A 72,089-nucleotide genomic window follows, 5' to 3' on the forward strand; every position below is an offset into this window, starting at 1 on the left:
TCAAATTGCTTGACGGATTGTTGTTTAATATAGAGTGAGATAAATCTCAAAAAAACTCATCACGGCTGAACCGTGCATTGACCTTGAATGGTATGGTATGAGACCATTAACTTTTATCCAATGCAATAAGTCAAAATCTCATTTTACATAAGGGGGTTTACCTATATTTATTAGGTTTCCTCTTGAATTGATATATAGGCATTATGCCTAGTAAGATGAATATGATCGGGTGATTCCGTTGATGGCACGATGATACTCCAGTGGTCCGTGGTCCGTTAGTGATCCAAATTTGCGGTTAAAAAAATATAGATAGACCAAGATAAAAAAATCTAGGATTGACTTGGGATTAGGGAAGATGACCACAAGTTTATTTGCTAGGTCTCTTTTCTGTAAGAGACAATGTCTCCTTCCCCAATAGTTGGTCACTTCAAACTTCAAACCATCCTATTTGACTCAGCTTGCAATTTGAAAAACTTCTCTCTAGATCCATAATTATTTCATCTCATTTTTTATTTGTATGTTAAAACTCTAGCTAGTTGTTTAAGAAAATTGAATAAGATATTATAAACGTTATCATTAGTGATTATTTGTATTCTTTTATAAGTTTCTAACATTCTTGATATTGGTTGATTTTGATCATCGAGTTGTTGAAATTGACTTAAACTCTTTGTTTTTGTTTTAGTACAGAAATGTGGCATCCACTACATGGTTGTTGAATCCCGTCTTTAGTAGTGATTTCTGGGGCGTAGCATCGACCAGATATATTTTCTGTGCACTAGTGATTATTTGTATTCTTTTATAAGCTCCTAACATTCTTGATATTGGTTGATTTTGATTATCTAGTTGTTGAAATTGACTTAAACTCTTTGTTTTTGTTTTTGTTTTTGTTTTTGTTTTTGTTTTTGTTTTAGTACAGAAATGTGACATCCACTACATGGTTGTTGAATCCCGTCTTTAGTAGTGATTTCTGGGGCGTAGCATCGACCAGATATATTTTATGTGCACCATACTCTTGATTTGATTCGGTGGCACTGGTGATCGATTCACAGTTGTTTCGGAACATCGAACATGAAGCGGGTATTTGATTTATGCAATTTGATATTGATCCCTATGGTTGACAAGGGCGTAGCTTTGTGGTGGCGGCCGACCCCCCGAACTTTGCGTTCGTTAGTGGAGAGTATGTAGTTTTCGTATAGAATTTTTTGGGTGTATATGTTTTTAACCCCCCGGTTTTATAGAAATTTTGGTATATACGTTTTCGACGCCTCAGTCGGAAATCTCAAATTTCGCCACTGATGGTTGACACAAGTATCTTGAGACCTAATTATGAGCATATAAGTAGCATAAATAGTATTTAACTCATATTTTTATTTTATCATCATCAAAATATGTGATTTATGATTAGACATGTATGAACCAAAAGTGTATTTTTTGAGCAAGAAATCAAATAAATTTGGATGGTTGTTCTTTTTCTTCTTTTTTTTTTTCGTTTTAGCCAAGAGCACATAACCGCATGCTAGAAGCACTGGCCAGGAGTTATAGAATGATTAAAGGAATTGTGTCTAATACATGTTCGGGTTTACTTGATTCATTTTCACGCTTACTTCAGAGTATTCACATTGGTTCCCTACTTTCCATTCGTATCTCTATAATTTATCTAAAAAGTCATATTTAACTCCAAATTTTGTTCAACTTTTAAAAGTCATATTCTATGCCTTGTATCTATCTCTATTTAATTAATTAATATTTCTTTGTTCCTGTTTTATTATTATTATTATTATTATTATTATTATTATTATTATTATTATTATTATTATTATTATTATTATTATTTTTTGCTCTTCTTTTATTTACATTACATTTACATTTACAACCACGTACAAACATAAGAAGAATGAATAGTGAATCCTTAAATATAGAAAAGAGGAAGTGAATCCCTAAAATCAATACAAAATTATGTGAAAATCATATATTTTCCTTAAACTATAGAGACAGGGACGTTATGAGGAGTGAGATGGGAATCTAGACTTACCTCCTTGCTAATTATCAAGTTAGACTAAGGTGTTCTTTGTTTTTTCTGAAAAGCTCTGCGCAGGCTCTTCTGTCTTCGCGGCGCAGACCACGCGCAGACATTGTTACATGCAGACTGTTTGTTTTTCAGAATATGTTTTATTAAAAAACGTTTGCGCGAGCTCTTCTTGGTGCAGACTTGGCCCAACCACTTTTAAGATCTTCTAAGGTCTGCAGATGGTTAAACACCACCACCCACTACCACCGTCCATCACCACCACCATCACCGTTCACCACCACACACCACCCACCACCGTCCACCGTCCACCACCCACTATCGTCCATCACCACCGTACACCACCCACCACCACTGTCTGCCACCATCACCGTCCAGCACCACCACCACCCATCACCACCGTCAGTACACCACCACCAGTTTACTTTAGAAGTCTGCATACGTTAAAAAACAAACAACCTTCTTCTTGCAGATTGTAGAGGTTTGGTCCACCTCTTATTCTACAGATGTTTACAGATGTGGTCCGCAGACTGCAGACATTTTACCTCTTATAAAACAAACTAACACCTAATTTTTTTCTAAAAACACCTACTTTTCAAAATTCTGGTCAAAACCTAAAGAGCATATAGCACCGGCTCAAAATTAGATAACTAAATAAAATTTTTGTCACTAGATTTACCTATGTGATCAGGCTTTTGTTAATTGTTATTTTTTTTTTTTTACCAAATATAACCTTTACACCCACCGTTAAAAGGTAGTTTTCAGTTGTTAATATATCTTACTTCATCTTATTTCACCCCAACTACATTTGTATCAGTCTTGCCAAAATATGTCAATACTATAATAGTGTATTTAAACAAACATATTGGAAGTGAAAACATAATTAGTGAAAACATAATCGTAGAAATTTCAATGATGCATGTTCCATCAACAACCCTTGGGGTCGGCAAAGAAACGACCCTAAGTTTTCATAAAAGACAGTACGAAAAGATTTTATTGATAACGAAAAATTTCAATGTTGGTCGGTAAAGAAACGACCCTTAGTTTTCATAAAAGACGGTACAAAAAGATTTTATTGATTACGATAAATTTCAATGCGTACTTTGAAACGTACAAATCGTTTTCATTTTCGAGAGTATGATGAAAGTTTCTTCTCATTTAAGACCAAGAAGCAATCAAGGCCCCCCGATACAAATACATTAGCCACATGTTACACATGCCCCACAAAATGTAAGCATCAACAAAATTGAAAATTCAAGTTTCAATTTTTTTAATAAAAAGCAAAACCAGCAGCTTTAATGCAAAGTCTAAATCAATGATGGGGAAAGAGAAGAACGAAAGACCCGGAAAAAAACACAGCCAATTTTGAAGGAGAAATAGTCAAAAGGTCACAAGTCATACAACATTAATACCTAACACCCAACAAAACCTACCTTTTCAATCAATTCCAACCCTCCACAATATTCTAACCTTACTTAACCATTACTTGTTCAGTTTAAAAAGTCTACAAACCATTGACTAGAATGTTCAAACCGAAACAAAACGGTTGCCTCGGCTGGATTAGAGGTCCAACGGCTAAAACCATCGTTTTAGGTTTAGAGCATTTCGAAAATTCTATTTAAGAAAGTCTTGTTTGGATGAAGGCGGTTAACTTTTAAGCGAAAACAGAAAACAAAAACGGAACTTTTAACTTTTGCTCTTCAACCACGCTTTTATACGAATACAGTTTTCAGCTTTTCTACCACCAGCTACCAATGAATTTACATACCATTAAAAATAAAAAACTACATGTTTTATAAACTTAAACGAAATAGTGAAAGTGTAAAATACAATATTGCTTAACGTACGAGCGTACGCTATGGAAATTACGCATGTTGAAACATAATTACGCATGTTGAAACATAATTACGCATGTTGAAAGGATTCCGAGTTTGTGAAGTAGATTCCGAGTTTATGATCTTTTACGCATGTTGAAAGATAATTACGCATGTTGAAAGATAATTACGCATGTTGAATGAAGGTTCCAAGTTTGCCAAAGAGATTCCGAGTTTATGAAGTAGGTTCCGAGTTTGCGAAGTAGTGTTCCGAGTTTATGTCAACATGCGTGATTATGTTTTTCACATACGTGATTAGGGTTTTGAGTTTCACAATGTGTGTAATTTCACAGCGTACGCTCGTACGTTAAGGAATAGTGTACGTTAACCGGCCTCAATGAAATAAATCCGACATAGTAGGGATAGGAATGACGTTCAAGGTCTGATTTAGGCGTTTTGCCATTTTGACGCTTTTTTTAGCCGAACCGCTATCTATGGTTTTTGAAAAAAAAAGACAAACTGAACATGTCAATTTTCACAATTTGCCAGTCCAATTTGGCAGTTTTAGACCATAAGATTTTTTTTTTCCAAAAACATAAAATTGTGAAGTTAGTTAAAACATGACAAAAGACTGTTCATGAATATCATATATACACATAACTTTATATTCCTAAAATGAAAAAAATAAAATAAATGTTAAATAACCAGTTATGTTTACATGGCTGGTTCCATGTTCCATAAACCGCCAAACCGTTAAAACCTAACCCTGAACCAGACCGAATGTATTCCAAAGCGGCCGATTTTATTCAGTGTGGACAGTTTATGAAACCCCCTACCACATACGACTCCTCGCTACATTATATCACAATTTCTACAAATTATGGATTTGAACTTTGCTAAAAGTTGGAAAAAACATTACATGTACAAAAGTCATCCAATCATCATGCATCAGGGTATATTTCCTGTCCCACATGAACCCAAGATGTTTCCTCCTCGGTCTCATTGTCGCGCTCATATCTCAGTAAAATTCCAAACAATATTTTCCCCTGTAACAGTAATTAAACTTAATATTCAAAATAAAACAGGAACTTGGATTTCTGAGAATCTAATAAATAACCTTTGTCCTCCTGTAAGCAGCTAAAGTAGCTAGAGGCTCGTTTGATCTCTCTACCTCACCAGCTCGATAATTCAAATTGATCATCTGGCAACGATTGCAGCCGCCTAACGACTATAAAAACAGGCATATCAAAATCACGTAAGCAATAATTAGTGTGGCACGTTACGTATGATCAAAATCTAACTTATTGAACGAAATGGTCTAGAAGGTTTTATTTTTCTAAGCGTTCTTTTTCTTCCATTTGAATAATTAATGTGCCAAAATACACTTTTGGGTGGAACTTTTGACCCGTTTCCATTTAAGGAGTTCGTTTTTCTTTCATCCATTTTTGTCCTGTTAGAGATGTAACAAAACCCGAAAATTGACCCCCTGTCAGAAATAAACCGGTATACCAACCCATTGATGGATATATGGGAAGATGGAACTTACGGTGAAGTGATGTTTTCCAATCTTAAGACCACTCCAACTGTCTTCAACATATGGCGCTCCACCAGATATTACAAGATTGGGCCGGAATCTCATTGCATCGACTTCCATAGGTGATTCAACAGACTCTTCTTCTTTAACAAATCGATTACAATTTCAACGATCAATACGTAAAAAATGTATTTTCTAATAAGAGTAAAATGCCGTTTTCGTCCTTGAGGTTTGTCCAGTTTTGCGACTTTCGACCAAAGGTTTGTTTTTCTGCATCTAGATCCCAAAAGTATGAAATCTTGCCATTTTAATCTAGCTCGTTAACTCCATCCATTTTTCTCCGTTAAGTCAAAGGGTATTTTCAGCTTTTTTGTTAACTTAAAGGGCAATTTGGTCTTTTCACTTTATGTACAAGCATTTAGCAATTCGGTCTTGTTAATTTAAAACAAAACAAGTAGGTAAAAAGACTAAAATACCCCCGACTTAACAAAGAAAAATGGATGGAGTTAATGAGCCAGATGAAAATGGCAAGATTTCAAACCTTTTGGATCCGGATGCGGAAAAACAAACCTTTGGATGAAAGTTGCAAAACTGGCCAAACCTCAGGGACAAAAATGGGATTTTTCTCATAATAATAATGATCTATATTTTTGATACAGCATACTTGAATTTAATCTCTGGTTGAGGTCAGATACGCTTTCCTCGGATATCAATAAAAGCTGAGCTTCATTAACGAAGTTCAATCTGGTCTTTATGTCTCTGCATATGCTCGGGTTTTGGTTTCTGTTCAAACGGGTACAGCTTCTGGAACTAGATCTTAACAAATAACAAGGCCGGCCAACCGCGTTACTAAACCATGTGTCGATCTTGTTATCGTAGCCGATAACTTCATATCTGTAAAGTAAAAGAATAACATCTTGATAATAAACTAAAATATTAACTTGAAACATGATACCACATTAACAACTTACTAACCTTTGGGCATGTACGTTGATTTCTTCTACAGCGGCAGATAAATTTGATTTAAGTTCGATAAGTAGCTTCTCTTTGCACCGAGGAGATTCCACATAAAGTATTCCTGTTTTGAGGTCAATCTTTGTAGCGATAAAGTTCATTTCAGGTGCCTACAACACAAAACGCAAATAACTCAATTTTCTTTAGAGGACACAGTTACAAGACATATAAATAAATTAACAGAAAAAGAATAGAGTAAAATGCCATTTTCGTCCCTGAGGTTTGGCCAGTTTTGCGACTTTTGTCTAAAGGTTTGTTTTTCCGCATCTGGATCCAAAAGGTTTGAAATCTTGTCATTTTCATCCGGCTCGTTAACTCCATCCATTTTTCTCCGTTAAGTCAGGGGTATTTCTGTCTTTTTGTTAACTTAAAGGGCAATTTGGTCTTTTTCACTTTATGTACAAGCATTTAGCATAATGTACAAGTATTCAAAAGACCAAATTGCCCTTTAAGTTAACAAAAAAGACCACAATACCCCTGACTTAGAGGAGAACAATGGATGGAATTAACGAGTTGAATGAAAATGGCAATATTTCAAACCTTTTGGATCCAGATGCGAAAAAACAAACCTTTGGACGAAAGTCGCAAAATTGGCCAAACCACAGGGACGAAAATGGCATTTTACTCAAAAGAATAACATCACTAACTATTCATCACCTTCTTCTGTGTAAGAATCTCACCATTCATGCTTTTGAGAAGCCATTCTCGATCATATAACAATCCTAAAAAGAAAATATAGAAAATTAGTAATACAGCACAGATTAAATCAAAAGCAGAACGTTCTAACAAACGTATGCAGCTTACAACTCTCTACCAGTGCTGCTTAGAGGCCAGCTGTCCACTTTGAATCCTGCACATGATTTTATTGGATACACAACAATTGATGTAAGATAACGTTCTGGTGTCGTCTTGCCACCTGCAATGATCATGTATAGAAGTTAAACATAATTACCCAGCCACAGTAAATTCTTTTTATTAAGATGATTAACGGTTGAATGTTTAAAATGACCTTCATTTGTAGACTGGATAGATCTGGACTTCAATGTACTGCTAGGTAACAAGACGAAGGAAGTTACAATGAAGTTCATGAATCTCTGTTGAAAATTGTAAAAATGAAGATAAGAGATTTGATATATATAATATTCATGTTTATACTAGTTACATGATATATATAGATATACAGAACCGATACGTTAGTGCATAATGTGTGTCAGTTACTGCACGAATAGGCTAGATTGAGTCTGTACTGAATATGTGTGTGTGATTGTGTTTAAACGAATGAACACAGTGAAGGCCATTCGTTTGACTAAGGTCAAACAAAAGAGACATTCGTTTGAGGGATTCAAACGAATGTGTGTCCCATTCATTAGAATATGCCAGACGATTGTGACAGCTTATAAATAGTCTGTTCAATCGTCTGAGTCAGAGTGAGTCGAGAGATCACACTTGATCGCTCCCGGTCTGGACAATGTAAACTCTTTCGTTAACACAACTGTGCCGATTTGTTCGTGTCACGTTTATTTACCGAATTTGTTCGTTTATCTCGAAACTTCCGTCTATGAACTAAATCTTATCTAACCCTAATCTTAGGTTCTCGATCCGAACCGTGTTTCTACAGGATAGACCCGCATTAGAAAACAGTTAAAATTAGATGTATTTTGCATTAGAAACAACATACCCATGCATCTTCAAATGTTGACATATAACCAAACGACACTCTAACAGCTCCGGTTGGTTTTCCATGTAATATATCAAGGTCATCCCAGCAAACATGTCCTGCCTAACAAATAATAAATAAAACAATGATTTGTAAAGAGATAACGTAAAACCATAGGGAAAAGAACATCGAAACGTCAATGTGCGTATTGGAAAAAACCACTAAAAGATGAAATACTAAAAGCAGAAAAAAATACCCGTCCTGATAATACCGATACCAGTAACAATATTGTTCGGTTGGAGTGGGTTTGGTTCGTCACATTAGCAAGAAAAATACTAAAAGGCAAAATACTAAACGAAATAAAAGTAGAGGGGCTAAACATGTATTTTAGCAAGTTAAAGTAGAGGGACTAAACATGTATATAAGAAAAGTTAAAGTAGAATGACTAAACACGTAAGTTAGCAAAGTGAAGGGTTAAAGGCGTAAGTTTCTTGACGCCAACCACAAGGCGCCACGTGGCTATGTTAGATTGGCCCACCGACTTAGCCTTTTAAGTGTATATATATATATAATTTTCTTACCTCAATGTTGGATAGAAGATCTGCATGTGATAAACCAAGATACTTGGAACAAGCGCCGGGATTGCAAAAGCATCCTGTCTACACAATAAAGAAAATTTTAAAAACCATAACAATATATGAACATTTATTATTTATATAAGCATTTAAATAATATATAACTAAGTCATAAAGGTTACCCGTAGCTGAATTCCAGATAAAGAAGCCAATTTTTCGACTTCACGAGGGCCAACCCAAGAACCATCAGCCCGTTTCAAGTTGAAAGAAACTATAGGTCCAAGTCCGCTGTAAGCTGCCTAAAAATAGTAACGTATTTTTCATTAATACCAAAGAGTGTTGCCACAAATGTAAAATATGATAATGAAGACAAAAAATAAAAGAAAAATGCCATTGGCATGCCTTAATTCATGGTTTCACTAACCTTTAAACATTCCAGCCCATATATTACGCAAGCCTCTTGCCCATTCGCATGCCTTAATGCCAAAAGCGTATTTCTTGTATACCTTGCAAGTGATGATGTATGCCTTGAGAACAAATAGACAAAAGTTATGTTAGAGTGGAGCATAACAAGGATAGAAAAACAGTCATAGACTCATGATAAACATAACTGAATGATGATATGCATATTGGTAAAAAAAAGTATAACTAGTCATTATGGACATACTTAGAGCTTCATTAGCAATGTTGGTAAAAAAAAAAAAAAAGAAGAAGAGTAAACATGAGACTTAGGAAGGATAGATGTAATACACTTGCCCTGAAAACAATTATAGTTCTAGTAAAAGGTATGTCGGTTTAGATAAGGATGGGCAAGAGACAAGGTATGAGCATCCTTGTAAAAAAACTAGTAAATTTCCCCGCGTGTTGCGGCGGTGACAAAACGTAACGTAACTCGAATTTATACCGTCTAATGAAAACGTATTATATTTGACCTGACTCGTTTACGAACAAATTTACATCAAAACGAAGACCAACTGAAAACATACATAAAATAAGCATGAACAGTGCGAAAGAAATTTATGTCAAAACGTTAACCAACTTGAATTTATACCGACACGTACATAAAAATAAGCACGTAAGAAAATTATGTTTTTTAAGTTAAAGAACGGTGTGGCGCATTGCAGCGACGCCGAAACGTCAAGTAACTCGAATTCATACCGTCTAACGGAAATGTATTATATTTGACCCGACTCGTTTTCGAACAAAAATTATGTCAAAACGTAGATCAACTGAAAACGTACATAAAAATAAGCACGACAAATGTCTTATATTTGACCCTACTCATTTAAAAAAAAAAAACTTTACGTCGAAATTAAAATCAACTTGAATTTATCCCGATACGTACATAAAAATAAGCACGTAAAACTCTATTACAACGTTTTTCAAAAAAAACTTTACGTCGAAACGAAAATCAACTTGAATTTATACCGACACGTACATAAAAATAAGCACGTAAAACTCGATTACAAAGTTTTTAGAAAGTTGGGGGGTTGTAAGTGTCAATGTTGAAAGTTGAGGGGTAAAGCTCTGTTGTTAAAAGCGATCGCCTGGTCCGCCTAGGCAACCAAGTCGACCAAACTGCGCTTTTGTCTCCTAGATATAAAAAAAAGCAACGTGTTTTTTTTTAAAACACCATCTTTTAAAAACAACCCAGATTATATTTACAGCTAATTTAAAATCTTTTAGAATCATATCTCAGCAAATCTGTATATATTTTTAAAAGATATTTTGAATTTCAAAAAGTTAGATATATTATTTTTATATTCAATATTCATTCATGTTCTTTATATAACAAACTAAGACGTATACACAGCATTCAGTTCTGCTTTTTTTTGCCGGCAAAAAATACTGCTGGAAAAGTGAATGCTGCTAATGCTGCTAGAAAAGACTATTAGCACCGTATATTCTTATTATTATTTAGATTATTCTAGAATGTTTATATTTATGTAATAGGATTCTTTGTAAATTAGGAATTATTATATGTTCCTAATTAGGTGCTAGTTTAGGTTCATGGTTCTTCCCTATATAAAGGGATCTCTTGTATTCTATTCAATCAATCAATAATATCAATCCATGAACACTTTCAAAGACAAGGCAATTGTTGTGGATGACGACTCCGATTCCAATGATTTTTAAAATTGAAGAACATTTGGTTTTGAATTTTATTTACTTTTCGAAGTCTGAACTTTGTTGTTTTCCAGTCTTAACAGTTTTTGGTTTTGGGATATTTTGGTGATTCATAATTATGTTGGTTTTATTTTAAGGTTTATGATATTTGAAAACTTTTGGAATTTGAGGATTTGGCTTTTTTCGGTTCATAACTTTGTTGTTTAATGTTTTTATTTGATTGCGCTTTTTTTCCTCAGGCCCTCGCTTTTTTTTGCGCTTCTCGCCTAGGCGACAGGCGAGCCCTATGCGCCTATAGTGCGCCTAGCGCATTTGATAACTATGGGGTAAAGCCGTAAAGGTAAAAAAAAAGACACCAAAAGAAAAAGAAAAAAAGGCCAATAGTTATATGTTTGACATTCAAAGTCAAATTGTAGCCTTTGGTCAACTTTGTTTTCTTTCTCTTATTTTGTGATTAGTATTTTTATTTTTTCAGACTTTAACGTTCAATTAATATACCTTATTCGTCATACATTTTTCATTTTTATAATATATATATATAGGGCTAGGTTAATGTACAAATGCCCTTATCGTATATTACGTACGCTACAATCTCAGCCGTCCGATCATCTTCCTGCATTGAATTCGCATGTTGTTTTTTGTAACAATTTCGCATGTTGGTTTTTTAACATGCGATTTCATCAAAATTACCACATGCGAAATTATTACAAAAAAACAACATGCTATTTCATCAAAATTATCACATGCGAAATTGGTACAAAAAAACATGCGAATTCATCAAAAATTATCACATGCGAAATTGTTATAAAAAAAACAACATGCTATTTCATCAAAATTATCACATGCGAAATTGGTACAAAAAAACAACATGCGATTTTAAAATGCGGGAAGATGATCTGACGGCTGAGATTGAAGCGTACGTAATGTACGATAAGCAATATTGTACAGTACTCTTTACCTATATATATAGTTTTGTTTAATAAAATTTAAATGTTCGACCCGTGAGTATTCACGGGTGATAACCTAGTTGTAGTTATATATAATATATAATATAATATAATATAATTTTGTTCATCATATCTTCTGTTTATGGGTAGTTTGTAGCCCTTAAACCCTATTTTTGGATTATATGACACGGCAAACACCCAAAAAAAGTAGTGTTTGCCCACGCTTGAATCGAGCTCTTCAACTATCAAAACTGGCTGATTTTTTAACATAGATTTATACTACAACTGGATTCAAAACATACCAGATTGGCTATAAGTCGGCAGAAACGGGTTTATAACTCACGGATAGAAGATACAAACAATAAAAATCTTACAAGGATTCTCATATCTCATCTCTTACTTACGGATCTATCCTTATCCAAATCCAAATACTTTATACTTGATCTCTAATGAAACAATGGTTAACCGGGCAGGGTTAACTCACTGATCTCGTCAAGAAGGGTTAATCCCTTCCTCTCGAGGATCGCTGGCTGGATCACCGGTGGGTCGATCTCCTGCACAAGGGAACAAACCGTGACTCGTAACAAGGAGGATGGGGTGGGGGGTGCTCCTTGTTACCACTCTCCGGCGTGAGAATCAGTAATCTGCTTGGGAAGCAAAGTATGATAGTAGTAGTGAGAGAGTTGTGAAGAGATACCTCAAACCTGGTTTGGGGTTGGTATTTATAGCCGAGGAGTGAAGGAGGAGGATGATGGACAGACTGACGACATGCTGCACCTTTGCAGGTGTGTCAGGCTTGTCGGGTGTGGAGGTTACGCCACGTCAGTCTGTTACTTACGTAGCCCTGACAGATGACTGTCATCGGTGCTACTTGCACTGTGGTGTCAGTCCCACTTGTTGGGCGTATAGGATGCGGTGCGAGCCGCATCGCTGCCTGCGGTAACATCTGATGTTACCGCGTCCCTTGCTTGCGATCAAGAAATACGCGAGACGCGGTGCCAGCCGCATCGTCGCCTGTGGTGACTGTCGCAGCTTCCTTGTATTGATAGAAGTGTTCACTGGACGCGGTGCCAGGCCGCATCGCTGTGAATACTTCCGTTTTCATACACCAGATGTGATGCTATGCCGCATCACCCTACCGTTCTCATATTCCAGGTAAGTCCTCCTCCATCACTGGACAGATTGGATTCAACCACTGTGTCGATGCGTTCCCGCACGGACACAAGTAGGTTGTTAGCTAGTGGGGGTTTTGATAAGGGTAATGGTCACTCACGGTGAATTGAAACGTCGGAAGCTGCAGTCTAAAAGGGCTGCTCCGGCGCAAAAGAAACCTGCGGTTGCTGCTGGTAAGTATATAACTGTTGCGAGTGTTTTGTAAGCACAACTTGCTTGATAGTTATTGCCTTGTTTGTATTGCAGAACCACAAGATGCAGGTTTTTCTTTTTTTGATTTTCCTGTGTCTCCCTCGCGTACCGCTGCTGCGGATGCGGGGATGCCAAAGGAGCCTGCGGTGCCAAAGGAGCCTGCGGCACCTTTTGTTGAGGTGACCCCTGATCCCACCGTGCAAGTGGAGAAGACGGTGGAGAAGACTGATGCTGATGGATTGGACTTGAGGTTTTCGGATGCTGGGAAACAGAAAACTGATGCTGAGCCGCAGAAATCTTCTGCTGGTGAGAAGGTTACCGGTTCTTCTTCCGGTGGTGCGGGTTATGATGGGCCTCCGATTCAGCCTGCTGAGTCTGAATTGGAGTATTATTACCGCCCCTATACACAGGATCGAAGTACAGTTTATCACCGACCCCCCTGGACGATTATGCAGGGGGATGATATTTCCAACGATCCTTCAGCGTGCAAGGAGATTCTGGGTGGTCTGGGCACCCCATTTGAAACTGAACGTGCTCGTGCCGCACCCCGTGAGCTGCGCATCAACCAACTGTCTACGATGTTAGTAGGAAGTTCCATTGTGGCGAATGCCATTTTGGAAGATTACAAGGTGCTAGGCCGCAGGGAAGAAGAAGCTGTTCGTTTGCGGGCCGAAGCGGAAGAGTTGGTGAAAGCTGCACGTGCGGGTGCGGAGCAGCTTGAAAGAGATAGAGCTGCTTTTGATAAGCAGAAAAAGACTGCAGAGTGGGCTGCAACTGCTGAGCTGAAACAGGTTCGTACTCTTGCCAAGTTACTTTCTGATAAACGCAAGAGTTGGAACGAAAAGTTTTCCAATGAGCGCAAGAAGTGGAACGAATCTTGGGCTAAGCAGAATGACAATCTTTTTCGTGCTCGTCAGGAGTTGACGAATGTCAAGGCAGCGAACGTTGCCTTGGGCAAAGAGAAGGCTGCAGCTGAGGTGATTGCGGTTAAAGCGCAGCAGGCGGAGGCTCGGGCTGTAAAGGCGCTTGAAGAGGCCAAGGAAGCGGGGGCTCGTGCTGCAAAGGCCCTTGAAGAGGCTAAAGAGAGGGAAAGCCATGCTTCGAAGGCTCTTCAAGAGGCGAATGCCGAGCAGACCCGTTTGAAGCAGGTTGTTAGCAGCCTTCAGGTATGATTCGTTATTCCTGTTGTATTTTCCTTTCCGCCTTTTGAGAATGTTTACTGATTTTGTGAACTGTTTATTGCTCTTTGAAAGGTTGAAGTTCAGACCCGGGAGGTCGCGGTTACAGACCTCACAGCCCGCGTGACTGTAGCGGAAGAGCGGGCTAATGCTGCTGTTGAAGCCAGAGATGCTCTGACTTCTTCGTTTAACCAGCTTGAGGCTGATCGTGAATGGATGCGGTGTCACGGCATTGCACGTGTAAGTACTCCATGACTTTGTGTTTACTTGGATTAGCATGCGAGTCTTATCATTCTTTTATTGCAGATTGTTCAGGCTATCATGGATGCACCTGAAACCGCAACTGGTTTGAACTTGGTCGAGGAACGTGCCCGCGATGCCGGTTTTAAAGCTGGTTACAGCCGCTGTATCGGTCATATAAACGTCATGTCTGAAGGCGGTTATACTGAAGAGCGATTCGGGTTTCGTGACGTGGACACCGAAGCGCGCCTTAACGCGGCTGTTGTCTCCTTTTATGATACGTCCCTCTCTTACGTGGAGAAGTTGGACGAATGTTTAGAGGCTGCGGATTACGTAGACCGGTTGCGGATGCTGTATGCCGATGTAGAAGAGGAGAATCCTGCTGGTGGCGGCCAAGATGGCGCGGGTACCAGTGGTTCAAAATAGGGTTTAGGTTGGCCTGTGTGCCCCTTTTTTGTTTTCCTCTTGTATATGTTAGAAACTTCATGTAAACCCGTTGTGCACCGCGTGGGTGCCTGAATTTTTTGAATATAAAGTTTAACTGCTGCTCAATTTGTACAAGTGTTTTTACTTCTTGCATGTTTGAACGTATGTATGCGGAACTCTACCCATTGTGAATGGGGTTGAGTATACTCTATACCTTTGTCGTATAAGTATGCGTCAATTCCGTCATTTGCCCCATTAGGGTTTTAGAATTGTGTAAGTTTTGTAAAAACTTGTATATCCGGAACTCTACCCATTTGTGAATGGGGTCAAGTATACTCCATACCTTTGTCGTATGAGTACGCGTCAATTCCATTGTTTACCTTTTTAGGGTTTAGGAATTGCGTAAGTTTTGTAAAAACTTGTCTATCCGGCCGGATAGACACTTAATATTCTGCCTTTTGCTGGCCTATTACAATATTTGTGTGTGGTTGACACTTTGTGTGGGTATCGCGAATAAAGATTTTGCCAATCTGTTTTTGCGTATACCGCAAAGTGGAACACGCATTTGTAATAGTAGTAACAAACAATATTGAATTGAATTGCTCGTTTATTTAATTGCAAATGGCCTGCGGCCCGATAGGTTACATGAAAATGTAAAAACATAGCTTACATGTAACAGCGTCTAAGCTGTTGTGCATTCCATGTACGTGCGATAGGTTCGCCTTCTAACGTTTGCAACTTGTACGCGCCTTTTCCCAAGACCTCATTGATGAGGTAGGGTCCTTCCCACTTGGGGGCAAGTTTTCCTGGGCGTTCAGCATTAGATGCTTCATTGTCACGGAGGACGTAGTCCCCCGGGTTGAAAGTACAAACGCGGACACGCGAGTTGTAGTACTTTTCCAGTTTGGATTTGTACTTAGCCTCATTGATGGCAGCGTTTTCACTCCTTTTTTCCAAGAGGTATAAGTCAATCATGCGTTACATACTTTTGTCTATTTTTTCAATAGCCAACATTCTGGGTGAAGGGAGGCCTACTTCCGCGGGGATCACCGCTTCTGAGCCATAAACTAGGCTGAAAGGTGTCTCCCCATTGCTCGTTTTTGGGCTTGTGCGGTGAGCCCATAGGATACTTGGGAGTTCATCGACCCAGCCACGCCTGGCTGTTCCCAACCTTGCTTTGATGCCTTCGACTAGACTTTTGTTGATACTCTCAACTTGGCCGTTTCCTTGCGTATGTGCCACGGATGAGAATCTATGTTTAATGCGTAGTTCTTATAGCCATTTTTGAAATTCGTTAGCAGCAAAGTTGGTGCCATTATCGGTAACGATGCACATTGGTAGACCGAAACGGCAGATGATGTGTTCCCATATGAATTTCCGTGTTATCATAGCAGTGGTTGAGGCGAGCGGTTTCGCCTCTACCCATTTTGTGAAGTAATCAACCGCTACTATGATAAATTTGACTGCGCCTGGTGCGTCTGGGAAGGGTCCGACCACGTCGATTGCCCATTTCTGAAAGGGCCAGGCGGTGGTGACCGGGACCAAGTTGTTCTTGGGGCGCAATGTTTTTAGAGTGTGTCGCTGACAGTTAACACATTTGCGCAACTCTTTGACGGCGTCCAGGTGCATGCCGGGCCAGTAGTACCCAGCATTCATAATTTTGGCCACTACCATGCGTGGTCCTGCGTGTATGCCGCACATACCCTCGTGTATCTCTCTGATGAGGTATGTGGCATTCTGGGGGTTGACGCATCGTAGGAGTGGCCCTAGGTATGATTTGCGGTATAAGATACCGTCTCCCATTTGATAATGGCATGCTTTGTATTGTAGCTTGCGTGCCTCTGACTTGCTTTATGGAGTCACACCTGATTGCAAATATGCAATAATTGGTGTCATCCAAGATGTTGTGCCGTATTGGATGACGTTGACCTGGCGCAAGGTACTGAAGGATTTTGTAGAATTTCGATGCGTATCTCCTTTGCCAGGTGTTGAAAGCTGGTGGATGCAAGTTTTGAGAGTGCATCCGCGGATTTGTTTTCACTTCTGTTAATATGTCGGATATTAAATGAAGTGAACTTTGATGTTAGTTGCAGGGCTTGCTCGAGGTAAAGGATCATGATATCCCCCTTTGCGGCATAGTCGCCGCGTATCTGTCCTGCAACCAACAAAGAGTCGACGTGTGCTTACAGATGTTGCACGCCGAGTTTGACTGCTAAACGTAGTCCTGCCAGTAGGGCCTCATATTCTGCCTCGTTATTTGTGCTTTTGAAATCGAGGCGGATTGCATATGTAAGCTCTTGACCATCAGGGCTGACGAGTCGCAGACCTACGCCTGCACCTTCCTCGTTGGAGGCACCATCGGTGAATAGTGCCCATGTTTCTGAAGAAGATGGTGTTGGTGCAGGGTTTTGTGCTTCCTCACATTCTTGGATGCGATTCACCGGTACTTCGGCGGCGAAATCAGCTAAGATTTTGTCGTTAATCGCGGGGCGCGGTTTATAGTTCAGCGTGTGCGCGCCTAGCTCTATTGCCATTTTGCTAACCTCTCAGAGATGTCAGATTTGGATAGGATCGGGCCGATCCTGTAATTGTTTAGCACTGTGATGACATGATTTGCGAAGTAGCGTCGCAACCGTCGTGAAGCGTGCACCAATGCTAATACCAACTTCTCCATTATTGAATATCTCGTCTCTGGGTCGTTGAGCATCTTGCTGATGTAATAGATGGGTGTTTGAACCCCCTCCCGCTCCACTATCAATACCGCACCTACCGCGTTGTCCGCGGCAGATAGGTATAATATGAGTGGCTCATCCTTGCGTGGTGCGGTTAAAGTTGGGAGTTGTATCAAACACTCCTTCATTTCTCGGAAAGCGTTCTCAGCCTCTGCGGTCCACTGAAATTGTTTTTTCTTTAAACAGTTACGCAGGATCTTGATGAAAGGGTAAGACTTAGCTGCATGGTTGGCTAAGAATCTGTTGAGTGCGGCTAGCCTACGGCCAGTCGCTGCATATCTTTCATTGTTGAAGGCGATGGCATGCGCTCGATCGCCTGAACTTTTTCCGGGTTTATCTTGAATCCATCTTTAGTCACGATGAACACAAGGAATTTGCCTTCTTCCATTCCAAACGAGCATTTCCCTGGATTGAGCTTTATGTTAACGCTTCGCAGAGTCTGGAATGTTCTTTCGATATCTGTGAGCATGGTATCTTCCGCCATGCTCATGACGACTAGGTCGTCCATGTAGATTTCGACACTTTTGCTTATTTACCCGCGTAAATTTTCGTTTATCAGTTTTTGTAGGTTGCGCCCGCGTTGCGCAACTCAAACGGCATTTTGGTATAACAGTAATTCCCGTTAGGAGTGCGGAATACCGTTTTATCTTCATCCTCGATTGCCATTTGTACCTGATGGTAACCTTTGTAGCAATCGAGGAAACACTTTCACCTAAATGGTGCGAGATTATCGACTTTTTCGTCGATTTCTGGAAGTGCGTAACAATACTTGTGACAGGCTTTTTGAGGTCCTTTTAATCGACGCACATGCGCCAACCCCGGATGGTTTCTCTACCATGACTGGGTTGGATAACCAAGTCTGGTATTTAACTTCCCGCAGGATGCCTGCGTAAAGCAGTTCTTCGACCTGCTCTTGCATCGCTGGTTTTTAGCGGATCTAAGGTGGCGTTGGCCTTAGATCACCGGCTTGATACCTGGCAAGGTATTCAAGTGATGTTGCGCGATATCACGTGGGACACCTGTCATGTCTGCGGGTGTCCATGCGAAAATGTCTTGGTTCCTAAAGAGAAGCTGCTTCAAGTGCGCTTTGATTGCCGGGGACAAGGCGTGACCCAATGTAACCTTTTGTTCTGGGTATCTCGCGTTGAGAACCCATTTTTCTGGTTGATTGTTGGGGGTTTGCCTTGCGACCTTGGTCGGACGTATTTCGTCCGACATCATGACGTCTCTGCGTGCGTAGATTATCGCAACCTCCGATTCGGTTGGAAAACCGACAGCAGAGTGGGGGACGGACGTAATCATATTGAAATCGATTTGGAATTCCCTCCCAAGGAGTACGTCATATCTGGAGGTGTGAGGTAAAACCATAAAGTTTACCTCTTCTGGTCTTGTGTGCCTTCCGCTGGTAAGACGCACAGAAAAAGTAATCTGGCACAGGGGAAAGACAGTTTCCCCTGCGAACCCGGCCAACGGGTAATCTACTGCTTGCAACCGATTTTTGTCCTCCTAATCGAACTGGTTGAAGCATTGTTCGTAGATTATATCAGAAGTACTGCCCGGGTCGATAAATAGACGCTCGGTGCAGTAATGCGCCAGTAGGCCTGTAATAACGACGGCACGCCTGTCGCGCGGTCCGCCTCGGATTTTTGGAAAGACGACTTGCTCGTCTTTCCAGTCATTGTCCGGCTTTCTCGCCGCTTTGTGCGGCCTACATTTACCTCCGTTGATCATGTGGGTGGAGGCCACGTACATGGTCTTCTTCCCGAAGGAGGTGCCTTCGCCATGAGAGGTGATGCGCTTAGTGGGTTTCTGCCCACCAGGCAAAAGATGTTGTAGTTTCCCCTCTTTTAAGGCTCGCTTAATCTCCAGCCGAAGACTGATGCAGTTGTTTGTGGTGTGTCCCGAGTCCTTGTGATACTCACAATAGAGTGTGAGATCCTGATTTTTCTTGAAACTTCGCCGGTTGGGCCGGTCGCAAGAGCTGTGCGTCCGTAAGAAGGACTTCGTTTGGCGACACAGTGATCTCGGTCCAGTTGCGGTCGCTAGAATCTTTCTTTGTTGCCCGGTTGTCCCGTTGAGGGTTGTAGTTCCTTGGTTAAACGGGTTGGTCCGTTGGAAGTATGGTTTGGAAATATCGCGATTTCCAACGTTACGGTTGCGTTTATTGTTACACTTGAACCCTTGGTGGGAGGTGTCGGCTTGGGGCTGTGCCTTTGCCACATGCGGTTCGAGAGACCGCTGCGTCTGGGCGTATGTCTTGACCGCGGCCATGTCATCTTCCCATTTTTTAAGCAAGCCATTCTTGCCAGAGATGGTAATGACCATCTGCCTGTCCTTAACGGCCTTGATGAAATCGTTCCGTGCCATTTGGTCTTGCACGTCACCTATCTCTAGGCACTCTTTATTGTACCGGACGACGAATGCTTCTAGAGATTCGTCGTCCCTTCGCCAGATATTCATGACGTCCAATGAGTCACGTACGTGACGTCATTGCTGGCTGAAATGAGCGAGTAACTTTGTATGCAAGTCCTCGAATGAGACCAGTGATCCCACTGGCAAAGAATCGAACCATGCCCTGGCCAGGCCCGTGAGGGTCTGAGGGAAAAAATTGCACTAGGTGGGTTCGTCCCACAGGTCGTTGCACCCTGCGCCTATGAAAACGTTCATGTGGTTGTCCGGGTCGGACAAACCGTTGTATTTCCCGACATTGAATGGGAATTTTGTTGTGGTAACATGGGCGTGGGCAATTCGCGGGGCGAATTTGGAATTTTCGGCCGCAGCTTTTGGCCTGTATGGCTGGTTCTCAGGGCGTTTTGAGGCCCTGAGGTATGTGTTGCGGGGATGAGTGGGAGGGACATAGTTACGTCCTCCCGGTCTGCTGCTGGTGTCATGCGAATCCCCGATATATGTATGGTCGTCCGGGTCGGTACAACCATACCCTTCGGTATACGGTTGCGGGCACAATCGGCTCTGAATTCCAGAGCCATGTCGGGATGCGGTCCGTCGCCTGTCCTCAACGTAAGGACCTAGGCGGGTATGCACTGGTCCCCTGGTGTGGGACCCGTACGAGGAATCGTACTCGTTTATTGTGCGGACCTCACAGTAAGATGATTCGCGGTCTTTACGTCTGTTTCTCGAAGCTGGACGTGAATTTACCCTGCCTTCGTATTGTAGAATACGGTCGGCAGGGGTGTGCGGTGTTGGGGTAGGCCCAGCTTGTATTTGCGCTTCCGCACAAGCGCGGTTGTATGTTGCAGTCAGGAGGGCTGCCTGCTGGTCATACCAGGTATGAAGGTCCGTGCCTGGTGGGATCACAGCTGCGTACTGTGATACGTCATGTCCGAACATAAGGGATGGGCCCCTTTGCGTCGACGTGCCGATGTGTCCGGGTTGCGAGGTTGAGGGATTGACCCCTACTGGACCTAGGTTTGTGGGATTTTGGTTATCTCCAGTGTTGTTTTGGTGATCAGTCATGATCTTGTGAGAGGGAAAAGGATGGTTTAAAAAGTGCTAAGAGTAGCGGTGGGCGCCAATGATGAAACAATGGTTAACCGGGCAGGGTTAACTCACTGATCTCGTCAAGAAGGGTTAATCCCTTCCTCTCGAGGATCGCTGGCTGGATCACCGGTGGGTCGATCTCCTGCACAAGGGAACAAACCGTGACTTGTAACAAGGAGGATGGGGTGGGGGGTGCTCCTTGTTACCACTCTCCGGCATGAGAATCAGTAATCTGCTTGGGAAGCAAAGTATGATAGTAGTAGTGAGAGAGTTGTGAAGAGATACCTCAAACCTGGTTTGGGGTTGGTATTTATAGCCGAGGAGTGAAGGAGGAGGATGATGGACAGACTGACAACATGCTGCACCTTTGCAGGTGTGTTAGGCTTGTCGGGTGTGGAGGTTACGCCACGTCAGTCTGTTACTTACGTAGCCCTGACAGATGACTGTCATCGGTGCTACTTGCACTGTGGTGTCAGTCCCACTTGTTGGGCGTATAGGATGCGGTGCGAGCCGCATCGCTGCCTGCGGTAACATCTGATGTTACCGCGTCCCTTGCTTGCGATCAAGAAATACGCGAGACGCGGTGCCAGCCGCATTGTCGCCTGTGGTGACTGTCGCAGCTTCCTTGTATTGATAGAAGTGTTCACTGGACGCGGTGCCAGGCCGCATCGCTGTGAATACTTCCGTTTTCATACACCAGATGTGATGCTATGCCGCATCACCCTACCGTTCTCATATTCCAGGTAAGTCCTCCTCCATCACTGGACAGATTGGATTCAACCACTGTGTCGATGCGTTCCCGCACGGACACAAGTAGGTTGTTAGCTAGTGGGGGTTTTGATAAGGGTAATGGTCACTCGCGGTCGATGCTGACGCGAGATCTGGGACCATACCCCTTCAATCTCTATCACCTTCGACATCTTTTATCTAAGTTATACTAATATCATCACCCGCCATCTTTTATATAAGTTATACTAATACCATCACCTATGTAGTTAATATCCCGATGTATCACCGATATACGAGTGATATATTGGTTATCGGTCCCCTGCCGAGATATCGGTGCAAAATATCGGTATTGATAATATTGGCAATATTGACTGGATACTTGACCGATATTAGACTGATATTTGACCGGTATATCACCAATTTCCGCGATATCAGTACATTTCTTCTTATTTCTACCATTCGTCTTTCTTCTTATTGCTGCTATTAGTATTTAAAGTCTTAATTGTTAGTTGAAACTGTTAAATGTTAGTGTTTTAAGTCTTAGTCAGTTCCTACTTGCTACAATTGTTAGTGTTTTGCAAATTGCAAAAGGTTAATTTGTTAATAGTAGGAGAGTATGTGTTAAAATTGTTATATATATAAATAAAATTAGCATGATATTAAAATTACCGATATCTCAAATCTCGGTCCTTGACCGATATCCGATATTTTACCGCATTAACTACTTAGATCATCACTACTACTTATAACTATTTTCAGAGAATTACATAAGAACAAAGATGAATTCTTATTTACTCTTTGACCCTTCCATCCTATGTGAAAGCATTGCACTAACATTAATATAGTTGCCTATGCACATACTTCTTAAACTAAAATTATAACCACCGGCGAAGATTTTGTGCATAATAATAAATTAATAATAAGAAGAAGAATCTCGTACCTTGATATGGATAATGGAGTCAACGTATTTAGAATATCAAATCCATGGCGAATGGCTGCAATACTCAAGAAGGACAGCGTTCCATCTTCGAATGATTCTTCAATACCTTCTCTTCTTTTCACAAAGTCGATGTCAGCAATTGATGCAGCCACTGTGCCTGAATTTTCTAAAGGTAAACCACTATATATTTACGCAATACGCAACAAAATGAATGTCCAGTTTCCAAGACAAACCTCCACTAAAGTAGCTCTTCTTTAGTAACTTTGCAGCTTCTGTACAGAAAATATAAATATCGTTTATCTTAGATTCAAATATCCAAGAACATTTGGATAGCCAAAAAGTCATTATATAATTATATTATTGTCAAATGTGTAATTATTTTCAACATTTGCTTACCATTTCGAGCTAGCAAAGCTCCAAGTCCAGTTGGATATCCAAAAAGCTATGACCAAAAAAAGATTTAAAAAACCGGTAAATAAATACGCGGGACTCCTTATCTCATTTCCAAAAAAAAAAAAAAAGGTTGAACGTCTACCTTGTAAAACGATATAACAACAAAATCCGCCTTATATGTTGATAAATCCGGAGGGTCTGTAGAACACCCTTTTGCAGCATCAAGCAAAACCATCCAGTTTCCCCTGGTTATAAGCAGAATTACATATACTGTATTCAATTATATCTTATAATATTACATGGAAAATAAAACCGACACCTGCAATGTTGCGAACCGTCCAATACTTTCTCTGAATCTTCCTTAACTATGTTTATCAAATCGAGGTTAAACCTCACTCCTGAGAAATTACACTCGGAAGGGAAAGCAAATAAATTGTATATTTCACCTGCATACACAAATGCAATTCAGCTAGTAACATCAAATATTTTCACTATACAAAAAAACTAAAAGAGTAAAATGTCATTTTCGTCCCTGAGGTTTGGCTACTTTTGCAACTTTCGTCCAAAAGTTTGTTTTTTAGCATCTAGATCCAAAAGGTTTAAAATCTTGCCATTTGCATCCAACTCGTTAACTCCATCCACTTTTTAACGTTAAGTAGGGTGTTTTCGTCTTTTTAGACATTTTTGGTGATGATTAAAGGGTTTGGGTGGGGAGAAAGTCAACAGAGGTGGATCTTGATTTCTTATAGTTTTTTACTTTTTTTTATTTTAATAAAAATGTCTAGAAAGACGGAAATGCCCCTCATTTAACGGAGAAAAATGGATGAAGTTAACAAGTTGGATGAAAATGGCAAGATTTCGTAACCTTGGGCTTTGGCTCAGTGGTTATGGAAATGAAGGAAGGCTCCTGACCAAAAGGTCTCGAGTTCGATTCCCGATCCACCCGGGTTTTACTGGCTCTGCATTGTCGTGCCTTCGAGCGGGTGCAGGGTCGGGTTTTCCCCGGAACTGGTGGCATGGTGGGCTAGGGGCTCCGTGCGTGCAGGTTGGGTTGCCGCGGGCTACCTTTCGGCCAATGGGTGCCACGTACGAGTACCCAGCGATTCTTATGTTGGACGTTCAAAAAAAAGAAAATGGCAAGATTTCAAACCTTTTGGGTCCAGGTGCGGAAAAACAAACCTTTGGACGAAAGTCACAAAAGTGGCCAAACCTCAGGGACGAAATGACATTTTACTCTTTTAAAAATTATAACGTTGACTACACACAATGACTACATGTCTACATTACTATATTTTTTTATGAAGTAAGTGTTACCAGTCGGTTGTTTGTCCAAAACCGTAGCTTCACTTCTCTTTTGTATAGGATGATGTGAAACCTTTATAACAGATGACTCTGCAGCTTCCTTAAAGTCTATTGCTAATGCTGCGGCTCCTTTATTGAGAGCATATCTTTACAGGTTAAGGGTACAAACAGTCCCAAAAGATAATATATTTCCTTCAGAAACAAGTTTAGTGAAAAAACCAATGAAATATAGACTCTATACGATGAAATGATGAGAGGATACTCTCTAATCCCAAGAACACTGTTGTGGTTCTCAATTGTATACATAAAAGTGCTATGATCACTCCAAGGAAAAGCCTCACCAACAAGTTTAAGAGCTGCTGTTGCCCCTGAAGTGAATATGCATTTATATTCTTTTGGAGACGCGTTACACAGCTTGAGAACCTATAATGTAAATCAAATAAAAACAAAATGAAAACTCTAAGAACAGTTAATATAACTTCTTATCAATCGATTTGAAACTAACGTGTTGTTGATGAAAGAGACCCCTGTTTCTTGTAATAATGCAGTTCAACAGTAAGGTAAATGAATTAGATATATGTGTGTGTGCGTGTATAACAAGTTACCTGATGACGGGCATCTTCTATAATGTCTGAGGTGGCCAAGCTAGAGTTGCTTTGACTATCTAACATTCATCAATTAAGGTATCACACGGAATCTTAGTTTCAAAACGCGAGAAGCACACAAAAGCGACAAGGTCCAAAACCGAGGCGCGAAAGCGCAGAAGCGCACCGCTTTTCATACCCAAGGTGCAACTAATTATAGATTATTCTATAAATTTCCGATAGGTTTCTAGCATCATTTACCCAACATTTAGACACAAATAAGCTTTATATATGGTTTAATATTGAACTTAACTTTTTGCCAGAAAAAAACACGCCTCAGGTGCGCGCTTCTTGTAAAACGAGCCTCAAGTGCGCGTTTCTTGTAAAACGAGCACCTCAGGTGCGCGCTTCTTGAAAAATGCGCCAGAGGGATTATACAAATGGCACTACAAGTTATAAACATATATAACAAATAGGGTTAAGTTATTCTACAAAAACTCCTAATTGTAAGAAATGTAAGAAGGATTTATAGAGTGACAAGTGTCCAATAACCTAAAACCTAAACCCACTACACCACCACCCAAAACCTAAACACCCACCCTCGCCCCCACCCCACCATCACCCAAAAACCTAAAACCCCCGCAAAAAAAAAAAAAAAAAAAAAAAAAAAAAACTACACCTCACCAAAATAAACCCCCCCCCCCCCCAAAAAAAAAAAAAACACCCTCCCTCTCGACAAAAACAAAAAAAATCGGGGTGGGTGAGAGGGGGTGGGGGTTTAGGTTTTTGGGTGGTGGTGGGTGTTTATTTTTTATTATTCTTTTTTTTGTAGTGGGTTTTTTAGAAGCTTTGTACCCTTCTTACAACTAGCTAGCTATAGCTAGGAGTCTTTGTATTTGATCCTCATCCATAACAAATATTATGCATATATGACTAATGAAAGTATGAAATAACATAAAAAAGATACGGGGATTGCCATATACAGTGGTGGAAAGATCTTTAAAAATGGCTTCCATCTGTAACTCAGAATACAAAGTTGCACCAGCATGATCCAAGTACACACTCCCTGCATATAATTTCAACTTAAGAATTCTTGAACAAGATATTTGCCCAATTTCTTGAAAAAGAAGAAAGAAGAAATATTAAATTGGTGAATTGTGGAGAGTGATTACCATCAAGTCTTTTGAATTGAGTAGCCCTAATATGATCAATATTGTTGGGGGCGTTTGGATAACCGTAGGAATCACCGAATTCCTGCAAGAATTGGTGTTTAGCGGTGTCCATGTTCGCATTTGGTGGTGTCATGTTAATTGCACACCAGGTGTTCGACGTTTTGCTTCAAAGAAGAAACTCGAATCGTTTACGGAAGTGAAGAACTTACACTATGTTCCCGAGATTCATTTAACGATAGAAGAGAAAGTAAGGGGAATTATAAGGGAATAGAAAGGAAAAGATGTGATTATATTCGTATTCCCGAGTTTAATGAAAAGAAAAGGAAATGAAAGGAAATTAATCAGTTTATGTGTTCCCGAGTTGGGAGGAAAAGAAAAGAAAGTTTATTTATAATGAATTAGAGGCTAATTTAGGAAATTTAAAAAAGTCTGAGATTCATAATAATCTCTTCTCACCAAATCTCTCCAAATTGGGAGGATGAATATTTGCATCAATTATCCCCTTGTTTCCTTTCTTTTCTCACCACTTCCCTTCCTAAAAAAATCTCTGGAACACATTTTTTACTCTCTTCCTTTTAATTCCTTTCTCTTCCCTTGTTAAATGAAACTCGGGAACATAGTCTTAAGATGAGCTATTTTTCGTTTGATCTGTATGTGTTGTGTGTTTTTCTTCTTTATAATCCGGAGATTTTGATGGAAAAAATGAGAAGTTTTGTCTTTTATCTTTATCTTGATAGAGTAAATTTTCATTTGGTAAACTTTTGTCATTTTATTTTAAATTTTAAAACTTAAACTTTTTACATCTTGGTTCCTCTAGTTTTAGTTTTATTGTCAATTTGGTCTAAAAGTAAAATCAGATCATATTTGTCTTATAAAATTCTGCTATTTTGTTTTTTTCCTCAGGGTCAAAATAGTCATTTTATTTTTTCTTAATTAAAATAATAAAATTAAATAAAGTGACTATTTGCCCCTGAGGAAAAGACAAAATAGCAGGATTATATAAGACAAATATGACTTGATTTCACTTTTGGACCAAAATGGCAATAAAACTGAAACCACAGGGACCCAGATGCAAAAGGTTTAAGTTTTGGACTAAAGTGGCAAAAGTGACCAAATCTCAGGGACGAAAATGGCAGTTTACTCATCTTGATATCATATTTCAGGCGGTGTCATTTTCAACGAATTTTGACAGGTTTTGTCCTTTATAGGGAATTTTTGTAAGACCCTTACTTCTATTTACGATTACACGTACATTTAAAAATACGGGTTTATTAAAACTTTTCTCAACAAAAACAATACAACATAGTATGTATAAGTTCGTCGTTTAAAATGGCGACGAAACAATGTGCGAAAGCTTGTATCTTGATCGTGTTTGGTTCTTCGTTGAGGTTGATCGTCCTCTGGTACTATAAGTTATACCTACAATTCATAAAATATGAATTTAATTAGTCATACGTAGTTTAAAACATGTTTAAACGAGTTCGCAAGACAAAACAAATTGAATAAACAATTTTCGCCGAAACAGATCATCGTCGCGTCGCGCGACGGCCCCTGGCCTTGCTGTCACGTGGCGCGACCCCCTACGTTTTCCAGCAAGTTGCAGCTACAATGCTGCATATTTTCAAAAATTCTTATTTTCGCCGAAACGAGCATAACTCTTTCAATATTTATCCGATTTACGTCATGTTTCTTTCTACGTGATCGTAATTCGATTCTCCATCAAATGGAGTTAAACTCCGACATCCGGATTGTGACAACTCGTACTTCAGAACCTATCTTTGTGTTTACTGTGACGTGTATGAACTCTATGTGACTATTTGATATGTTGATATTAACGAATAAATGCTACATGTTATGTGATTGTATGTGAATATGTATACTTGTCACGCAAGCCTTTAGGGCCGCACACTTCATCTCTCGTTACATCTCTTTCTCGGCCCACACTATGCTTGACTCGAGACCAGGGGCAACCCGTGAAAGGGTTCGGCCCACTCTCTCTCTCTTTACGCATACACATATACTCGGTGGGTGTTTACTTCTCATTAGTTGCAAACCAAGGAAACACACACAAACCCTAAACCTCCTTCTATTTCTCTCTTGGAACTCGACGGCAGCCCTCACACGGAGACTTTCTCTCGGTTCAATCCAACCCCTTCAATTCGGTTAGTGTTTTCATGATACGTGTTTGATCAATGTTGTTATGAATCCATGTTTTGATTAAATTATTAGGGTTGCATGTATGATGAACAATAATGTACTACATGATTATGTTCTTGTGAATCGGATGTGTGTGATGATGATAATCGGTTACCATAGCTTGCTTTCGAATTGATTACATGATGAACTAGGACCGAATGCTTGTTAATCGGCTGTGATGTTATGATTTGTGGTATTAATTGGTTTATTGTACACATGACTTAGGGTTGCATAATAGTCTTTAAATTCATTAATCATATGATCCGAGATTACGTGTCCCTTATGATATTGTCTTACTGTTATTGGATTGATGATGTTTGCGGTGATATGAACATTGTTGAATGTTGAATGATTGTGATTTGATCTGATTGTGAAACTGCCAAAGTTGTTTGCTATTGTCACGGAAATCATGAGCTGCTATTAAGGAAATCTGTTACACATCTAGTCTTGACACAGGTTGCGAGTCGAGAACTCGTAGTCTCGACTCGAGACCACAACACCGACACAAACAGCACAACCCGAGACCACGGTTGCGGGTCCGGTTGCGACTCGAGACCGTATAGTCTCGACAAGTACATGATAACTCGAAACCTCCTTGTTGCGACTCGAGACCTTGAGGCCAGCACAACTCGAGATCGCCTAGTCTCGACTCGAGATTCCTAGTCTCGACTCGAGACCATGAACACGTGCACACTGTTTTGGACTTTGCACACTGTTACAAGCCCAACCATTTGGGCCGCATACTTGGATTTGTTTATGTGACTGTTCTGTTGATGAACTGCCTTAACTATACGTGCATGCTATGATTATTACTTGTGTACAATACGTGTAGAACATACGTGCACTATTTGAATACGAACCTGACTTGTATGGTAACCATGGTAGGACGTGGTTGACCACTCTTAGTTCAAGTGACCATTTTTGTGTATCTGCCGAGCAAACCAATGTGAGTTCACACAGCCAAGGCATGGGATTCCCGGGTTGGGAATGGGTTGGAAGTTTTGAAATGGATAATTACTCATACTTACGCTATTGCTAGACTATATACCATCGTCCTCAGGTTAGTCAGGACACTTACGTAAAACCTACGTAAACTCATACCCACTACTGTCTTCCGGGCCGGAAGGACACTTACGTAAAACCTACGTAAACCCCACGCGTACCACTGTCCTCGGGGAAGGGCACTCACGTAAAACCTACGTGACCTTGTACGTATTCCTATTCTCGGGCTAAGAAGAACACATGGTTGCAAATAGTCTAGTAAGTATAAACATGGGAAGCCCCCAATAGTAAAGATAAACGTGGGAATCCCCCACTGGAAATAAATGTAATCATGGGAAACCCCCGCTAGTAATATATATAATCAGGGAAACCCCCCCCCCCCTCTAGTAGTACATACATACATGGGAAGCCCCCACTAAATGAATATACGATTTGTTATTACGAACTTACTTACTGTGAACTCGCTCAACTAGTTGTTGACTCTCTGCTGCATGCCTTGCAGGACCTTAGGTACATATGGAGCTTGCATAGGGAGGAGCAGGTCGTTGTGGGACACGGATCGTGCATGCCATGTTAAACGTTTAAACATTTGAACTTAAGATTCACTTTGGGTTTACATACTTATGCTTCCGCTACTCAAATTATGTTTTGTTTGGTTGAACATCAATTGTATTGAATTGAGTTTTACGAACTACTTTAATTATTATACACTATGTTCAATATGATTGATGGCTTGATCCTGGTCATGTCACGCCTCCAAGCGGTGGTACTCCGCGTGTGGATTTTGGGGGTGTGACAGATTGGTATCAGAGCCATTGGTTATAGAGAACTTGGTTTTGATAAGGGAAAAACGTTTTTATTAAAACCAGACTATAACCAGTACAGTGCTCTCAACGATCCACAACGACGCTTCGCTCCACGTGCAAGACTCAACATCCTAGGTAATATGGTTTATGTTTATTACCAACATGCTAGAATTACATAGAACTTTGCTCGTAGTATGCTTATGTGACAACTCGAACTTTAGACCTATCGTTGTGTAACGTATGTGAACGTGTTATGATTATACGAGCTTTGATTTAAATGAACGTTATGTTACTATGTGCATTATGTGTGTATATATGTTATGTGAAGGTTACGCGAGCCCAAACCACACACTATAACCCGATCGCACAAGGCTAACCGGCCGTACAAGCCCATTCGGGCCACACACCCAACTCGAGACCACAAGGCGGCCCAAGTGAGGTTCCGGCCCACTTCTCTTATACGTATGCATACACAATTAGGGTTGCTAGTTTTCACAATTCTCCTTGCAACTAAGAACACACACACACAAAAACTCTCTCAACTCGGAACCAAGGGCTGCCGAAGAAAAACACGCATCGAAGCTTATTGAATCCGGATCCCTTCTCTTCATCTCGGTTAGTTTGAGTTCATGATTTTCGTGTTTATGTGATTTTGATAGTAATCGGACTTCATGATGGATTAGGATGTTACTAGTGGTTCGGTTCATAACTTGATGCATTATGATTTTCTGTTTTGTTATGATGTCGGGTATGATATGATTAATCGGTCCAAGTAGATGTTAACCGGTTAGGATGCTTGATAGTCTAATACACGGTTTATGTTCTGAAGGATGATAGGCTGAATCATTGATTAATTACTGTTATATATGTTCTTGTTAATGATGATTATATGAACGTGAATTGAAGATATTATGAAATTGTTAAAAGTTGTTGATTGATCTGATTTCGAAACTGCCTAAACTGTTTGCAAGAATTACGGATAAATTGTTGCTAATGATTATGGAAATCTGTTACAAGTTGATAGCCACACGGTTGCGAGTCGAGACCGAGGTTGCGAGTCCCGTTGCGACTCGGAACCTCACACACAGCAGCACGAACCGAAACCATGGTTGCGAGTCCTGTTGCGACTCGAAACCAGACCATGACAAGCCGAAACCACTGTTGCGACTCGTAATCTCCTGTTGCGACTCGTAATCTCCTGTTGCGACTCGTGATCGCTGGTTGCGACTCGATGCCCGTTTGTCCGCACACACTGATTTGGATTCACTGTCACGGGCCCAATCAGTTGGGCCAAATAATTGGACTTATGACTGTTATGTTTTTGGACTGCTTATCTGTTTGGGCCGGGTTTACAATGGATCGCACAATACGTTGGGCTTGTTGTTTTCGCACATTGTTGACTGTTATGTGTTTACCATGATATTCACATGTTCGTACTATGTTAACCTATGTGAAACCAATGTGTATTACTTAAGTCAAAACCTGATTTGCGTGGTAACCGTGGTAGGACGTGGTTGACCCCTTTACTAGCTTACCTGTACTCTTTGTGTATCTGCCGAGCAATCCAAGGTGAGTTCACACAGCCAAGGCATGGGATTCCCGGGTTGGGAATTGGGTTGGATATGTTGATATTGAAAGAGTTACTCGTACTTACGCATTCACTAGACTATAGACCATCGTCCTCAGGATAGTCAGGACACGTTACGTAAAGCCTACGTAACCCAGTATTTGCCATTTGTCTCCCGGGTCGGGAGGACACATTACGTAAAGCCTACGTAACCCAATACCTTCTACTGTCTTCCGGGTCGGAAGGACACGCTGCGTAAAGCCTACGTAGCCCCCCACGCGTACCACTGTCCTCGGGGAAGGGCACGTCACGTAAAGCCTACATGACCCAGTACGTATTCCTGTTCTCGGTCTAAGAAGAACACATGGTTGCACTAGTCTAGTAAGTACCATAATGGGAAGCCCCCATTATAAAGGATAAACGTGAGAATCCCTCACCAGTAGTATATACATGGGAAACCCCCACTAGATGAACTTACGCACTTACTTTCTGTGAACTCGCTCAACTAGTTGTTGATTATTTGCTGCATGCCTTGCAGGACCATAGGTACATTATGGAGCTTGCACAGGGAGGAGCGGGTCGTTGTGGGATACGGATCATGAACGATATTTGAACTTATAACTATTTTGAGTTTACATTACTATGCTTCCGCTACTTAAACAAAGTTGGTTTGAAACATCAATCATGTCATGATGAACTACTTTAATTACTTTGATTATTATTAAATGCTATGTTTGATATGATTGATGGCTTGATCCTGGTCATGTCACGCCTCCAAGCGGTGGTACTCCGCGGGTGGATTTGGGGGTGTGACAGATTGGTATCAGAGCCATTGGTTATAGAGAACTTGGTTTTAATATGGGAAAACGTTTTTATTAAAACCGGACTATAACCAGAACAGTGCTCTCAACGATCCACAACGACGCTTCGCTCCACGTGCAAGACTCAACATCCTAGGTAATAAGGTTTATGTTATTGCCTGTTTGCTAGAACTGCTTAGAACTTTGCTCGCATTACACTTAGATACACATGACTTATTTCCTGAGAATACCTACGTGCTTACGCTTTTCTGTCATCGCCCTACTCGCGAACCCCACTCACTTACGTTACTTTCACAATGAAGATCATGTCTGGACGAATCAACATGACTCAAGCCCAGCTAGAGGCTCTCGTTCAAGCTCAAGTTGCTGCGGCAGTTGCAGCAGCTCAAGCAGGTAGTATATCCTGCAGTATAAGCACACACTAGGATCCTTAGATCCTGCATTAACTCTCGTATTTAATCTCATCCTATTCATACACAATAGGTCAACACGCGCAGCAGCCTGTCTGCACATTCAAGAACTTCATGGACTGTCGTCCAAATTCTTTCAGTGGCACCGAGGGGGCAGTGGGACTCCTCCATTGGTTTGAAAAGCTAGAGTCAGTATTCGAAATGTGCGAGTGCCCTGAGGCTCGCAAGGTCAAGTATGCCACTGGCACGTTGGAAGGAATCGCGCTAACCTGGTGGAATGCGCAGGTGCAAATTCTTGGGTTGGCAGCTGCTAACGCCACACCCTGGAACGATTTTAAGGAACTTATCAAGAGGGAGTATTGTACCCGTGAAGATATTCACAAGTTGGAAGACGAGCTGTATAATTTGAAAATGGTTGGATCAGAGATCGAAGCGTATACTAAACGGTCAAATGAGCTAGCCGTGCTGTGCCCAACTATGGTAGACCCTCCATACAAGCGCATCGAGATGTATCTCAAGGGGTTGGCACCAGAAATCCAGAGCCATGTTACCTCGGCTAATCTTGACAACATCCAGGAAATTCAGCGCCTCGCTCATCGCATCACCGACCAGGCAGTGGATCAGAATAAACTGCCTAAGCGTGTCAACGCTACTGCTACAGTCACTCCTTCAGCTACTCCTGCTACTACTAGCGACAGCAAAAGAAAATGGGATGGAGATTCTAGTAAAGGTTCAGCATCCGTTCAGTCTCAAGCTCAGCAGCAGAAGACTGACCACTACCAGAGTCCTAGTCAGCAATCCTCTGGTGGTCATAGACAAAGAAGGTATCAAGGGTTTCACCCTAAGTGTCACAACTGCAACAGGCATCATAGCGGCCAGTGCAACAAGGTTCGTTGTCAAAGATGTCTCAAGATGGGCCACGAGGCCAAAGACTGTAGGAGCCCACGGCCTGCAAATCAGAACCAGCAACCGCAACAACCAGCTCCACAGAACCCACAGCAGCAGCAGCCACAGCGTGGAAACCGGGGATGTTTCCAGTGTGGGGCTGAAGGTCACTTCAAGCGTGATTGCCCTCAATTGAACCAGAACCAGAATCGCAACAACAATCAGGGCAACGGGAATAACAACAACAATGGCAACGAAGCTAGGGGACGCGCTTTTGTGCTAGGTCGAGGTGACGCAGTGAACGATCCCAACGTTGTTATGGGTAAGTTTCTCCTCGACAATATTTATGTTACTGTCTTATTTGATTCGGGTGCGGATACAAGCTATATGTCTGTGAAAATGTGTCAACTGCTAAAACGTGCACCAACACTTTTACCCACCAAACACGTAGTAGAGTTAGCTGACGGTAAAAGTCTAGAAGCCACGCACGTAGTTCAGGGTTGTGATCTTATCCTAGCTGGTCAAGCTTTCTCTATCGACCTCATTCCCATAGTATTGGGTAGCTTCGACGTCGTGATTGGGATGGATTGGTTATCCCAACACCAGGCAGAAATTTTATGCAGTGAGAAGATAATTCGCATTCCTCGTTCGGGTCAGGAACCTCTCGAAGTTCAAGGCGACAAGAGTGGTGCAGTGGTTGGCATCATCTCTTTCTTGAAGGCTCAGAAATGTTTGCGGAAGGGTCACACCGCAATCTTGGCACTCGTTACAGACGCATCAGCAAAGGAAAAGAAATTGGAGGATATTCCAATTGTACGTGACTACCCTCAGGTGTTTCCTGAAGACTTACCTGGCTTACCGCCTCATCGTCAGGTCGAATTTCGAATCGAGCTCGCTCCAGGAGCAGCACCCATAGCTCGCGCACCATATCGTCTAGCTCCATCAGAATTGGAGGAACTGTCAAAACAGCTGCAAGAGCTCTTGGAAAAGGGTTTCATTCGTCCAAGCTCTTCGCCATGGGGAGCTCCAGTACTTTTCGTGAAGAAGAAGGACGGTACGTTCAGAATGTGCATAGACTACAGGGAACTGAACAAGGTGACAGTGAAGAACCGTTATCCTCTTCCGCGCATCGACGACTTATTCGACCAGTTGCAGGGGTCGAGTTACTACTCCAAAATAGACTTAAGGTCAGGGTATCATCAGCTGAGAGTCCGGGATGAGGACGTCTCCAAGACAGCCTTCAGAACTCGTTATGGTCACTACGAGTTTCTCGTCATGCCATTTGGATTAACGAACGTGCCTGCTGTATTTATGGACCTTATGAACAGGGTGTGCAAACCCTATCTTGACAAGTTCGTCATAGTATTCATCGACGACATCCTGATTTACTCCAAGAGTCGGGAGGAACACGAGCAGCATCTTCGTCTTATTTTGGAACTCCTTCGGAAGGAGCAACTATACGCTAAGTTTTCGAAATGCGACTTCTGGCTTCGTGAAGTCCATTTTCTAGGCCACGTAGTGAACAAGGATGGGATCCATGTCGATCCATCCAAGGTAGACTCGATCAGAAACTGGCCTGCACCACGTACGCCAACAGAAATACGCCAATTCTTGGGTCTGGCAGGTTACTACAGACGGTTTATTAGAGACTTTTCGAAGATTGCTCAGCCGCTTACGCTACTGACACAGAAGGGTGTCACCTATTGCTGGGGAGAGCCCCAGGAGACTGCTTTTCAGCACCTAAAGGATAGACTTTGCAGTGCACCTATCCTCTCATTGCCAGAGGGCACAGATGACTTCGTGGTATATTGTGATGCATCCATTCGGGGACTTGGATGTGTGTTAATGCAGCGCGACAAGGTTATTGCTTACGCTTCACGCCAACTTAAGATTCATGAACGGAACTACACGACGCACGATTTAGAGCTGGGAGTTGTGGTTTTCGCGCTTAAGATATGGCGACACTACCTGTACGGTACCAGGTGCACGATTTACACCGATCACAGGAGTCTCGAGCATATTCTTAAGCAAAAGGATTTGAACATGCGTCAACGATGATGGGTCGAACTACTGAACGATTACGAATGCGCCATCAAGTACCATCCAGGCAAGGCCAATGTTGTGGCTGATGCCCTCAGTCGGAAAGACACTCTACCACGGCGCGTGCGAGCGCTACAGCTTACGATTCAGTCTAGCCTTCCTGCACAGATACGAGATGCTCAGGTAGAAGCATTGAAACCCGAAAACGTCAAGGCTGAAGCCCTACGCGGCTCACGACAACGATTGGAACAGAAGGCAGACGGCGCCTACTATGTAACGGGGCGTATTTGGGTCCCACTTTATGGCGGTCTACGCGAACTTGTGATGGACGAAGCGCACAAGTCTCGCTACTCGGTGCATCCAGGGTCGGATAAAATGTACCACGACATCAGCACTACTTATTGGTGGCCTAGCATGAAGGCCCACATCGCTACATACGTTGGAAAATGCTTGACCTGTGCGAGAGTCAAGGTTGAATACCAGAAACCAGCGGGCCTACTTCAGCAGCCTAAGATACCGCAATGGAAATAGGAAGAAATTTCCATGGATTTCGTTACAGGCCTACCTAGATCTCAGCGTGGGAACGATACCATATGGGTGATCGTGGATCGACTCACCAAGTCTGCACACTTCCTAGCGATAAAGGAAACGGATAAGTTCTCCACTCTCGCAGACATCTACCTTAAAGAAGTTGTTTCGAGGCACGGGGTGCCCATTTCTATCATTTCGGATCGCGATGCACGATTCACGTCAGAGCTATGGCAAGCGATGCACAAATCATTCGGCTCAAGGTTAGACATGAGCACAGCTTATCACCCTCAGACGGATGGGCAGTCTGAGCGAACGATTCAAACACTTGAAGACATGCTTCGGCGTTATAGACTTCGGCAACAGCTGGGAAAAGCATCTCCCTTTGGTGGAGTTCTCATACAATAACAGTTATCACACTAGCATACAAGCTGCTCCATTCGAGGCATTGTACGGACGTAAATGCCGGTCACCTCTCTGTTGGGCAGAGGTGGGAGATAGTCAGATCATGGGTCCAGAAATTGTAGTGGACGCCACAGAAAAGATTGCACAGATACGACAACGCATGGCGGCAGCACGCGACCGTCAGAAAGCCTACGCGGATAAGCGTAGAAAGCCATTGGAATTTCAGGTCGGGGACCGGGTTTTACTTAAAGTCTCACCCTGGAAGGGTGTGGTTCGTTTTGGCAAACGGGGCAAACTAAATCCGCGATACGTCGGACCATTCGAAATCATAGAAAAGATTGGCAAGGTAGCCTACAGATTGAACCTACCAGCTGAACTCGGGGCAGTTCACAATGTTTTTCATGTGTCGAACCTAAAGAAGTGCCTATCAGATGAAACCCTCATCATTCCTTTTAAGGAACTCACTATCGACGAGCGGTTGCAGTTCGTCGAGGAACCAGTAGAAATCACGGACCGGGATGTGAAGGTCCTCAAAAACAAGAGAATCCCTCTTGTTCGAGTACGTTGGAACTCCAAACGTGGCCCAGAGTACACCTGGGAACGCGAAGACAGGATGACAGAAAAGTACCCCCAGTTATTCGAAACCAATGCAACCACTGCTGAGGATGAAGCTACTACTTCGGAATTTCGGGACGAAATTCCAGATCAACGGGGGGAGGATGTGACACCCCGGGAAAACCAGTGAGCGATTGAACTTACTTAGCTTCCTCAGTGAGTGCATACCAAATTTCGGGACGAAATTTCCAATTAGTTGGGGATAATGTGACAACTCGAACTTTAGACCTATCGTTGTGTAACGTATGTGAACGTGTTATGATTATACGAGCTTTGATTTAAATGAACGTTATGTTACTATGTGCATTATGTGTGTATGTATGTTATGTGAAGGTTACGCGAGCCCAAACCACACACTATAACCCGATCACACAAGGCTAACCGGCCGTACAAGCCCATTCGGGCCACACACACAACTCGAGACCATAAGGCGGCCCAAGTGAGGTTCCGGCCCACTTCTCTTATACGTATGCATACACAATTAGGGTTGCTAGTTTTCACAATTCTCCTTGCAACTAAGAATACACACACACACAAACTCTCTCAACTCGGAACCAAGGGCTGCCGAAGAAAAACACGCATCGAAGCTTGTTGAATCCGGATCCCTTCTCTTCATCTCGGTTAGTTTGAGTTCATGATTTTCGTGTTTATGTGATTTTGATAGTAATCGGACTTCATGATGGATTAGGATGTTACTAGTGGTTCGGTTCATAACTTGATGCATTATGATTTTCTGTTTTGTTATGATGTCGGGTATGATATGATTAATCGGTCCAAGTAGATGTTAACCGGTTAGGATGCTTGATAGTCTAATACACGGTTTATGTTCTGAAGGATGATAGGCTGAATCATTGATTAATTACTGTTATATATGTTCTTGTTAATGATGATTATATGAACGTGAATTGAAGATATTATGAAATTGTTAAAAGTTGTTGATTGATCTGATTTCGAAATTGCCTAAACTGTTTGCAAGAATTACGGATAAATTGTTGCTAATGATTATGGAAATCTGTTACAAGTTGATAGCCACACGGTTGCGAGTCGAGACCGAGGTTGCGAGTCCCGTTGCGACTCGGAACCTCACACACAGTAGCACGAACCGAAACCATGGTTGCGAGTCCTGTTGCGACTCGAAACCAGACCATGACAAGCCGAAACCACTGTTGCGACTCGTAATCTCCTGTTGTGACTCGTAATCTCCTGTTGCGACTCGTGATCGCTGGTTGCGACTCGAGGCCCGTTTGTCCGCACACACTGATTTGGATTCACTGTCACGGGCCCAATCAATTGGGCCAAATAATTGGACTTATGACTGTTATGTTTTTGGACTGCTTATCTGTTTGGGCCGGGTTTACAATGGATCGCACAATACGTTGGGCTTGTTGGTTTCGCACATTGTTGACTGTTATGTGTTTACCATGATATTCACATGTTCGTACTATGTTAACCTATGTGAAACCAATGTGTATTACTTAAGTCAAAACCTGATTTGCGTGGTAACCGTGGTAGGACGTGGTTGACCCCTTTACTAGCTTACCTATACTCTTTGTGTATCTGCCGAGCAATCCAAGGTGAGTTCACACAGCCAAGGCATGGGATTCCCGGGTTGGGAATTGGGTTGGATATGTTGATATTGAAAGAGTTACTCGTACTTACGCATTCACTAGACTATAGACCATCGTCCTCGGGATAGTCAGGACGGGTCGAAAGGACACGCTGCGTAAAGCCTACGTAGCCCCCCACGCGTACCACTGTCCTCGGGGAAGGGCACGTCACGTAAAGCCTACATGACCCAGTACGTATTCCTGTTCTCGGTCTAAGAAGAACACATGGTTGCACTAGTCTAGTAAGTACCATAATGGGAAGCCCCCATTATAAAGGATAAACGTGAGAATCCCTCACCAGTAGTATATACATGGGAAACCCCCACTAGATGAACTTACGCACTTACTTTCTGTGAACTCGCTCAACTAGTTGTTGATTATTTGCTGCATGCCTTGCAGGACCATAGGTACATTATGGAGCTTGCACAGGGAGGAGCGGGTCGTTGTGGGATACGATCATGAACGATATTTGAACTTATAACTATTTTGAGTTTACATTACTATGCTTCCGCTACTTAAACAAAGTTGGTTTGAAACATCAATCACGTCATGATGAACTACTTTAATTACTTTGATTATTATTAAATGTTATGTTTGATATGATTGATGGCTTGATCCTGGTCATGTCACGCCTCCAAGCGGTGGTACTCCGCGGGTGGATTTGGGGGTGTGACAGCTTAGATACACATGACACTATTGCATGAGAATACCTATATGCTTAGACTCTTCTGTCATCGCACTACTCGCGGACCATTCTCACTTATGCTACTTTTACTATGAAGATCATGTCTGGACGTGTTAACATGACTCAAGCCCAGTTGACGGCTCTCATTAACGAACAAGTTGCTGCGGCACTTGCAGCCGCCCAAGCAGGAGGTCAACCCGCACAGCAACCTGTCTGCACATTCAAGAACTTCATGGACTGTCGTCCAGACACATTCAGTGGCACGGAAGGAGCAGTGGGACTACTCCATTGGTTTGAGAAGCTCGAGTCAGTGTTCGAGATGTGTGAATGCCCTGAGGCTCACAGGGTCAAGTACGCCACTGGCACGTTAGAAGGAATTGCGCTAACTTGGTGGAACGCGCAAGTTCAACTCCTAGGGTTGGCAGCTGCTAACGCCACCCCTTGGAACGATTTTAAGGAACTCATTAAAAGGGAATACTGCTCACGTGACGACATCCACAAGTTAGAGGTGGAGTTTTTCAATCTAAAGATGACGGGGTCGGAGATCGAGGCCTACACCAAGCGGTCGAATGAGCTGGCCGTTCTGTGTCCAACTATGGTGGACCCACCTATCAGGCGAATTGAGTTATATCTCAAGGGATTAGCGCCAGAGATTCAGAGCCACGTGACATCGGCTAATCATAACAACATCCAGGATGTTCAACGCCTAGCTCATCATCTCACTGATCAGGCAGTGGATCAGGACAAGCTACCGAAACGTATCAGCGCTACTACTGCTACCGCATCAGCCGCTACTCCTGCTACCCCCAGTGACAACAAAAGAAAGTGGGAAGGGGATTCTAGCAAAGGTTCAGCAACAGTTCAGTCTCAGGCTCAGCAACAGAAGACTGGCCACTACCAGAGTCCTAGCCAGCAGTCTTCTGGTAGTCGTGGGCAGAGAAGATATCAGGTAAATCATCCAAAGTGCCACAACTGTAACAGGCACCACAACGGCCAGTGCAGCAAGGGTCGTTGCCAAAGGTGTCTCAAGATGGGCCACGAGGCCAAAGACTGTAGGAGCCCACGGCCTGCGAATCAGAACCAGCAACCGCAACTACCAGCTCCACAAAACCAGCAACAACAGCAACAGCGAGGCAACAGGGGATGCTTTCAGTGTGGTGCTGAAGGCCATTTCAAGCGGGATTGCCCCCAGATAAACCAGAATCGCAACGACAACAACAATCAAGGCAATGGTAACAACGGTGGAAACAATAATGGCAATAAAGCTAGGGGTCGAGCTTTTGTGCTAGGTCGGGGTGACGCAAGGAACGATCCTAACGTAGTTATGGGTAAGTTTCTTCTTGACGACTTTTACGTTACTGTTTTGTTTGATTCGGGTGCGGATACAAGTTATATGTCTTTGAAAGTTAGCCAACTGTTAAAACGTGCACCAACTCTCCTAAACACCAAACACGTCGTAGAGTTAGCTAATGGTAAGAGTCTAGAGGCCACGCACATAGTTCAGGGTTGTAATCTTATCCTCGCGGGTCAGACTTTCTCGATCGACCTCATTCCTATAGTTTTGGGTAGTTTCGACATCGTCATCGGGATGGATTGGTTGTCCCAACATCACGCAGAGATCTTGTGCAAAGAGAAGATTGTTCGTATCCCTCATTCCGGTCAGGAACCTCTCAAAGTTCAAGGCGACAAGAGTGGTGTTGTGGTTGGCATCATCTCCTTTTAAAGGCTCAGAAGTGTTTACGTAAGGGCCACACTGCCATTCTGGCACTTGTTACCGATGCATCAGCAAAAGAAAAGAAATTGGAGGACATTCCAATAGTATGCGACTTTCCTCAGGTGTTCCCTGAAGATTTACCTGGTCTACCGCCTCATCGCCAGGTCGAGTTTCAAATCGAGCTAGCTCCTGGAGCAGCACCTATAGCTCGTGCACCGTATCGTTTAGCTCCAACTGAACTGGAAGAACTGTCAAAGCAGCTACAGGAGCTCTTGGAAAAGGGCTTTATTCGTCCTAGCTCTTCGCCTTGGGGAGCTCCAGTGTTATTCGTGAAAAAGAAGGACGGTACCTTCAGGATGTGCATAGACTACCGTGAACTGAACAAGGTAACGGTGAAGAACCGTTATCCTCTTCCACGTATTGATGACTTATTCGACCAGTTGCAAGGGTCGAGCTACTACTCCAAGATAGACTTGAGGTCAGGTTACCATCAGCTGAGAGTCCGGGATGAGGACGTCTCCAAAACAGCATTAGAACTCGCTACGGCCATTACGAGTTTCTAGTCATGCCATTTGGGCTAACGAACGCACCGGCAGTCTTTATGGACCTTATGAACAGGGTGTGCAAACCCTATCTAGACAAGTTTGTGATTGTATTCATCGACGACATTCTGATCTACTCCAAGAGTCAGGAGGAACATGAGCAGCACTTACGGCTTATTTTGGAACTTCTTCGAAAGGAACAACTGTACGCCAAGTTTTCCAAATGCGACTTCTGGCTTCGTGAAGTCCACTTTCTAGGCCACGTGGTAAACAAGGATGGGATCCATGTTGATCCATCCAAGGTAGATTCGATCAGGAACTGGCCTACACCGCGTACACCAACGGAAATACGCCAATTCTTGGGTTTGGCGGGTTATTACAGACGATTCATTAAAGATTTCTCAAAGATTGCGCAGCCGCTTACGTTACTGACACAGAAGGGTGTCACCTATCGTTGGTGTAATACTCAGGAAACCGCTTTTCAGCACTTAAAGGATAGACTTTGCAGTGCACCTATCCTCTCATTGCCAGAAGGCACGGACGACTTCGTGGTTTATTGTGATGCATCCATTCAGGGTCTTGGATGTGTGTTAATGCAGCGCGACAAGGTCATTGCTTACGCTTCGCGCCAACTCAAGGTTCACGAACGGAACTACACGACGCACGATTTAGAGCTGGGAGCTGTTGTTTTCGCGCTCAAGATATGGCGACACTACCTGTACGGTACCAAGTGCACTATCTACACCGATCACAGGAGTCTCGAGCATATCTTCAAGCAGAAGGAATTGAACATGCGTCAACGTCGATGGGTTGAACTATTGAATGATTACGAATGTGCCATCAAGTACCATCCAGGCAAAGCCAACGTTGTGGCTGACGCCCTCAGTCGAAAAGACACTCTACCTAGACGTGTGCGAGCACTACAGCTTACTATTCAGTCTGGTCTTCCTGCACAGATACGAGATGCTCAAGTAGAAGCCTTGAAACCAGAAAACGTCAGGGCTGAAGCCCTACGCGGCTCAAGGCAACGATTAGAACGGAAGGAAGACGGCGCCTACTATGTAACGGGGCGTATTTGGGTCCCATATTATGGAAACTTACGCGAGCTGGTAATGGACGAAGCTCATAAGTCTCGCTACTCGGTACATCCTGGTTCGGATAAGATGTACCATGATATCAGGACAACGTATTGGTGGCCTAGCATGAAGGCCCACATTGCAACTTATGTCGGCAAATGTTTGGCTTGTGCAAGAGTCAAAGCGGAATATAAGAAACCATCAGGCCTACTTCAGCAACCCAAGATACCACAGTGGAAATGGGAGGAAATTTCCATGGATTTCGTTACTGGCCTGCCTAGATCCCAGCGTGGGAACGATACTATTTGGGTGATCATGGATCGACTCACAAAGTCGCACACTTCCTAGCTATAAAAGAAACAGACAAGTTCTCCACACTAGCAGACATCTATTTGAAGGAAGTAGTCTCGAGGCACGGGGTGCCCACCTCTATCATTTCGGATCGCGATGCACGATTCACTTCAGAACTATGGCAAGCAATGCACAAAGCTTTTGGCTCACAGCTAGACATGAGTACAGCATATCACCCTTAGACGGATGGACAGTCTGAACGCACGATACAAACTCTAGAAGACATGCTTCGAGCATGTGTTATCGATTTCGGCAACAGCTGGGAAAAACATCTCCCTTTGGTGGAGTTCTCGTACAATAACAGTTATCACACCAGCATCCAAGCCGCTCCATTCGAGGCATTGTACGGACGTAAATGCCGGTCACCTCTCTGTTGGGCAGAGGTGGGGGATAGTCAAATCACAGGACCAGAAATGGTAGTTGATGCTACTGAACGGATTGCACAGATACGGCAACGCATGGTGGTGGCTCGTGACCGTCAGAAAAGTTACGCTGATAAGCGCAGGAAACCACTCGAGTTCCAAGTTGGGGATCGAGTGCTACTCAAAGTCTCACCCTGGAAGGGTGTGGTTCGTTTTGGCAAACGGGGCAAGCTCAATCCGCGGTATGTCGGACCGTTTGAGATAGTAGAAAGAATAGGCAAAGTAGCCTACAGACTAAACCTACCAGCTGAACTCGGTGCAGTTCACAACGTTTTCCACGTGTCGAATCTGAAGAAGTGCCTGTCAGATGAGACCCTTATAGTTCATCTGAAGGAGCTCACTATCGACGAGCAGTTGCGTTTCGTCGAGGAACCAGATGAAATCACGGACCGGGATGTCAAGGTCCTCAAGAACAAGAGAATCCCTCTTGTTCGAGTTCGTTGGAACTCCCGTCGTGGCCCAGAGTTCACCTGGGAACAAGAAGATCAGATGAAAGAAAAGTACCCCCAATTATTCGCGAACAGTACAACCACTACTGAGGCTGAAGCTACCACGGAATTTCGGGACGAAATTCCAGATCAACGGGGGGAGGATGTGACACCCCAGGAAAACCATGCAACTTAAATAGCTTCCTCAGTGAGTACGTACCAAATTTCAGGACGAAATTTCTTTTAAGTTGGGGATAATGTGACAACTCGTACTTCAGAACCTATATTTGTGTTTACTGTGACGTGTATGAACTCTTTGTGACTATTTGATATGTTGATATTAACGAATAAATGCTACATGTTATGTGATTGTATGTGAATATGTATACTTGTCACGCAAGCCTTTAGGGCCGCACACTTCATCTCTCGTTACATCTCTTTCTCGGCCCACACTATGCTTGACTCGAGACCAGGGGCAACCCGTGAAAGGGTTCGGCCCACTCTCTCTCTTTACGCATACACATATACTCTGTGGGTGTTTACTTCTCATTAGTTGCAAAACAAGGAAACACACACAAACCCTAAACCTCCTTCTCTTTCTCTCTTGGAACTCGACGGCAGCCCTCACACGGAGACTTTCTCTCGGTTCAATCCAACCCCTTCAATTCGGTTAGTGTTTTCATGATACGTGTTTGATCAATGTTGTTATGAATCCATGTTTTGATTAAATGATTAGGGTTGCATGTATGATGAAAAATACTGTACTACATGATTTTGTTCTTGTGGATCAGATGTGTGTGATGATGATAATCGGTTACCATAGCTTGCTTTCGAATTGATTACATGATGAACTAGGACCGAATGCTTGTTAATCGGCTGTGATGTTATGATTTGTGGTATTAATTGGTTTATTGTACACATGACTTAGGGTTGCATGATAGTCTTTAAATTCATTAATCATATGATCCAAGATTACGTGTCCCTTATGATATTGTCTTACTGTTCTTGGATTGATGATGTTTGCGGTGATATAAACATGTTTGAATGTTGAATGATTGTGATTTGATCTGATTGTGAAACTGCCAAAGTTGTTTGCTATTGTCACGGAAATCATGAGCTGCTATTAAGGAAATCTGTTACACATCTAGTCTTGACACAGGTTGCGAGTCGAGAACTCGTAGTCTCGACTCGAGACCACAACACCGACACAAACAGCACAACCCGAGACCACGATTGCGGGTCCGGTTGCGTGGTCGTATGAGAAAGTTATGATCAAATTCGTATGTGAGGGGTTAAAAGCGTCAACGTCGAAAGTTATGACTTTTCGGGCAACAATAAAGTTAACCGAGGTCTTAACAAAGTAGGTACAAGTCTTTAAGCCCTTGTGAGTAAATAAGAACGGGCCAAATTGCAAGAAATAAGCTTCGTTGCCCTTTCGAAGAGCCAAGGGACAAGGATGTGAAAATTAAAAAATATAAAATCAGATCAGAAGGGCCAGGCGACCCGCGTAAGACTTGGCTAAAAACTCAGGCGGGCCGCGTCAGGCGCCCAGATGCAGAAACATGTTTAAATCGCCTGTTCAGCCTTCTAAACGACATTTAAAGCCTTTAAAGCCTTCCAAGAGGCCCCTAATCAACCCCTATACACTAGGGACACATGTTGATGAGTTGTGGTGAGTGCTAGACCTTGTTGTCAACCAATTGTGGTGAGTGAATTCACTATAAAAGGCCACAAGTGTTCAAACAATCCCACACACCTTCATCTGCATTTGTGGAGCACTTCTGGAGCTCAAGCTTCCTCCCAAGTGATCTCTGGTCGTTCATAGGACCCTTGTAAGTATGCTTGACCTTTTCTTGTTGAGTTTTCGCTTAGTTATAACCTAGAAGTCAAACCGTCGTAATTAACGGTTGACTTAATGATTAATCACAATTGGTCCAGTGATTTGTTGAATCAAAGGTAGTTATAAGTTGGTAATCATGTGGGCTATAAACCCTTAAAAAGGCACCCTCTGATTCCCACTCTATCTAGGTCGAATGTCAGGTCAAAGTTGTTTATAAAAAGTCAACAGAAGCTAGATTTTCGATTTAACGCATAAGCAACAATGTAGAAGGCGTATAACCTATTTTGTCATTCATATAGCTTGGTAATAACTTTAAGAACTGATCTAAGCTTGTTGATCCGACAATTTATTGTTTTGACCCGGTTCGGAACCGAAAGTCGCAAAAGTTTGACTTTTGCATTGACTTCAGTTCTGACCCGTTAAAGTTTGATTTAAATATGCCTTAGGACTCTCTTAGGACCAGGTTACATGATGGTATAAACCTCTGTGACCGGTTCGTTGTTTGTCCGAGTCTTTTACACATTTCCGCTAAATGCTTAAAAGTTGACCGTAACGCCCTTTATAAATTTAAACGAGGTTTTCGGACATGTGAACGGATCATGACCTTGGTTACTGAATTCTAAGCATGTCCCTAAAATTTCATGTCAATCTGAGGTCCAGAATAAGAGTTATGCCAATTAGCGCAAATTGCGAAACTTTAGTAATTAAATAGCGCAATTAGCATAATGCCTATCTAAACCCGGATTTCGACACCAAACCTTTTACTCACTGATGTAAAATAATATTTTGGGATTTTTAAAGATTTTTAATTATTTTTTTTCCTTGCTCATAACCTGCGGTTATGGCTACGGTTCGGGAAATACCGAATATGCCCTTTTCGGCCATAAATCGAGTTCTATAAGGTCTTTTGACCCGATTCCAGTTGCTACTGATTTTAAATAATAAATAAAGTATTTTAGACTTTATAAACTGATCAGGAAACTCAGATTCCCTGTAGAACTCTAAAACCTCTTTAATAATCTTTAAAAGGACCGAAATACCCCTACGGGGCATATTTTTAACTTAAACTCGTTACGGGCATTATGGAAGGTATCCTACTGATACCACAACCTCTTTAAAGTGTATTGACTTAGGAAAGCAGTGTAGGACTCTAACGGATACCCGTTGCATCTTTTGCACGCACGGTTCGGCTTATGTAACTAGTTTACATAATTTAGCCGAAACGGGTCAAACTATATTGTTTTAACCCCAAAATCCAGAGTATGATTGTTATACCCATATGAAACAAGTCTTCAAACTTGTTGGGTCAAAATCACACTCCATTCATGGTTTTCGCCTTTCACGCGATTAAACCGTAACAATTCTTTAAGACTAACCGGTCTAAGCTTAGGCTTAATTAAAGACCCGTTAGCATTCTAATTGGTTATTTATACCGTCGTTCCAGACTAGAGTCTTCCGGTAAATTGTACCTACGCTTACTTAAGTGAATACGGCTGAGTTATTATTCTTGCTATTTTAAGACAGGAGCTAGCTCAGGTAAATACTCTTAACTTATTTCCCTATACGGGCTTGGGATACGGTATAATAATACCGCTTGGTCGGGTATTGAATATTTAATCGGATAGTGATTAAATGATTGAGGTAACCCGGTTTGATCTGTATTGTTTGAAATAAAAGCCTTTAGGGGTTAATGACCATGTCCCGGATATCCTTGACATCATTGTATTATAAAATGGTCACGCCTTATGCACGGGGTGTAGGCATACACCTGACAGTTGCATAAGGGAAACGGTATCTCACGCTCAGTGGGCCTATACTTGTGGCGTGTCTGTTAATCTTGACTCGGTTTCTACATCGGGCCCTGAACGTAAAACGAACATGTAAATCTGTATACAAGATCATAATTATGATTGTCTCAAGTTATAAAAGATTAATGTTGCCTCTGTGCATTTTAATCAAAGTGTCAAAATAATTTGTGCCTGGTGCATCTAAATCAATTTTCCTAAACTCTTTTCAAATGAGTCAGCTGAGTGTATTTACCAGTGAAAACTGACGTATTTTCAAAAGTCTAAGTGACAGGTACAAGTACGTAATAGGCTGGAAGCTACTCAGGACATTAATAAGGAATCTTGCAAGTTCTAGGCGTCTAAAGTCTGTAGAACAATGTTTATAGATCTGCCTGTGGATCCCTTACTTTCCGTTGTAATACTTGGATATTACTTTTATTCGGAATATAATATATTTATCTTTTGCTTCCGCTGTGCATTCATATATATTGTGTGGTTTGACTACATTGTTGCCAACTACGTCACGGAAATCCCCCACCGGGCCCACCGGTGAGACACGTGGAAATCGGGGTGTGACAGGTTGGTATCAGAGCCAACATTGAGTGAGTTAAACACTATCCTTATGTGTTTAATCTCAATGACACAATTGCACATATTCGAGTCTAGACTTAACATAGGAATATTCTAAATTCTGATCTGGAAATTTTGCTTCCAAATTTTTATACGTCGCCAAGCGAAGGAGCTGTAATAGGAAGTCTCCACATCCGAAGTCTTGAACTGCTGAGCTTCGTACCGCGACCAGGATGAAACGTGCAACCAAGGAGAAAGCATTCAGGAAATGAATGAAGAAGAAACTCCTCTTGCTGAAGATCGTTTCCTTAATAAGTCTTTATAAGAACATATTTACCTTTCAGTCCCTTCAAGGACAACATTATTATTTTCAAGTCCCGCTTAGGGCAACCTTATATTTTTATTTTCATATAGTGGAATGATTAAATTTAACCTTTCATTCTAAACAAGAATATTAAATAAATGGAAAATAATATTTCCTATTGTAGGATCTACCATTATAATAAAATGGCAAAATCTAAAAAGGGCAAGACCTAGCCACGTGTCATTGTAAAGATCGGGCCAAGATGGTAGTTCCATAATTAGATTCAGATCCATATTTAACACCTCAATTTAAAAATTGATCTGCGATAATTATTAATTAAGAATCTTAAGTGTGAAACCTAGCCTTCGGGTCAATTATAAGACCGGGCCAAGATGGTAAGACCTGATTAGAAGATTCAGACTCCCAGTTAACCTCTGTGATCATGTTAACGTCCTTGGCAGATGTGATTCGTTAAAATCACACGCGTCATTCTTATATAAGAATCCTTCTAAAGATTCCAAAGCCCAAATTAATGATTGGTAAATCATGGGTTAAATCGTCAATAAAGATGATCATTGTTAAACATCCATTAGCGATGTAGTGCCTACGGGCCAAACTGGTTAAACATCCATTAGCGATGTAGTGCCTACGGGCCAGACTTATTAAACATCCATTAGTGATGTAGTGCCTACGGGCCATGATAATTGTCATATAAGACAAAAGGCAGCGGTGGTCTATGACTCCCTGTCAGAAAAAAAAAGGTAATGAACTAGGTTCAAACCTCAAATGCTTTGATTCTCTGAAATCATAGCATATAATTTATATATGTCCTTGTGACTAAGCCTGTTGTGCTAATATATTTAAAGGCCTGGATTCTCTGAAATCTTGGCTTATGATTGTCCTTGAGACTAGGCCCTCTGCGCCACCTTAATATCCTTGATGTTTTATAACTAGGATAAATTATAATGAAAATAATAATTAAATATAACTAACAAATTAACCAATATGGTTTATATTACCATGGTTAATAAATCGTTTAAGACGATAAAACTGTAAGAGCTTCCGTATAAACCTTGCCCTTGTTTGATTTTATGTAGCGTATAAAGCTACATGGCTAGGTCAAAGGAAGAGAACAGTCACTCTCTGGAAAACCGCGATGATGAAAGGATTAATATAACCAGAGGAGAGCTTCGTACATTGATTGATACAGCGGTATCTAAAGCTGTAGAGGAGCGGTTTAGGGAATATAGTGAGACTAATAGTAAAGCCTCATCTATACCTCACTCTAAATCTGTCCCTAAAACTCATTCAGAGCCTCATAACGAGCCACCCTCTAAGAATGAAGGACCAAAGAAGGATGACGATCGTCATTCATCAAATGAACACAGTGTTCCATCCAAGAAGCAAGTGTTCGATAATGAACCACGTACCAAGTCTTGTACCTATAAATACTTTGCTTCCTGTAAACCCCGAGATTTCACGGGGGAAAAGGGAGCAGTAGATTGTATGACTTGGTTGGATGAAATGGACACGGTGGTGGACATCAGCGGTTGTGCTGAAAGGGATGTAGTAAAGTATGTATCCCAATCGTTCAAAGGAGAGGCACTGGCATGGTGGAGGTCTCTCGTTCAAGCTACTGGGAAGATCCCGCTCTATAACATGACATGGGAGCAGTTTGTTACTCTCATTAGGGAGAACTACTGCCCTCAACATGAGGTCGAAAGAATCGAATCGGATTTCTTATCATTGGTTATGACAAACTTAGATTGTCAAGCTTACCTTACCAATTTTAATACCCTGTCCAGACTGGTTCCTTACCTAGTAACACAAGAACCCAAGAGGATTGCTCGCTTCATTGGGGGTTTAGCCCCAGAAATCAAAGCCAGTGTTAAGGCTTCGAGACCTACTACATTCAGGTCAACAGCAGATCTGTCGCTATCTCTCACACTCGATGTGGTTAGAAACAAGGCTGCCAAGGCCTCTGTAGATGGAAAGAGAAAAAGGGAGGATGAGAATTCTCATCGCTCCGATAAGAAGAGTTCCGGGTTTAAAAGGGACAGCCAGCAGTCGGTTGAGAAGACCAAGTGCGAAACCTGTAGGAAATACCACCTCGGGAAATGCAGATTTGAATCTCAGCCTCTACCGTGTGGAATTTGCAAGTCTTAGGAACATAAAACCTTGGAATACAAGGAGTTGAAGGATGCAACCTGCTACGGTTGCAACGAAAAGGGGCATATCAAGACCAACTGCCCTAGGAATCAGAAGAAGCCCGAAGGAGCCAAAAGAACAAACGCATGAGTCGTCAGGATGAACTCCCGGGAGATGGTGCAGTATGATAAATATATAGCAGGTACCTTCCTTATCAAGCAGTTATGCAGAAATTAGTTATTACTGACACATATAATTCTATAATGAATCATAGTTGCTGTGAACTGTTGTCTCCGCCTGTTTAGGACTTCGATCATTTAATACGAGATGGAAATTTGTCGTTGATACTTAAGAAAACGCTCCAACAAATCCTAGATTGATGTTGATATCTATTAGGAATCACTCTTTTCTGATATCCTTATGGCAAGCTTTCGAGCTATCCAAAATTTATCAATGTAATAAAGACAGATGTGATGTTTTGATCCCCTGTCAAAAAGATGATGAACTAGGCCCAAACCTTAAATGCCATTGATGGTCTTTCGTGACCTAGGCTAAACATAATGAACATATTAAATAACATTCATTGAGAATGTTAGTACTATATTAGCCCATATGGTCTATAAATATCATGGTTAGTATATGTTAAGGCCATCAGGATAAAGAATAGCAGTGGATGGATTGCAGCTAAGAAGTTATTTTTATTGGTGTTAGGGACCAATATCGAAAATGGCAAACTCAGATGAGACAGCCGTCGATCGTGTTATGAATGATGTGACACATGCAGATGATGCTACGATTATGAGCCTTAGAATTTCCGAAGATGTTCTTCAAACAATGATAAACGCAGCGGTTGGGAAGGCTGTGAAGGAGGTTGTGAAAAAGTTCAAGGAGCCCCATGCTACTCACTCCAAATATTATCTAGGACCACATTTCCTTACTCATAAGGAGGACCTTGTTCATACCTCAAATGCAAAAGATAAGCTAAAAAGAAAAAGGGAGGAAAATAACTCCCAGAGCTCTATAAAGAAGAACAAACAAAAGTCCAACAAGAAACCGGTATGCAAGACCTGCAAGAAGTGCCACTATGGGAAGTGCAGGTTCGAACCAAAATCCCGATCACAACCAAGAGTATGTGGGATCTGCAAATCGGGGGAACATACAACGTTGGACTGCGAGGACATGGAGAATGCAGTCTGCTTCGGCTGTAATGAGAAGGGCCACATCAAGACCACGTGCCCTAAATATGTCAAAGGAAAAGCGGCTAAAGAAGGAAAGTCTAAGAATGAAAGCGCCTAAATACCTGAGCTAGTTCATAAATAATGGTCTCAGGTACTTTCCCTATCTTTTTATCAAGAAATTTAAATGCTAAGAGTTTTATTTTGGATCGGATACCAATAAACCTTTCATAAACCATAAGCTTAGCAAACTTTTATATTATCCGCAAGATATAACTTACCAAGGAAACCAAATTAACCAATTTTTCTCAAATCGGCAAGAAATCCTTCCGAAAAATCTAGGAGTACTCTTTCCTCGCATAGAATACGACAACATATGTTATTTTCATATATTTTTCTCATTTGTTTTTCTATCGCCTGCGAATGCCAAACTATGTTTGATAAAAGTACCATATGAGGATTGGCGTATCCTAATGTGTCCCATAGATTAACTCCATGCCTGATCAATATGGAGGTTTGATACATGGAACCCCTAAGATATCCCAATGGTCATATTGCACTAAAGTCGACAAGTAGCATTCAAAGAAGATATCCAGAATGGTATTGCCCAAGTAAATGTTCCCGAATTGGAAATTCGTGGACTTATATGTGTCACTTGTTTGGCACAAACAATAATGAATGAACTGGAGCCTGAGATATGAAAAATCTCTGTAGTCTCCCTGTATCTAGATTATCTTCTCATAAGTTTTCCCTGCTTACCTCCTGGAAGGCAGGTAGAATTAATATTAACATCCCGCTGTGGGCTGGAGTATTGCGAAAACTCCATGTTGCTTATAGAACAATCAAAACCTTGATTAAGTAAGTTTTAAGACATAGGCTCATATAGCCTGATTCAATATCCTGAAGGTTTTGTGTTATTAAATAAGAAAGACGATTCACATTGTTTATATATTAAATGGCCACAACCCTAATTAAGCAACGATTAAGAATTGCCATCAGATACCCAGGATCTAAAGGCAAATCATTGGTGGATAGGCTTGAGAAAGTCTGTAGCCGCTCATGTAGCCAAATGCTTGACTTGTGCGCAAGTCCAAGCTGAGCATCAAAAGCCGTCGGGCTTGCTACGACCGCTTGAACTTCTCAAGTGGAAGTAAGAGATGGTAACTATGGATTTTATTGCCATATTACCCAGGGCGAGGAAAGGAAATGATACGATATGGGTTATAGTTGACAGACTGACTAAATCAGCACATCTCTTACCCATCAAGGAGACTTATAGCTCCGACATGTTAGCCCAGTTGTACGTTGCTAAGATTGTAGCCTTGCCTAGCGTACATGTGTCCATTATCTCTGACAGAGATAACAGATACCCATCGCATTTTGGAAGAATTTCCAACAATCTTTGGGCACACGTTTGAATTTCAGTACAGCTCATCATACTTAGACTGACGGTCGGAGTGAGCGTACTATTCAAACGTTGGAAGACATGCTACGTGCATGTGCGCTCGATTTGGGTGGTAGTTGGGATAAGAACCTACCGTTAATCGAATTCTCCTACGACAATAGCTACCACACCAGCATTAAGGCTGCGCCTTTCGAGGCATTATACGGTAGAAAGTGTAGAACGCCCGTCTGTGGACGGAAGTCGGAGATGTCCAATTATCCGGACCAGAGATAGTGTTCGAAACGATGGACAAGATTGTCCAGATTCGTGACCGTCTCAAAGCTGCTCGGGATAGGCAGAAGAGTTACGCAGACCCAAAAGCATAAAGCTTTTCACTTCGAAGTAGGTGACAAAGTATTGCTTAAAGTATCACCTGGAAGGGGTAATGCGATTTGGTAAGGAAGACAAGCTAAGAACGAGATACATAGGACCTTTCGAGGTTATCAAACGTATCGGGTCAGTTGCCTATAAGTTAAACTTACCAGAAGAGCTCAGTGGAAATTCACAATGTGTTCCACATCTGCAATCTGAAAAAGTGCTTCGCTGATGAATCACTAGTGATACCGCATACAAATGTGCATATAGATGAGAGCTTAAAATTTGTGGAAAAACCTTTGTCGATTTAAAATCGACAGGTAAAGAAGCTTCGAAGGAAGCATGTACCCATTGTAAAGGTCTAATGGGATGCCCGTAAAGGTCCCGAATTCACGTGGGAAGTTGAATCCACGATGAAAGAGAAATACCCTTATTTGTTTCAGTAAATCTTGGGTCGAGATTTATTTTAAGGGGGTGAGGATGTAACACCTCGAAATTTTGTGTCCAATAATGTGTTGACACGTGTCATGAGTTTACACGTGGTATTAAATACTAAATAAAGGACTAAAGTTGACAAACCTTGAAAGCATGTAAATTCGAGGGTTATAAATGTCAACAAAGGGTAAATATACTGTATAGTAACCCTAAATGATGCTCGTACCTTCAAACGAATAAATCGTTGATCATACGAAGCTAAAAGTGAGAGATTTCAAACTACAGGGGTTAAATGTGTCAACATGTTTAAAGTTACACCTCTGAGTGACCTTTTAACAAACCCGAAGCTTTGTAAAAGTAAAATATGCTCACTACAATGCACGATTCAAATTTCATAAAGTTTCGTGGTCGTATGAGAAAGTTATGATCAAATTCGTATGTGAGGGGTTAAAAGCGTCAACGTCGAAAGTTATGACTTTTCGGGCAACAATAAAGTTAACCGAGGTCTTAACAAAGTAGGTACAAGTCATTAAGCCCTTGTGAGTAAATAAGAAGGGGCCAAATTGCAAGAAATAAGCTTCGTTGCCCTTTCGAAGAGCCAAGGGACAAGGATGTGAAAATTAAAAAATATAAAATCAGATCAGAAGGGCCAGGCGACCCGCGTAAGACTTGGCTAAAAACTCAGGCGGGCCGCGTCAGGCGCCCAGATGCAGAAACATGTTTAAATCGCCTGTTCAGCCTTCTAAACGACATTTAAAGCCTTTAAAGCCTTCCAAGAGGCCCCTAATCAACCCCTAAACACTAGGGACACATGTTGATGAGTTGTGGTGAGTGCTAGACCTTGTTGTCAACCAATTGTGGTGAGTGAATTCACTATAAAAGGCCACAAGTGTTCAAACAATCCCACACACCTTCATCTGCATTTGTGGAGCACTTCTAGAGCTCAAGCTTCCTCCCAAGTGATCTCTGGTCGTTCATAGGACCCTTGTAAGTATGCTTGACCTTTTCTTGTTGAGTTTTCGCTTAGTTATAACCTAGAAGTCAAACCGTCATAATTAACGGTTGACTTAATGATTAATCACAATTGGTCCAGTGATTTGTTGAATCAAAGGTAGTTATAAGTTGGTAATCATGTGGGCTATAAACCCTTAAAAAGGCACCCTCTGATTCCCACTCTATCTAGGTCGAATGTCAGGTCAAAGTTGTTTATAAAAAGTCAACAGAAGCTAGATTTTCGATTTAACGCATAAGCAACAATGTAGAAGGCGTATAACCTATTTTGTCATTCATATAGCTTGGTAATAACTTTAAGAACTGATCTAAGCTTGTTGATCCGACAATTTATTGTTTTGACCCGGTTCGGAACCGAAAGTCGCAAAAGTTTGACTTTTGCATTGACTTCAGTTCTGACCCGTTAAAGTTTGATTTAGATATGCCTTAGGACTCTCTTAGGACCAGGTTACATGATGGTATAAACCTCTGTGACCGGTTCGTTGTTTGTCCGAGTCTTTTACACATTTCCGCTAAATGCTTAAAAGTTGACCGTAACGCCCTTTATAAATTTAAACGAGGTTTTCGGACATGTGAACGGATCATGACCTTGGTTACTGAATTCTAAGCATGTCCCTAAAATTTCATGTCAATCTGAGGTCCAGAATAAGAGTTATGCCAATTAGCGCAAATTGCGAAACTTTAGTAATTAAATAGCGCAATTATCATAATGCCTATCTAAACCCGGATTTCGTCACCAAACCTTTTACTCACTGATGTAAAATAATATTTTGGGATTTTTAAAGATTTTTAATTATTTTTTTTCCTTGCTCATAACCTGCGGTTATGGCTACGGTTCGGGAAATACCGAATATGCCCTTTTCGGCCATAAATCGAGTTCTATAAGGTCTTTTGACCCGATTCCAGTTGCTACTGATTTTAAATAATAAATAAAGTATTTTAGACTTTATAAACTGATCAGGAAACTCAGATTCCCTGTAGAACTCTAAAACCTCTTTAATAATCTTTAAAAGGACCGAAATACCCCTACGGGGCATATTATTAACTTAAACTCGTTACGGGTATTATGGAAGGTATCCTACTGATACCACAACCTCTTTAAAGTGTATTGACTTAGGAAAGCTGTGTAGGACTCTAACGGAGACCCGTTGCGTCTTTTGCACGCACGGTTCGGCTTATGTAACTAGTTTACATAATTTAGCCGAAACGGGTCAAACTATATTGTTTTAACCCCAAAATCCAGAGTATGATTGTTATACCCATATGAAACAAGTCTTCAAACTTGTTGGGTCAAAATCACACTCCATTCACGGTTTTCGCCTTTCACGCGATTAAACCGTAACAATTCTTTAAGACTAACCGGTCTAAGCTTAGGCTTAATTAAAGACCCGTTAGCATTCTAATTGGTTATTTATACCGTCGTTCCAGACTAGAGTCTTCCGGTAAATAATACCTACGCTTACTTAAGTGAATACGGCTGAGTTATTATTCTTGCTATTTTAAGACAGGAGCTAGCTCAGGTAAATACTCTTAACTTATTTCCCTATACGGGCTTGGGATACGGTATAACAATACCGCTTGGTCGGGTATTGAATATTTAATCGGATAGTGATTAAATTATTGAGGTAACCCGGTTTGATCTGTATTGTTTGAAATAAAAGCCTTTAGGGGTTAATGACCATGTCCCGGATATCCTTGACATCATTGTATTATAAAATGGTCACGCCTTATGCACGGGGTGTAGGCATACACCTGACAGTTGCATAAGGGAAACGGTATCTCACGCTCAGTGGGCCTATACTTGTGACGTGTCTGTTAATCTTGACTCGGTTTCTACATCGGGCCCTGAACGTAAAACGAACATGTAAATCTGTATACAAGATCATAATTATGATTGTCTCAAGTTATAAAAGATTAATGTTGCCTCTGTGCATTTTAATCAAAGTGTCAAAATAATTTGTGCCTGGTGCATCTAAATCAATTTTCCTAAACTCTTTTCAAATGAGTCAGCTGAGTGTATTTACCAGTGAAAACTGACGTATTTTCAAAAGTCTAAGTGACAGGTACAAGTACGTAATAGGCTGGAAGCTGCTCAGGACATTAATAAGGAATCTTGCAAGTTCTAGGCGTCTAAAGTCTATAGAACAATGTTTATAGTTCTGCCTGTGGATCCCTTACTTTCCGTTGTAATACTTGGATATTACTTTTATTCGGAATATAATATATTTATCTTTTGCTTCCGCTGTGCATTCATATATATTGTGTGGTTTGACTACATTGTTGCCAACTACGTCACGGAAATCCCCCACCGGGCCCACCGGTGAGACACGTGGAAATCGGGGTGTGACAAGTCTCGACAAGTACATGATAACTCGAAACCTCCTTGTTGCGACTCGAGACCTTGAGGCCAGCACAACTCGAGATCGCCTAGTCTCGACTCGAGATTCCTAGTCTCGACTCGAGACCATGAACACGTGCACACTGTTTTGGACTTTGCACACTGTTACAAGCCCAACCATTTGGGCCGCATACTTGGATTTGTTTATGTGACTGTTCTGTTAATGAACTACCTTAACTATACGTGCATGCTATGATTATTACTTGTGTACAGTACATGTAGAACATACGTGCACTATTTGAATACGAACCTGACTTGTATGGTAACCATGGTAGGACGTGGTTGACCACTCTTAGTTCAAGTGACCCTTTTTGTGTATCTGCCGAGCAAACCAAGGTGAGTTCACACAGCCAAGGCATGGGATTCCCGGGTTGGGAATGGGTTGGAAGTTTTGAAATGGATAATTACTCATACTTACGCTATTGCTAGACTATATACCATCGTCCTCAGGTTAGTCAGGACACTTACGTAAAACCTACGTAAACTAGTACATACCATTGTCTCCCGGGTCGGGAGGACACTTACGTAAAACCTACGTAAACTCATACCCACTACTGTCTTCCGGGCCGGAAGGACACTTACGTAAAACCTACGTAAATCCCACGCGTACCACTGTCCTCGGGGAAGGGCACTCACGTAATACCTACGTGACCTTGTACGTATTCCTGTTCTCGGGCTAAGAAGAACACATGGTTGCAAATAGTCTAGTAAGTATAAACATGGGAAGCCCCCAATAGTAAAGATAAACGTGGGAATCCCCCACTGGAAATAAATGTAATCATGGGAAACCCCCGCTAGTAATACATATAATCAGGGAAACCCCCCCCCCCCCCTCTAGTAGTACATACATACATGGGAAGCCCCCACTAAATGAATATACGATTTGTTATTACGAACTTACTTACTGTGAACTCGCTCAACTAGTTGTTGACTCTCTGCTGCATGCCTTGCAGGACCTTAGCTACATATGGAGCTTGCACAGGGAGGAGCAGGTCGTTGTGGGACACGGATCGTGCATGCCATATTAAACGTTTAAACATTTGAACTTAAGATTCACTTTGGGTTTACATACTTATGCTTCCGCTACTCAAATTATGTTTTGTTTGGTTGAACATCAATTGTATTGAATTGAGTTTTACGAACTACTTTAATTATTATATGTCACACCCCGGCCGCGTTAAAACAACAAACCGCGGCGGAAACGCCGGGGAGTGAGGCGACAGAATTATTGTTCCACAACCATGGTAGTTAAAAGTTTTGTTTTATTGAAATATTATGAAATGTTCATTGTCATTAAACCAAATAAACAAACTACATATTGTTTATAATTGTTTTTAAGTCACTAAGGCCTTGTCCAGATCCTAAGTGAACTCGCTTCCTAGCAAGCAACAACAAGCAATACCACCTGAAACATATGTAAAAAATAAAGTCAGCAAAGAAATGCTGGCGAGTACATAGGTTTTATGGGAGTATCAGATTCATGGCTCGTTTATATGTTGCAGTACCTCGTTAGACTACAAGAGTCAAAATACAAACCTCGTTTTGAAAAGTGTATTGCAACAAAATTAACCAACTCAAATCAAATTGGTTATAGTTTATAAAATCTCGTAGCCATGACTCTTAACTCAAAAATATTTGTTTTAGTATAACACCTTGTAAACATCTCGTAAAAACTCGTTAATAAAACTCGTATGGTTTATATCATTTCGAAAACCTCGTTGTGTGACATAGTTTCAAAATCGTTTCCCCAGTGAACTAAATAATGACACGCAATGTAATATGATAGAAGCACTTATATATAAGATGTACCAACGGCGTATCTACCATGATTCTATCATACTACACCCGTCCCATTATCTAATCACTACCCAAAACCAATTGTTTAATTCGTTTAACTCGTTTCAAATCGTGTATCTCGTTTCAAATCGTTTAACTCGTCCCAAAATCGTATTCGTTTTAATAGTGAAACTACTTTTGGTCGTCTCGTTAACAACATTCAAACCTTCGTGACTCGTCTAACTCGTTTCTCGTTTCGTATTAACAAACCACCAAAGGGTAAGTTAACAATCATCAGGTTCGGTCGTTACCTACATAACCCCCACACATAACCATGGGTGTAGTCTGATAACGGGATTTGTCAGATCCTATGGTACCATAACCTAATACTGGTCGGCTCGGCCAAAGCTAATGAATGTCATTCGTTATGTAATCACAACCAACAAGTCTCGTTCACCTTATTGAAATCGTTATTAGTTTAGTATAAACCATCGTTTTTGAAATTATCGTTTAAACCTTGAAATTCGTTTTGTACATATGAATCACCCCAAAACAATTGAAAACAGTAAAATAGGGGAACTATGTACTCACTTGGGATTGCTAATTAGTCTTGAGAATAAGACCAATTTAAGCTCCAAGGGTCACGGAATCAACCGGCACCTAGTATAGTAACTATGTTAATAATCGGCTCCTAAATCGGGAGATAGGATAGAATGAGGTTCTATAAATCAAATGAGTAATTGAACTCATATGGTATGATTTAATAGACCCTACATTCTGATTGGAAAGCCTACCTAAGTGCTTTTGACCCGTTTCGACCCATTACGGTAACATAAGTCACTATAATGTGTCGTTAGCGTAAAACTATGTTCGGATGGTTTACTATGTGCTATGTCAAGTCTTACATGCCCAGTAAACCCTAAACATGTTACTAAATCAGATTACATGTCAAAAATATGTTCACATAATCAAAATACGGATTTTAGCTTCAAAAGGGCATTTTAGTCATTTTTTATGGGCACACAAGCTAACTAGCAAATGACTAACCAATCCTAGGTGATCATAAGGTTATAACCTCAGAGGTTATTCCCTATGCAACTATGATCACTAACTAAGCTTGGTCGGATCCTAAAGATCGACCAAACGGGTCGGGTTCGGAAGTATAAGCGGTTGTTTAGACCGCTTACCTTACGACCCTAAACAAGCACAAACTAATAGTGTCAAGTTAAACATGTCAAAACATGTCTAACCTACTGATTTGGTATCAAAACAAAGTGTTTTGATACCCTAAAGTAGTTCCAAGGCAAAATGCGTGCTAAAACGCATTTTGACCGAAACTTTGACTCGACACTATAACTAGCTAACGTGGTAATCAACAGCTATAACCGCGAAGGATTATAACTATCGTGATTACAATCACGTTTCAAAGTTCAATTGAACTTTGACTTGACCAATTGATGGTCAAAACCGAAAGTCAAACTGTTGGCCAAACGTTTGACTTTCTGCACTACATAAGGAAAAAGCAATAAAAAGATATGAAAGAATGCTCACTAAGGGTCCTTGCTATCTTTTCAACAAGAAGACAAAGTCCCAATGCTTGAGAGAGCTCCCAAGTCAGATGTAGAGGAGAAGAAATGAGAATGAGCAAAGAACAAGTGAATGGAGTGGCCTATTTATACTTGTTGGTGATCAACAAGATCATGACAAGTGGTTTGTTTAGCCATTAAGCAATGAATCACAACCATACAAGTGTTAGGAGCAGGTGCAAAGCCTTGGAGAGGTGGTAACTTGGCTACCACACAAAGAAATTGCAAGATTGGCCCCTGAATTTACAAACTGATGCTGAAAACAAACTTTCTGCCCAGATGTGATCGTCGCGTAGCGCGACGGCATAGGCAGGAGGTGGTCGCGCTACGCTACCATGTGTCAGATTCAGCAAAGTTTCAAAAATGACAGAAATGGTCCCTGCACGTGTTTAAGCTTGTTTTCGACGTTTTTAACCTCCGTTAAGCCATTTTCAAGGCTCCACAAGGTTGTTAAAGTGTAGGGGACCTGAAATATGCTCTAAAATATCATGGATGCCGGTTCGTTTGGTCGTACAGTCGTGTTGTTCGTTAAATTACGACGAAACTCAAACGGACGCGTGTATGATCCAAAATGCGCGACGAATGGCGTTTTGGCATCCGAATCACTAAAATAAAAATATTTTAGTGTGTACAAAAATTTTGGATGTCCAGATGTGCCCAGAACGTAAGATATGCGCGAAAATGCAAACTTACGCCGTTTTTGACACTTTTAGTCCCTGTAAGATCAAATAAGCATGTTTTCGCACACCGAACCTATCAAAGCTTATTTCTAAGCCATGTTTAGGTTATATATGGTATGTTTAACTTATGATCAAGTTCCGGACTGTTCGTTACCTTATGAAACGGCAGACTTTTGCAAGTTGACGCAAATAGTCCCTGAGAGCGAATAAACTTGTTTTCGACACACCAAACGATCCAAAACTTATTTCTAAGTTATGTGAAAGTTATTTAAGGTATGTTAAGCCTATTTCACTATTCCGGAGTGTTTATCGCGTTTAACTGATTGCGTTCACGCACCAGTTTGCGTATAACTTTCCAGAAAGCGATTTAAAGCTTGAAATCGAATCGGATCGAATTGTAAAATCATCAAACACATAAAACACATATAATAACACCAAAGCACATTGTATTATAATTAATTAACATTGTTTTGCATTGTTCATCGATTAAAGAGCATAGTTGTCACATTATACACTATGTTCAATATGATTGATAGCTTGATCCTGGTCATGTCACGCCTCCAAGCGGTGGTACTCCGCGTGTGGATTTTGGGGGTGTGACACGGATTAAGAATTTTATAATTTTAAGCCCTTGCTTAATTTAATTATTAAACCTTTTTTACAAAGCTTTTGACCCGTTCATGATTTTATCAATTAAACATGTTTGTTACCTCTAAATTCACATGAACATCATATTTTAAATGTTTCCTATCATACAAGGTTCAAATCACGGGTTTTTGTGCATTCATAATCCGTTTTTGCTTATATGTTTATTTTGACCGGTTAAGGGTATTTTAAGCACTTTTTAAGCATAATTCACGCTCATTCATTTCTAGCATCATATGTTCACATTACTTATCGAATGGTCCTCCACCACAACTATTATTGTGATGGATTTAATGTGGTATACTGTTTATTCCGAGTTCTATCTCTCGGTTTGTCTTTTTACGACAAGACGCATTGTAAGGCGTTTGACTCACAAGGATCATGCTTTTCGTTTTTATACTTATCCTAATGATTTACTTGATCAAAATGCTTAATTCTAAACAACCCGTAAGGGTCGTTTGCTTGATTGGTCGATCAAGGGCGTTTTGGTCAACTTTAGCCCTTCTTTTACGATGAAGGACATTCAAGAAGATATTTGACCAAAATCACGCGTTTAACTCTAATTTCATTTACGCGTACCTGGCTCGGGTCATAGCATTGACCCGTCTAAAATACCTTTCACTATTAATTTCTAACTAATAGCATCGCGAACCTTATATTACTTCCCTGTAATCACCAAAACTCAGCAAGCGATTGTCAGTTATTATTGTCAAATGGTGTTAACACCCCATTTGACCCGTTTAGTCGAAATGACCGTTTATCATCATATGATGGTATTTTGATACCATCTCTTCCCTTGAACCTATTCCAGTTTGCACCGTGAGTTCTTATTACTTGAAAGCCATTTCTTAAATTGTTTGACCCTTTATGACTTATACCAAATGGTGTCTTTTCAAATCTTTTGTTCTATCCATCAACTCGTCTCCGAATTACTATTTAACCACTTTTATCCGTTACGGTTCACACCATAACGTAATGTTCAAAATTTCTTATTTGTTTGTCAGCACCCGACTAGTTTACCATTTTTACCCTTTTTACCATAATTTATGGTTTCTTACCATTCTCACTTGTTCCGACTTGCATTATATCGTGCCGGAACATCATATTTCAATTATTTAATATAACTCATATTCAATACTCACAAGTAAGTATTTTGTAATTAAAAAGGGGCGTAAGCTTTACTTTCCTTGCATCCGATTATGCTCTTTTTATGCGTACTCTATCCGTTTGACCCGCTTCTTTCCCCAAGCCTCCACCTAGCTTCTCAAGTGTCAAACTATCATATAATATTCACAAGGTGGTTAGGTCAGTCATTCTAGATCATAACATTTACGCCTTATGAACCTTTATACTACTTTTCTTACCGAACTCTATCATAGGTCGGTTTGACTTTTAAAACCGCCTTATAACATATGAGATTGAATAACTAAGTTTAACAAACTCATGTTGGCATTCCGCCATTTATTCGGTAAGCATTATTCTTAGGCCACCATTTTAACTAATCTTTTAACCAAGTTCTTTTTATTTCAAACACTTCAACTAGATTAAGCGATTATCCAGGCTAACGTATTCATTCATTTCGCAAGAACTAAGGGTTCTCATATACAAGTGAAAACCGTTTCATCATATCACTAGCATTCATCCGAACACCTAATATAATCAAGCTCTACATATCAATTAGTAGATAACATGATTTCATACACCTATTTACATGAACATAATTACCAAATTTCATCATAATACACAAAACCCATTTCAAGTCATGTATGAACATTCACTCGAACCTATAAATTGTTCAAGTATCTCGCTTCAACTACCAATTATGACGATTTTAAGCACACGTATATCATAATCTTCACTATTTAGTCAAAACCCACTTCCTAGTTTACTTGTTAATCACTTACAAGTAACTTTACACCAAGTTCTTCATAATTTCATCATAACTAACGAAATTAAACATACATAAACATTCAATGTCAACTTTGGATTATAATCCAACAATCTATTTGCAAGTAACCTACTTGTCTCAAATTTCAACTTTAACCAATCTAGGTTTTATGACATACCTTATGATCCCCATGACTAGTTGATCGTTTATATACATTCAAACCCGAATTTGGTCTTCAATTGGCCCTTCAATTTTGGAGATTTTTTATGAGCTAGGGTTTACCCCTTTTGGTCTCCTGGTGATCGATCCACACACCATGTGTGTGTTGTGTGTATTTTTTTTGTTTTGTTTATAGAACTCAAGTTTCCTTTGTTACAACATTGGTCCCTTTAGTTCCAACCTTTTATAAAAGGTTCACTAGTTTTTGTTTTCTTTATTGTTTTCACTTAGTAGGTTCCGGGAGTTAAAACCCGTTTTATTTTAAGTCCTGTTAACTCGGGCCTCTTATGAACTCTATTTCCTCAAAAGTTTTTATTCTCTTTTTATTTAATATTATGTTTATTTATTTAAATCCTAATACTTACCGGGTTAATTTTTACCACTAACGGTATTTTACCCGTTCTTTAACATTAATGTGGTTTGATTACCAAACCCGTTTTTGGGGTGTTACAATTTTGTTGCACGTTTTGTCTTTTGACCCTAACCTAGTTAGATTTTCTTGTTGAATCTGGTTAGGGTCAAAGAACAAAACATGCAACAAAATTCCTTATAAAGGGCAAAACCTGTCAAAATTCGTTAAAAAGAACACCACCTGAAATATGGTATCAAGATAAAGGATAAAACTTGTAATTTTTCCATTTTGAGTTGAAGACAAATTCTATACTTACTTAAAGTAGAAAGTCGGTGGGTGGTTTTCCACAACCACCCTCAAAGTTTGAAGATTTTTTTACTTTTACCTTATAATTTTGTAAATTACATTTTTGGCACATAAAATTTTCCTTTCTTTTAATCCCTACTTTTGTAGCTTACAATTTTATCTATACTTTGGCAATTTACATTACTATGCTTTATACCGACTTCTCAACTTTTAAACTTTGCATTTTAATATTTCGACACAAATTTGGTATACGCTTTCGTGTTTTTTTTTGTAATGTTTCCTACATATGAATCGGGTCGCTTATAACTCGTTTTGACTTGACGGTATAGATTCGAGTTAATCGAATTGCATATAATACGTTATGAGTGTATGGTATAAACTTGATTTACTTTACGTTTTGATCCAATCGCAATGCAGCTATATGCTGCGCATTGAGTTCAATCGGATACGTCGAAACACGTATTTTCATATGATTAATGCATCACAGAACGTTTGGACTAATCCGTTCGACATTTGCAATGTACCCGCGCCGCAACGCGCACGGGTCTTATTACTAGTATATCTTAAAGTATAAAGTCGGTGGATATTCCACCGTCAACCCCTAACTTTAATTTTTTCCCCTTTTTTAGCTTATACTTTTGTAATTTGCATTTTTTTCACATAGAATTTTCCTTTTTTATCCCATACTTTTGTAACTTAGATTTTTGGCCCATACTTTGGTAATTTACGTTTCAACGTAAATTTGGTATACACTTTTGTGTTTTATTTTGTATGTTTCCTATATATGAATCGGGTCCATGTAATACGTTTTGACTTGAGGGTATAAATTTGAGTTAGTTGGGTTGCATATAATACGTTATGATTGTACGGTATAAACTCAATTTACTTTATGTTTTGATCCAATCACAATGCAACTATATGTTACAGTGAGTTCAATCGAATACGTCGAAACGAGCGTTTTCATATGATTAACGCATCACGTAACGTTTGGACTAATTCGTTCTACGTTTGCGATGTACCCGCACCGCAACGCGCGCACGTCTCATTACTAGTTAAAAATTTTCAACATATATATTTCACATGTCGGGAATAGTGGTTCGTAGCCATTGGCTGAAATGGGCGGCCAGTCTTTCCCTATTGGACCAACCAATTTATTATTTTATACACGCTTTAAAATTACGTTTTTTCCCCGGAATAGTGTTTCTCTGCCATTGGTTTAAATGGGTGGCGAGCAATACCCATTGGACCAACCAGTTTATTATTTTATACCCACTTTAAAATTACTGTTTTGCCTCCCGTTAAAAAATACGGTTTTACCCCAACTTCAAAATATATTTACCCTTTTGCCCCGAGCTAAAAAATACGATTTCACCCTCGGTAAAAAAATTACGCCTTTACCCTCAGCCAAAATTACGTTTTCGCCCCACTTCAAAATAAAATTTTGTTTTCCCCCCGGCTCAAAATTACGATTTTACACCAGTTTATTATTTTATACCCACTTTAAAATTACGGTTTTGCCCACATTTTAAAATTACGTATTTGCCCCCAGTTCAAAATATAATTATGCTTTTGCCCCCAGCTAAAATTTACGATTTTTCCTCTCGGTTCAAAATTACGATATCACCCTCAATTCAAAAAAATGTTTTTGCCCCCAGTGCAAAACAAAAATATGGTTTTTCCGTAACTAAAAATTACGATTTTACTAAAAAAATATAACTTTGCCCCCGGCTAAAAATCGTGTCAAGGAGCTGCCTAACACTCACTTATTAGTTCTTACAAATTACTGTTTTGCCCTGAGCTCAAAATTGCGATCTTGTTGTCGTTTTACTTTTTCTTTCAAGGAAAACTATAGTACTGTTTTTTTTATTGGTTGAGAATTATTCGGTCATCGCTCCGCAACGCGGGCGAAGAATCACCTAGTTAAAAACAAGAACTATAAAATGACGATTTTGGAAATGTTAGACCGACCTAATAAATGGACCCATAGGCCATAGCTGCTGGTATTGGGCCACCGATATTATGATATGACTCCAACCTTTTCAGTTACTGGACCAAAAAAAATGATATGACCCAATATAAACTTGTGTTTTGGGCCACTGATACACTGCTTGCAGTAGCCTGGTATTTTTGTCTGGGCTTTTTTTCTTCAAATATTGGTTTTATACAATAGTTTTTTTGCTGGATATGTCATATGAATGTAATTTAATTTTAAAATAATAACTAGTTAAAATCACATGAAAATTAGTATGCAGAACAGTAAAAGGTATATAAAAATACGTTGTCTTAATATTTTTAATTAACAATGGATATTAAACTTTTTTTACGCACTAACCTCCGTATTATCTCAATTAAAGTCTTAACTTTATATGCTTGGAATTAGTAATTATCATTTTGTAACAATTTTAGCATCTAACACTAACTTACGTTTGATATTCTGTAGATTTTTTTTGCCATAACATTTTTATGGTTTTAGTTAAAAGGAAAAGAAAAGGTTACCACAAAACCCCATCCACCCAACCCCTCTTTCCCAAAAATTCATTGCATGATTCCAAAAATAAATACCAATGTCACCTAATCATCGATCTTAACAGATGAAATGATCCGAAGAATAGCCGAACTGGGTTTTATCGCAGTGGCCATTCGGGAGGACAGGGTTTCTTCGAAACTGGTGGCTTGATAGCTTGGGTATGCATCCAACTCTGACCGTTATGGAGGAGGGGATACATTTCCTCGATTGAGGGCATCTCAGGATGCTTATCCGGTGATTTAGTTAGCCGTTGAAAAAAAATAACTAAAGTAACCATCAACATTAATTAAAATGACTGACCATTTTCAAATCCGTCGTTGCTTTGTATTTGGGTTGGTGCTTCTAATCTTTAGGATAACTTTAGGCCATGTTTGTGACATTATTAATTGTTAAACAACCAATAAGATTCCAGCAAACAAAAAGTGACAAAAATAAACAATCAAAAACGCATGTACAAAAGATTATCCAAGTTTTGGTCGTGATTCATGAGCCATTTGTAACCCCAAACTTTTTGTAATTAAATAATAGTTGTGATGTTAGGTTCCACCCATAAATGTAGTTTTACAACCATTGCCGCCACACATTCAACTTTGCAACCAAACATATGTATTTTTTTTTTAAATTATACCCAAATTTAAAATAAAGAAAAAAGAGAAAGAAAATTCTCAACGGTCGTTATAGGTTACACGTCGTTGAGCTTGAAAAAGGTAACTACGAGACATCAATTTTAATCATATCAATCATCCCAAGATCTTAACAAATCTTTATGATACATACAGCTTCGGCGGTGGCTTTATATACTTTCATATTCATATATAATACAATCCTTTTATTTATATTTTATAATCCAAACTTTTATTAATACTAAATAATCAAAAGGCAGGGTTCAAAGCCGTAGCGCCTTTCTTACCATGTTTGTGGACAAACAAAAGCCCGATCACTCAAGTATCTAATGCTAAAAAATCACCCACGCCCACAAACGCAGACGACGTTAGTGACCAGGTCCGCCACCATTCCTGAGGAAACCCATTGCCCAAAAGCCCGTAAAACCTCTGCTGCTCAACATAAACCCATGACCTCCACTTTGGATGGTCGTGTGGCTGCCAATGCACCGGAAGATGAATAGCAGACTATGATTGTATTATGGGCCAGTTCTTGAGCTCAGACTCATTATAAGTTTGCTCATTAGTGTTTCGCTCAATCTCATACTCTACTATACAAGGCGGGTTAATATATCTTTGTTAAGGGCTTGAATCGAACCTCCTCTCTATATATTTTATATTACATGCGTATTTATTATTAACAGTTCTTATATGTGTATACGGATTTGATTCTTTTAACACTGATTTATTTTTCTTCACAAAATCAAAACAAAACAAACATTGTTACGTACTCCTTGTACTTTTCGAGATAAAAATAGATGGCTGAAAACGACAATTATATTTTATTAATAGTTACCTATACACATCAGATCTTTATCTTTAAGTTAATTAACGTAACTAGAGGTGGTTCTAGCCTAACGGTATCAAACGGCTTATAGTCTAGTGGTATCAAGGTGTTGGAAATATGTCCCTCCCCATCTTATATAGACAAAAAATGTGTAGATATAAGAGTATGATTAGTGTGTATATGTGAATTAACCAAACTAGAGATAGTTATAACTTATAATCAGGGCAAAGATTGAGAGGGTTTCTAGATATTTTTTTTCATTTTATAACGGCTCCTAATCATAATCTCCACCTATTAACTAATTTGTGAGATTTGAACCCTCTACCTCTTAAATAAATATGAGACACTTTACCACCACAACAACACGTGTCTTGAGTTCTCCAGGTTCTTCTGGATGGAGTCGAAATTGTTTATATAACAAAATAAATGGCAATAATATTTAGTGAAGTGTTTATAATATGGAATCCTGTTGCTATAGCTACGAATTCCTTTTAAGTCGTCATAAATTCATAATGACATTTAGTGGCACCTGGCCCAACTGGCATGCTGTTGAGTAAATATAAGCCACAATAGGCCCATAAGCCCAACAGATCAACCAGATGATATAAAACTGGGTTTAATATAGTCCTTTATTAAACAGGCAACCACGTCACACATATTCAACGTTGTATCGCGAACACTTAGACGCCTCACTCAGTGGCGAAGCTTGAAAATTTCCACCAGATGATCGGAAGTCACCAGACCTAAAAGTATATCCCTTTTCCTCTCTCTTCCCCGGCTCACACAATACGTCTGAGGATGTTCGTCCCTAAAGATGTCTTAATCTCTTTCTCCTCCACATCTCATCCATAGCGGTCGCCTTTTTATCACATTGCCCACCCACGGCTCCAAAAACACAGCTTGATGATGCTCTTAAAGCTTCAAATTCATTTATACCCTTTGTGGGTTCTAAATAAAATTTTGTATATCTTATATCCTCTAATTGCATAATTCACTAAAAGTTTAAATTCAACTTAGTGATAACAAACCTAGATGGTAATATATAAATGTACTAGGTTATAACCCCGTGTATTACACGGGTTGAATAAATGAATTTTATATACCAAATAATAAAATATTATCTTTTTAAAAGCCTCTTTTATTGCATGGGTTGAAGAAATGTAATTTTATATATTAAATAATAAAATAAGTTATATCTATAAGAACCATATGTATTGTACGGGTTGAATAAATGTAATATTATATATCAAATAATAAAAAAATTATATCTTTAAAACCATTGTATTACATGGGTTGAATAAATGTAATATTGTTTACCAAATAATAAAAAAAGTTATATTTTTTTAAAAACCCCCGTGTATTACATGTGTTGAATAAATATGATTTTATATACCAAATAATAAAAAAAATATATTTAAAAAAACTAACGGATTTTTTTATATTTAAAGTAGGATAAGATTGAATATTAATCTTTATTTATTTAGTTAATATAAGATTGAAAAATCATATGATTGAATAGGTGGGAGGTTGTATGATGATAAATCGGTTAACCGTACTGAATGATAAAGATAATAGTGATTGTTGAACAAATTAATTAATCGAAGTTAACAGAAACATTTGTGATGTTAGGCGGATTTTTTTTAATTATCTGAAGTTAATATCAACTTTGGAATTCGTATGAATTCTTATTAGATTTGATTAAATATTACTGATAATAAAAATTTGTATTAGATTAGATTATAGATTTGATTAAATATTATTAATAATAAAAATTTCTATTAATTTAGATTAAATATTATTATTAGTAGTAGTATTATTAATAATTTTAATCAATTAAATGAGAGATTGACAAGTGTCTCAAAACAAGTTTCTTTTATTATATAGTATAGATAGATATAGATAGATCCTCGCAAGACTCTTGATCCATTATTTTGATAATAAATTCTTGATATATCATGTTTTTATTATATTTTCTGTTACATTCGAGTAAATATCTAACTACATGATGTGTGTATATAATATTCATGCTCACAAAACTCTTGATCCATTATTTTGATTATAAAATTTTTGATATATTAAGGTTTTATATTTTTTTGGTTACATTCAAATAAATCTATTATATGGTGTCTATATAATATTCATGCTCACATGGACCATTTTCATTAATTAAAAGTTAAAACGGTGGATTAGGCTTCGGAAGAAAAATAACACATTTTAAAAAGTTTGCAATAATAAGAATTTGAATTAATTTAGATTAAATATTATTATTATTATTATTCGTATTATTAATAATTTTAATCAATTAAATGAGAGAATGATAAGTGGTCCTAAAACAGGTTTCTTTTATTATATAGTATAGATTAATAACAAAAATTTGGGAAAATGCCATAGAAATATAACCAAGTTTGCTTAGTGTTTCAATTAAGTCACTGAAACTTTTTTTGTCTCTATAAAGTAACTAAACTTTAGGTTTGTTTTCTAATACTATGTAATTACCAGGTTACCATTTTATTTCTTTTATTTTTATTTTCTTCTCATACTTAATTGGATAGGTTATTATTTAGATAAGGTGGATTTTATAAAATCACAATATAATTTAAATGATTTATCCAGATAATAGGTATTTTTATGTTGAATATATTCTAACGGTGTAATTTAAATAAATGTTTGATGAATATAATAAAAATAAAATAATAACATGTATGTGTTATTAAGGCATTCAAACAGACAATAAATAAAATAAAAAAATGAAAAAAGGAGAGAGATATCCGCGTTGTGTGAAACAAGAGAAAAGAGGAAAATAAAATTTAAAATAAAAATATGATATTTTTTACCTTAGTCATTATATATATTTTATATTCCAAATTAAAGATTAAAGATT

At 40.2% G+C, this 72,089-nt stretch overlaps 1 protein-coding gene across 1 annotated transcript; it reads right to left on the minus strand.

Moving 5' to 3' along the window:
• Positions 1–4,505: 4,505 nt before the first annotated feature.
• On the minus strand, positions 4,506–26,960 carry LOC110890120 (molybdenum cofactor sulfurase). Its single transcript, XM_022137691.2, has 23 exons — positions 26,879–26,960; positions 26,254–26,461; positions 26,049–26,147; positions 25,103–25,161; positions 24,760–24,920; positions 24,510–24,643; positions 23,515–23,641; positions 23,338–23,440; positions 23,199–23,244; positions 23,036–23,074; positions 22,803–22,959; positions 9,045–9,147; positions 8,803–8,919; positions 8,627–8,704; positions 8,067–8,168; positions 7,398–7,482; positions 7,203–7,304; positions 7,046–7,110; positions 6,350–6,498; positions 6,039–6,268; positions 5,387–5,517; positions 4,958–5,068; positions 4,506–4,886 (listed from the first exon to the last, which is right to left on the minus strand). The coding sequence occupies exons 2-23, from the start codon at positions 26,384–26,386 to the stop codon at positions 4,782–4,784; spliced, it is 2,436 nt and encodes an 811-aa protein (XP_021993383.1). The 5' UTR covers positions 26,387–26,461; positions 26,879–26,960; the 3' UTR covers positions 4,506–4,781.
• Between the last annotated feature and the right edge of the window lie 45,129 nt (positions 26,961–72,089).

The sequence above is a fragment of the Helianthus annuus genome, chromosome 11 (assembly GCF_002127325.2).
Source record: "Helianthus annuus cultivar XRQ/B chromosome 11, HanXRQr2.0-SUNRISE, whole genome shotgun sequence".
Lineage (NCBI taxonomy): Eukaryota > Viridiplantae > Streptophyta > Magnoliopsida > Asterales > Asteraceae > Helianthus > Helianthus annuus.

Coding starts and splice junctions, on each gene's coding strand:
- LOC110890120 (XM_022137691.2), bottom strand. CDS start 26,386: ATGACACCACCAAATGCGAACATGGACACCGCTAAACACCAATTCTTG. Junction 22,960..23,035: donor GAAGAGCTACTTTAGTGGAG/GTTTGTCTTGGA, acceptor TAGAAAATTCAG/GCACAGTGGCTGCATCAATT. Junction 8,705..8,802: donor TATCTGGAATTCAGCTACGG/GTAACCTTTATG, acceptor TTTATTGTGTAG/ACAGGATGCTTTTGCAATCC.